At 45.2% G+C, this 71516-nt stretch overlaps 4 protein-coding genes across 6 annotated transcripts in view; all 4 read right to left on the bottom strand.

Moving 5' to 3' along the window:
- PSPN (persephin) overlaps positions 1–1774 on the bottom strand; it is a 2334-nt gene extending 560 nt beyond the window's left edge. The window contains exon 1 of the mRNA XM_044273757.1: positions 1660–1774. Coding sequence (XP_044129692.1) covers positions 1660–1774 — 115 coding nt within the window. The remainder of the gene's footprint in view (positions 1–1659) is intronic.
- An 11879-nt stretch (positions 1775–13653) lies between these two features.
- GTF2F1 (general transcription factor IIF subunit 1) lies at positions 13654–24995 on the bottom strand. Of its 3 annotated transcripts, none has more exons than XM_044273759.1 (14): positions 24906–24995; positions 24156–24192; positions 24016–24077; positions 20644–20716; positions 18820–19013; positions 18566–18736; positions 18183–18388; positions 17724–17865; positions 16634–16695; positions 16354–16464; positions 14823–14896; positions 14592–14733; positions 14387–14510; positions 13654–14062 (listed from the first exon to the last, which is right to left on the bottom strand). In XM_044273759.1, exons 2-14 carry the CDS (start codon positions 24165–24167, stop codon positions 13858–13860), a joined length of 1578 nt encoding a protein of 525 aa, XP_044129694.1. In that variant the 5' UTR covers positions 24168–24192; positions 24906–24995; the 3' UTR covers positions 13654–13857. The 3 variants fall into 3 exon arrangements, with proteins under 3 accessions (XP_044129694.1, XP_044129695.1, XP_044129696.1); XM_044273760.1 differs by having other exon boundaries at positions 24845–24915; XM_044273761.1 differs by lacking the exon at positions 24906–24995 and adding an exon at positions 24818–24856.
- A 9943-nt stretch (positions 24996–34938) lies between these two features.
- Positions 34939–38511, bottom strand: YJU2B (YJU2 splicing factor homolog B). The gene is made up of 9 exons (XM_044273763.1): positions 38404–38511; positions 37531–37584; positions 37357–37439; positions 36953–37008; positions 36746–36806; positions 36473–36615; positions 36196–36368; positions 35966–36104; positions 34939–35390 (listed from the first exon to the last, which is right to left on the bottom strand). Exons 1-9 carry the CDS (start codon positions 38404–38406, stop codon positions 35011–35013), a joined length of 1092 nt encoding a protein of 363 aa, XP_044129698.1. The 5' UTR covers positions 38407–38511; the 3' UTR covers positions 34939–35010.
- A 10807-nt stretch (positions 38512–49318) lies between these two features.
- Positions 49319–60397, bottom strand: LOC122922974 (surfeit locus protein 4-like). Its single transcript, XM_044273758.1, has 6 exons — positions 60240–60397; positions 52545–52731; positions 52390–52466; positions 51575–51618; positions 51108–51294; positions 49319–50008 (listed from the first exon to the last, which is right to left on the bottom strand). The coding sequence occupies exons 1-6, from the start codon at positions 60285–60287 to the stop codon at positions 49742–49744; spliced, it is 810 nt and encodes a 269-aa protein (XP_044129693.1). The 5' UTR covers positions 60288–60397; the 3' UTR covers positions 49319–49741.
- Positions 60398–71516: the final 11119 nt, after the last annotated feature.

The following is a 71516-nucleotide window of genomic DNA, read 5'->3' as shown; positions in this document are numbered from 1 at the left end:
TTCACCAGGTGGAAAAAATAAAAGGCTTCCTTTCAGACTCCATGGTTGTTTTTTACAGCAGCAGCTACCATCTGAAGTATTTGGCAAATCGAGGCAAGGGGTTGTGCACTATTTTCCACACCTTTCAGACTGGTGGGACCTGCATTGGTGGTCATACTTACCTGATCCCCGGCTCGTTCTGGCCCTGGCCTCCGAAGCTTGTCTTGAGGTCCCTCCATGTAAACCTCTGGTTTGATGCTTCTGCTGCGAATCACTGGCCGCTGCCCCCCTTATGTCGTGTCAAATGGTCACGTGACACAAGGGGAGCAGATCACCGCAGTGGCCAGTGATTGGTTGCAGCAACGTCAAACCAGAAGTTTACAGGGAGGGATCCATGAAAAAGCAGCAGAGTCGACAAGCGAATAAGTCGGGGATTGGGTAAGCATGATCACCAGTGCGAGTCCCACCAGATGTCTGGAAATTAGTGCACAACCCCTTTAAATATAGACAATACTAAACAGACGAAATGCCAACGGATGATAATGGTTGGGGTCTGTGAGCTGGGACCACAACCATTCCCTAAATGAAGGACATATACAGCTCCCATTCACAGAGGTTGCTGGTATTGGAAATCTACACCATGAACCTCGGTGAGCCCTGTTCACACTTTCTACACATCAGCGTCCATTAGTGAGGTGATGGGTAGAGGCTGTGAGGTAGTGTCACTGTGTGGTCTGTAGAATACATGGTGTAGCGAATACGTGTAATCAATCATATGTTCTCTACTGTAATACTGTGGTTGGGGGGATTGCTGGAACGTCTGCCCTGGATCATCAGGGGTGGAAGAGGTGATCTGTGCGCCTAAGTAGCATTTGCTCCTGTTCTGTCCTTTTCTTTTTATAATTAAAATTTTGTTTAGAAACTGGATAACCCCTTTAATTTTAGCTATGTGATTTCAGGTCAGTATTGTGCTATATTGTAGGTATAAGGGTGGAGATGGCATGTATAACAACACCTAATAGTGAACATAATCTAATCTAATAGATAACAAAATATATTATAAATGGGGATGAGCGAATCGACTTCGGATGTTTCATCCAAAGTCGATTCGCTCATCCCTAATTATAAATATAATCTGTTATTGGAGGTCACACTGTACGACAGAACATGATATAATATATAATGATATTTATGTAGCCGGAAAATATAATATAATATATACCAAAACATCAGAGAGTATAATGTAATATATACCAAAACATAGAATGACCTATAAAAGAATATAATGTATTACATCAGAGAGTATAATGTAATATATTACATATTATAATAGAATACAGTCTATAACACAATATGTATAAGATAGAAAATGAACGTGACATTAGAGCTCAACCACAGACTGTCTTTACCAAAATACAATTCAAAAAAAGTGGATGGGGTATAAAACCACACGGTTGTCAGCCAATAAAAGGATATCCTCTAGATAAAACTGCTATTGACCTGCAGTCTGTCCATGCCCGGGCAGTGCTTCTTGGCACAGTGATGCCTCAGTATTCCTTTTTTATGGTAATGTCACCCCTAGGTGGCACTGTGCCCCGAGTTTTTACCATTATATAAGGGATGACTTGGATTATATGGATAATACATTGTATGCAGTATGCTGTGGATGAATAAATGTACCTTGATGAGCTTGTCCTCCACTTTGTATCACCCCAGTAGAATCCAAAGCAGCAGGGGCCACAGATCCAAGGAGCCCAACCAGCAGGGTGACCCAGAGTGACTCCCTGCACCTCATCTTGTGTACTCAGACCAGCTCTGTAGGAGAAATGTCCAGTCCCCCAAAATTTATACCCATCGGCGGAGATGGCTTAACCTGTCATGTGCTGGACGTTTCCATATAAAGCGCATGGTGCTTACACGGGGGGGAGTGCTCGGAGAATCAAAGCAGGATTTCTTTGATTCCTCAACTCTGCGTCACCCACCCCAAAGAATGTGCTTTTTACAGTAGATCTGTATGTACATGAGGAGTGAATACACAAGTATTGTGTGTACTGTATGCGTATACATGTATTATATATAGGGAAGTATAGATAATTATCTATCGTCTATCTATCTCATATCTGTCTATCTATCTCATATCTATCTATTGTCTATCTCATATCTATCTATCTATCTATTGTCTATCTCATATCTATCTATCTATCTATCTATCTATTGTCTATCTCATATCTATCTATCTATCTCGTATCTATCTATCTATCTCATATCTATATATATATACCGTATATATATATATATATATAAAATCTATCTCATATCTATCTATATGTCATCTATCTCATATCTATCTTCTATCTCATATCTATATATATACCGTATATATATATATATATATATATATATAAAATCTATCTCATATCTATCTCCTATCTATCTATCTATCTTCTATCTCATATCTATCTTCTATCTCATATCTATCTATCTATCTATCTATCTATCTATCTATCTATCTCATATCTATCTATCTCCTATCTATCTCATATCTATCTATTGTCTATCTCATATCTATTATCTATCTCATATCTATCTATATGTCATCTATCTCATATCTATCTATCTATCTATCTTCTATCTCATATCTATATATATACCATATATATATATATATATATAAAATCTATCTCATATCTATCTCCTATCTATCTATCTTCTATCTCATATCTATCTATCTATCTCATATCTATCTATCTCCTATCTATCTCATATCTATCTATCATCTATCTTATGTATGTGGTTTGCTGTATTTTATTATCTCACCATTACATACAGATTGGATAAACATATTAAACTTTATGGCATTTCTCAGAGCAGCAAAGGGTTAAATATGTGAAAGTATGGGGGGGGGGGGGGGTTTCGGGATCGGAACTGAATTCCTGTGCTGATTACAGACAGATGAATACCTTTTACGTAGTAAAATATATAGGATTAGGTGTTCATGACAGTCACGAAATTATAGCACACCCCTCTCTCTACCCCCTCCATACGTCTGGTAAAAAGATCAGACAGAGTCTTCCTCCCCTACTTCACCTGTCACCATATATCTGAGAGAGGGGTTATCCTTGTACTCATGGACATCTTGTAGCTCCCATATCCACGGAAGGAGACGGCGCGCCAACGTCCTCCGCGGCGCAGTATGTGCCCCGATTCAGTATACAAAGCTTTCATCATCCATTCAAGACAATAGAAGGGTCAGTGATGTGTTCATGTGCCAAAAAGTAAGTGAACCCTTCAGAATCTGCGGTTCTGTTGCATATATTTAAGCTACTATGAGGTCAGGTCTTGTTGGTCATAAATGTAGAGAACACACCTGTCAAAATAACTATGTGAACCCTGCTTTACCCAGTGTATGGACTTTCCCGTTGACTTAAAAAAACTATTTTTCAATTTCCATTAGGGAGTTCAGGGTTAATAGAGGGGAGTCCTCTGTTTGGTACCCAAATTAATAAGCCAGAGGGGGAGATGAGTTGGAGGACTGAGACAGCCTATTAGTTTCAATAATAGCTGTGTAATACTTCATTTTCCCCTGTGGGGGTGCTGCAGGTAAATTGAACACGTTCTGTCTGGTACTCCCACCGATTGTATCTGATTGAAGTGGGTGATAAAAATCTGTCCTGGTCATGTGATGATCACACAGATAACTGAACTGTAGCTTAAAGGGGTTCTCTGAGAACCATTTAAAATGGCTGCCAGCAACCTGTTCTAGAATGTGAGCAGGACTGGTTTCCACCACTTGCAGAGCTGCCTCTAGGCATGAGGGGACAGGGCCTCACCAAATTTCTTGGTTATCTGCTTATTATTATTATTTTTTTATTTATTTTTTTACAAACTTTAATTTTTGTTATTTTGGGTTGACATTTTTGGGCCTTGAAACCAATTGCTGGTTTTCCATATTGTAACACGAGGGACCACTGTACTATATAGATGGTCAGAGCTCACCGCTTCCACGGGTACCAAGACATCAGTGGTGCATGCACATTTGGTATCTGCACTGCTAAGATGTCTCCAACAGATCATCTCTCCTTGTGCTGATACTTGGTGCCATTGTGCCAGCAGGAAATCAAGGGGTAGAAGGCAAGGGTATTGAGCTGCACGGCTGCCCCTAGGTGCTCCAAAAGGCTGATTTTAACATCATTTGATTAGTTGGAGTGTTGGAACCAGTCTGAGGAGAGACATCATTGCTGCCATTCCTCCTTAGGGCTTTGATGAGGAAGAGAGCTACCTGTAGTTCTCTCTGTCCTCCTATAAGTTTAGGGGTTTAAGGGTGATGGATGCTTGTCCTCCTCCGCCACTACTTCAGCCTCAGTGTCTGCGAGGAGACTGAGGGATCTCACTTCTGGGGGGAGAGGGATAGGTGGTCCCTACTCCTCATGTGAAGCCTAAGGGGGTTTGAATGGAAGTGTTCAGTGTCCCTGGCAACCTGTTGCTCCCTGAAATGGTGGTGTCATCTGCTGGACTCTGTTGACCACCAATGCATTCCAGCTAGGTTATGGATTGCATTCCTGTGAAAGGCACTTTGAATGCCCAGGAGAAGTTTTTGGCATCCAATCTCTGAGAGATCAGAGCAATACAGCTAGCCCTCTTTTACTTTGTCTCCCAGAGTCGGGTAAAGGCAGCCAAGATCAGGTCAAACCCTTCTCAAGGAAGTGGATACGATCTTGTCTTGGGCAATCTGCAGTCTACATTCGAGGGACTCTCAATTTTGTAGCAGATGAACTGAATAGGGGTCACTCAACTTCAAGAAAGTGGTCTCTGAATCTGGAGATCTTCGGTCAGATCACTCTGAGAGGAGGACTTCCAGAAATACATCTCATGGCTACAAAGTTCGGTGCCAAAGTGGAGAAGTTCTGCTCCCTGTATGGAGGGGACAGTCCCTCGGCATGGAGGTTCAGGCAGGCTTATGTATTCCGACAAGTTTCAGTGATACCTAGGGTATTGATGAAAATACGGCAAGTCCAGGCCACGGAAATTGCCATGATACCATTTTGACCAAAGGGGTCTTGGTTGCCAGCTATGCAGATGAGTCGAGGGCAATATTGGAGACTTCCCCCAGTTCAGAACCTGATATCTCAGGGTATGTAGGTCTACCCAGATCTGAAGAGATTTGACCTGCCCCTATTACAATTTAGAAAGCTGATTGATGCTGTCTTGAGGACTCTGTCTTAAACCAGAGCAGAATCAATTAAGACATGGATGCCCTCCAGCTATTGCAAAACTACAACTCCCAGTATGCCTGGACAGCCTACAGCTATTAGGGCATGTTGTAGTTGTAGTTTTAGGGCTGCAGGTTGAGCATCACTGAACTAAGAGGAGCTAGACCTTTATCTCATTACCCTGTAATTAAGAGGTTCCTCTAGGGACTGCCAGGTTGCTACCCATAGCCCTCAAACCTATTCCTCAGTGGTAGGCTTCAGCGAATCAAGCTTCAGATCATAGATCCGAAGTTAATTAGTTAAAAAACGTAATTGTTAATGCTGTTTACGTACAGCATTAAGATGTATGGGCTCCGTGTAGCCAACCTTCGTCTCGGCTGAAGTTGCGCAAGATTTCGGTGAATGGAGTACGGTATTCCTATCTGCGTATTTAAAAACCTTTTCAAAATAGGTATCCGAAGTAGGCTTTAGTACCAGCCAGTACCGGAGCCCACTTCGGATTCCTAATTTAAAATGTTTTGTAATACGCAAGAATACTGAAGTCTCGCGCAACTTCGGCCGAGACGACGTTTGGCTACACAGAGCCTATACATTTTAATGCTGTACAGAAACAGCATTACGAACAGAGTTTTTTAACTAATCGACTTTCGCTTCATTCGCTCAAGCCTACTCAGTGGGATTTATCTGCGGCCTTAAAGGTTTGTGTGATGCTCCACTTGAGCCCCTAGTGGAGTTTACCTCAAATTCCTGTTCTTATAGATCACCTTTTTGTTAGCCAGTACTTTGGCTAAAAGGATAGCAGAGCTGCAATCTCTTTCAGTCTCTGAAACCTATATTACAGGGGTACTTAACTGGTGGGCCGCGGTTGCCAGATGTCCGGACCCCTGCATGTCCCACTTTCAACTGTATCTGTGTCCTCAGGATGAAGATACAGTTGAATACAGTGGTGAAGCAAGGAGCCATCCGCTTCACCATTCCCCTGCTGAGTGTAGTTCAGTGCAAGCAGGTGCGATGTGGTGACGTCATCACACCTGTAGTACTGAGCCACAGATGTGCTCCGCTCTGTTCGCGAGGGGAACATGGGGTTGGTAAGTAGGGCACTTAGGCCTCTTGCACACAAACGTTTTTCTTTTTCCGTTTACATTCCGTTTTTTGTGTTCCGTATACGGAACCATTTATTTCAATGGATCCGCAAAAAAAAGGGAAGGTACTCCGTATGCCTTCCGTTTCCGTATTTCCGTTTTTCTGTTCCGTTCAAAGATAAAACATGTCCCATTAATGTCCGCTTAACGGACAAGGATAGTACTGTTCTATCAGGGGCCAGCTGTTCTGTAAAAAACTAAATGCACCTGGACGTCATCCGTATTTTTTGCAGATCCGTTTTTTGCGGACGGCAAAATACTGAAAAAGCCATACGGTCGCGTGCAATAGGCCTTAAGGGGATATAACTTTTTGAGGGGAGCCACCTAAGGGTCATAACTATGAGGGGGGGTGTGAATGTCTGTGGGGCCACCTAAGGAGGCATCACTGTGTGGGGGATCATCACTCTGGGGGCACTTGAGGGGGTAGCACTGTGTCACTTAATGGGGCATCATATTTTGTGGAGTTCTCTTAAGGGAGTATCATACTCTCGGTGGGGGGGCACTTAAAGGGAATCACTGTGTGGGGGCCATTTAAAGGGGGATCATACTGTGTGGAAGCCACTTAGGGGGACATTCAAGCAGACATACACTGTGGGGAGGGCACTTGGAGGATATCACTTTGTGTTGGAGGCACTTAAGGGGGGCCTCATTATGTGTGGGGGGCACTTAAGGGATAATCCTACTGTAAGGGGGCATCATACTGTGTGGGTAGTGACTAAGGAGGCATCACACTGTATCAGGGGCACTAAAAGAGCATCATACTGTGTGGGGACAATTTAGTAGACATCTTACTGTGGGGGGCACTATAACCTATAACTATAACCACTGTATGTTTGGTGGAAAAGGGATTAGGTGGGATTTGAAGTGTGGTTTATTTTAAAAATAATATATATAATATAAAAATAATTGCTGCAGCGCTATGCGCCACCTGCTCGGACCTTCACCCTACAGTTATGTGAACCTTTAGGCTGTATTCACACGTCCGCAATGTGTTTTGCGGATACACGGAGACACGGATCCGCAAAACACGGAAAGCGGCAATGTGCTTTCCGCATTTTGCGGACCGCACATTGCAGACATAATAGAATATGCCTGTTCTTGTCCGCAATTGCGGACAAGAATAGGACATGTTCTATTTTTTTGCGGAAACGGAAGCACGGATGCGGAAGTGCGGATCCGCAAATGTGGATGCGGACAGCACATTCCGTCCCCATAGAGAATGAATGGGTCCGCACCCTTTCCGCAAAATTGCGGAAAGGATGCGGACCCATTTTGCGGACGTGTGAATGGAGCCTTACAAAAATGACTTGGGTATCCCTGCTATATTACATTCTTGCCAGACAGGGTGGGGTAAAATTCCTTACAGGTTTTTTTTCTCTAAACTTAAGTTAATTCCTGTACTATGTCCAAACCCCTCGTATGACGAGGAAATTAAGCCATATTCCTTAGACATTGTTAGATGCATAAAATTCTTGTGGACTTGGAATCATGAAGGATGAGAATATTCTAATTCTGTTCTCAGGCAAAAAGGCTTCAAGGCCACAACCTGCCTTTCAGTAGGTGGATTAAGGGTACGTTCACATTAGCGTTTTTCTTTTCCGGCACTGAGTTCCGTCATAGGGGCTCAATACCGGAAAAGAACTGATCAGTTTTATCCCCATGCATTCTGAATGGAGAGCAATCCGTTCAGGATGCATCAGGATGTCTTCAGTTCAGTCACTGAACGGTATTTTGGACGGAGGAAATACCGCAGCATGATGCGGTATTATCTCCGTCCAAAATTCCGGATCAGCTGCCGGAATCGAAATTTATTAGTGCCGGATCCGGCATTAAAAATACTGCAAGGCCGGATCCGTCCTTCTGGTCTGCGCATGCGCAGACCTGTAAAAATTGAGACGAATCAGTTTTTGCAATGCATTTGTGAGACAGATCTGCATCCGGATCCGTTTGCATGCAGATTGCCGGTTCCGGCAGCGGAACTGCTTGCCGGATCACTCTGCCGCAAGTGTGAAAGTACCCTAAAGAAGCAATATTTGTTTACTTTTCATCCTAGGGGTTAGAGCCCAATCCACTAACCTCTAGAGCAAAGAGGAGTCTGATCCTGTTAGATCAAATTTGTAGTATAGTCTCATGGAGCTCACTCTTAACATTTTTTTAACCATTGTTTGTCTGTCCCGATTGGGGATACTTCTTGTTAATTCCCTATTATTGCGCTGCTGGTAGGACGTTAGGAAAACGTTCATTTCTAACATTAATCTGTTTTCCCTTAATCTCCCTCAGTTTGCTTAGGTCTTTGGGATTAACATGTTAGGGTATGGGCCCTTTGGGATTTTGTTGAGGGGGGGGGGGTTTATATTTTTAATTATCTTGATTCATAAAATATTCAATTTTATCAGTACACAGGGGCAGAAAGACCTAATTATTGTGCTGCTGTTAGGACTAAGGGAAAACAGATTAGCATTAGAACTCAACGCTTCCCCCTTGTCAACAACCACATGAGCAACATCACATTTACATAGTTACTTTGTTCTTTTTCATTCAGCATTTTTCGTCCACCCCACTTGGGGACAGTCAGGGAGGCCATATGTGTCTATCAGCTGTATCTTCATTCTTCTCCTCCTGCTTTTTAAAACTCAACATGGAGAAAATTAAATTCATCCTCTTCCCCCCCCCCAAGTGACTCAGCCCCCGTACCTGACCTATCCATTACAGTTAACAGCACCACACTTTCTCCAGTCTCGCAGGTCCGCTGCCTGGGGGTAATGTTTGATTCCGCCCTGTGCTTCAAGCCACACATCTAAACCCTTACCACCTCCGGCCACTTTCAACTCAAGAATAGCTTTTGTATTCACTCGTTTTACTCAACTAAAATGCTAGTTCATGCCCTTGTCATCTCCCACCTGGACTACTGCAACATCCTCCTGTGTGGCCTCCAATTCCACCACTCTCCTCCCCTCCAATCCATCCTCAACTGTGCTGCCCGGTTTCCCCTCTGCCAGTCCCTGACTCCCCATTGCCCACCAAATTCAGTTTAAAATACATATAAGGCCACCTGTCCTCTCCTTACATCTCTGACCTGCTTTCTCAATACATCCCCACACGTAATCTCAGTTCCTCACACAGTCGACTACAGGATTTCTCACGTGCCTCTCCCCTATTCTGGAACTCACTATCCCAGAACATCAGACTCTACCACAACATCTAAACCTTCAGGAGTAACCAGAAAACCCACCTCTTCAGGAAAGCCTACCACCTGCAAGGAGCATGCTGCCACCACACAGCCAGAGGAGCATCTTTTACCCTCACCTACTGGGTCCTTTCCCCTTCCCAGGAGATTGTAAGCTCTTGCGGGCCTGGTTTGTATTTTTTATGTATTTGTAACCCCCTCTTGATGTACAGCGCCATGGAATTAATGGTACATTCAGATTAATAATACTAAGCAACCCTCAAATGTGTTAATAGGGGGCTGAAAACGAGCCATTTTTGGAATCTTATGGGCCATCATATGGTGCCAGATGTAAGCTACCAAGGAGACTGCGACGTTTTAACATTTACTAACAACTTAAGTCTCTTGAGTAGTGTTGAGCGAACTTGTGTTTTAAGTTCGGCGTCTAAAGTTCGAGTTCAGGTTATCGAAGTATCCCGTTATGGATTCTAAACTCCGTTATGGTCCGTGGCAGCGGAATCCATAACGGGATACTTCGATAACCCGAACTTTAGATGCCGAACTTAAAACACAAGTTCGCTCAACACTACTCTTGAGGTCTAAAGAGTCACTTGCTGACTTTGTCTCACTGGGCTACCGTACAAATTTGCACTGATTTAGCCTTTATCGGTTCCTCTGCTTTGCATGGCTGTATGACACTGTATAGGAGTTAAGGCTGATGTATAGATGTTATAGGCAGGTGTATGTTTTATGATGTAGACCTTGCTGTGTCTGCACGTCAATCGGCATCCCCCTTGGGGTGACAACACTCCTTCTCTGGTCCATCACTATTTTTAGCAGCATCTGGAAAGCTAATGGAATATCCGTCTCTCCCAACGCATTCCAGTCTAACCAATGAAACCTGCCAGGCACTCTCGGCATGCAAGAGGAATTCCCGTAAATCAGGATGCAGCATCCGAAGCGTCTGTGTCTAAGCGGAAACACGGAGACTACAAAGAAAAGACACAAAGCTTTCCATCAAAGTGGTTAAGAAGCCAAACCTTCAGTCTCTACAACCACTTTTAAGATTTAAATTAAGAAGTCACCAATGATTTAAACTGAGCAAGGTATCTGGACATACATCTTAAATCATTGAATTCAGTTTTCAGTCCCATTACCACAGGTGTATAAAATTCAGCCCCTAACAATGCTGTCTACCGTTACCACAGGTGTATAAAATCCAGCCCTTAGCCATGCAGTCTACGTTACCACAAGTGTATAAAATCCAGCCCCTAACCATGCAGTCTACCATTACCACAGGTGTATAAAATCCAGCCCTTAGCCATGCAGTCTACCATTACCACAGGTGTATAAAATCCAGCCCCTAACCATGCAGTCTACCATTACCACAGGTGTATAAAATCCAGCCCTTAGCCATGCAGTCTACCATTACCACAGGTGTATAAAATCCAGCCCCTAACCATGCTGTCTACCATTACCACAGGTGTATAAAATCCAGCCCCTAACCATGTAGTTTCTTTACAGATATTTGTGAGAGAATGGCTCATCCTATAGAGCTCAGTGAACTCCAGCATGGTACTGTAATAGGACATCACCACTGCCACTAGTCAGTTCCTGCCATTTCTTCCTGCTAGATATTCCACCATCTTCTGAGAGTGGTATTATTGTAAAGCAGAAAGAATTGCAGCAATTCAGTCACAGTAGAAACCACGTAAAGTTATAGAGCGGGGTGACCGAGTGCTGAGGAGCATAGTACATAAAAGTCACCAACGCTCTGGTGACTCCATAACTGCAGAGTCCAGACCTCCTCTGCCATTAACATCAGCACAAAACCTGTGCTGTGCCGGGAGCTTCATGGCATGGGTTTCATGGCCAAGCTGCTGCATGCCAGCCTCACATCACCAAACACAATGCCAGTCTGTGTCGGTTTTGCGGCCCGCAAACAGCAGATCTACAAAATACAGATGTGATCCATTTGCTGTCCGCATTTTTTTTTTTGGGCTGACCCATTTGCTTCAGTGGGTCCGTGGTCTGCATTTTGTGGCCATATTCAATAGTTTTGCAGAATGGACATACGGATGCGGTAAGCGCATGGATGATCTGGGTGTTTTCCGTATGTCCGTTCTGCTAACAGATAGGCCAAAGTAAACCGGAAAAGCTGAGACAGAAATAGGAAGGGCTTGAAAATAATACAGTATCCGAGGTAAAGCAACCATTTTAATCACGTGGATCGGTTTCACAAGTAGGAAAATTCCAAGCTATCAGTTACCTAAGTAATTTAGGACCAATATGGTATTTTAAAGTGAAGTTCAAAAGGAAGTATATGATTTATAACTTTGTGCTGGACACCAGATACTGTGGAACTATAGGATTTTAGGAGGATGCTAACGCGCTTCATGTACAGGTCTCTTGTGGCCCATCTCAAGTTTGCCCAAGACCACTTGCATGCTTCATGAAAGATGTTCTGAGACAAAAGAGGTACTACCTCACCCCAACTGTGACTGGGTTGAGAATTTTCTACATTACACTGGAACTAAAAGCCATTTCAGAGTAAGAACAAAGCTACAGGTAAAGCTGGGCACAGTGTACCCAGGACCCCCAGTAAGAACACGGGCACAGAAATTAGCCTTTTAAGGGAAGCAATAACGGGTGGTGGTACTATGAGCAGAGAATGTTTAAAATATGGGAAGTTTTGGCAGGCGACTGGATTGGAGAAGTTTACTGTAGTCCAGGATTAAAAAAAAAAAAAGGCAAATATCATAGAAATGCCGCGATCTTGTAATTCCTGAAGAAGCAATAAATCTGCTTGTGGTGTAGAGAGGCAGACAAAGGAATTAAGAGCTCCTCGGAGCCAGAGATGCACCTGGGATACGGGGAGACAAATGAATGGAGGAACGGTCGGAATGAAGATCGACAATAGGAAAAAATGAAGAACCTGAACAACGGTCACAAAGGAATAGTAAACAGATATAGGGAGGAAACCACATCAAGAAGAAGAGGCGGCGGCGGGAACCCTGCTGCTAGGACAGTGAGGAGGCTAGCCTCTTCCACGTACACAGCACAGGAATATATAGAGGACAGAGGTCCCATAGCAAAGTAAAATGGGGCAAACCTCTCCCGTTCCTGTAATTCTGGAGCTAGAGTTGGAATCTGCGGTTGGAGGAAGGTGGGTTCAAGAATTGAAGCAGGTTTTATAGCAGTGACATGGCTGTCCAGTGTGGCAGATTTCAGTAAAACTTACTGAATGGTACTTTTTTTTGGCAATAGATAAGATTGTCGCAAGTAGGGCATTGGGATAGTGAAAAACTAGATAGAAAACGATCTAGTCAAGGTGGTACAAGATGGCATCCAATACAGTTGCATGGAAGTCTTCTCATAGAACTGATGGAGGTCTGAGGCTCTACTGTACCTCCATATGGATCCATGGCTTAGATCTCCCACTGAGGAATGATCTCCTTTGGATTTAGTAGGCTTATGTATTTTGCCATCAGATCTCTTCTTCCCTGGGCTTGAATATTGAAGGGTCAGTTCTGATTGGTTTTATATGTTGGAGTCCCATCAACCTGACCCAATTCTCATATGTGAAGGACCTTGTACATCCCTCTATCAGCTAAAAAAAGACAGTACTCAAAATGAGAGCCCTTCCCGAGTCTCCTGACCTCACAGCCAGGATCTTTGTATTTCTAAATCAGCGGCCGCTTTAATATTTGTGGACTGCAGAACCTCACTGCGGATTCTCCACCTGATAAAATCAGGAGATGGTGAATGATATGGTGTAAGCTCAATGCTGGTTGCTGTCATCACTCTGCCTAAATACACCCATTTGTATGGCATCACCCAGCACGTCTCAGACTATTCAGGTGCCACAATGACACCAAGCTGTGAGCACTGAAGAGGTAAGGAGGCTTTTCTTTATCTTAATCAGATCTTTTACGTAAGGAACCCCGTTTAAGAGGCTGAATCAGTGTATAGGACGTTTTGAGCCTCTGACAACAGATGGAATCCAGAGATAGAAGGAATTAGGCTATTGTTCAGATATGTGAAGTATTCAGATTGTGCAGCGGCCAGTTCCATCCGGGCACTGCCCACACTGAGCAGCTGTACAGAATGAAAAGGAGATGCTAGGGCTGTGGACCACGATGTAATCACACAGAAATTACCTAAAAAGATCTCATTTTAATACTCAAAGTAATAAAAAAACAATAACCACAAATACTTAATAATCCTTACTACAAATCAAAAAATGTCACACGTTCCTGTGTCACAGGATCTAAAGCCTCTCGCTTGTCCTTTGCCCTTCTGAGCTCACAGGTTGTGCGCCAGTCCTGTAGTATGTGCCACTGGTACAGCAGCCCCGGGGTCATTCCTTCAGGTAGAAGTGCATTTTGTCATGTATTGTCTTGCGGTCGGGGTTGAGTCTCTTCAGGATCTGGGCGAGCACATTCACCGTCTGCTCACTGCTCAGGCCGGTCTTCTTGGTTTGGAACTTTTTCAGTAAATCCTTTGTGGTCATGGGTTTCCGGGTCAGATATCTTCTAACTGCTTCTTCTGTCAACTGAATGTCCCTGTAAGAAGAAAAAGGATTATATATGTTTTCCTAAGCCCTCAAGACATCCAGACAGTGGTGCTCTAGTGTTTGGAAAAATCCATAAACTAGCAATTCACGTATTCCCATATGAAGATTTAATACACAGATGGCCAGACAGTCCCAGAGGGAAGTCATGAGCAGGGTACCCTCCTCTATGACGTCCATATGTCACAGTAAATTTGACCTCTTATATTCTGCCAGGCCTTTGATAGTTATACCAGTTTCCGGGACTGAAATAGCTGCAGAGCCATTCATATCTAGCTCCCTGGGTGAATGTGACCTGCACAGAAGGGCCACCTACCCACTGCTGGGCGTGGACTTTCCAGACTGGGGCTGTGGAGTCGATTTTCCTGATGTGCTCTGAGGTCCAGATTCCATCTTCAGACGCTTGGCGGCCGGAGTGTGATTGGCAGCACCACGTTTACCTGGGGGAGAACCAAGAACAATTTAGGTGACGGACACATGGACACAGGTGGTGAGGACTTGTAGACATTCTACCACCGCACCTTGCTCCAGTTTATTGGCTGCAGCCCTGAGGGTGTTAGACGTGTTCCCCGAGTCAGGAGAGGGGGTGCCAGGTCGGCTGTTGGCGCGGGAGCTGCTGTTGGAGCCTCCTTTTTTATCCTTCTTTGGAGGAGTCTTCTTCTTCTACAAATAGACAAGCACAGCTCGAGTCTCCATTACATCATCAGGAGATGAGCTTTGTTAAGATGTTCGGCTGCTCACACTTCTATTACCTGCATGAAGAGAGCAGAGGAGGCCTCTCCATCTATTTCACTGTCCTCAGACGTGTCCGATTCATCACTGCTGTCTGCAAGGAGAAAGGAAACAGCAGTGGCCCTTCTAGTCAATCATATCCTCGATGTAGTGTACAAAGGAGGGGTTGTATGTAATAATCAGGGCTGTGGAGTCTGTAAGCCAAAGTTCTGACTCAGACTCCTTTATAAATAAGGAAGTAATATAATAATTAGTAATATATTTCTGCTAGTAAAATGGTGACATTGGCTCTCTCTCACCATTATGCAAGTAATCCGGAGATTTAGATGGAGCATAAACCATAGAGAACTAATTATCTATCACCACTAGAACCCCATGCTTATCACTGTTTATAGTACAAAGACAGGAGAGGTGAGAACGGATTATCTATCACCACTAGAAGACCCAGCTTATCACTGTTTATAGTATAAGGGACAGGGGAGAACATAGATATTTAGTTCTCATCTTTCCTATCAGCATAGAACACCCTGCTACTGTGTATAGCATAAGGACAGGAGAGAACACTGGAAAGGCGAGAACTGATTATCTATCACCACTAGAAGACCCAGCTTATCACTGTGTATAGTATAAGGACAGGAGAGGGGAGAACTGATTATCTATCACCACTAGAACACACTGCTTATTACTGTGTATAGTATAAGGACAGGACAGGAGAGTAACACAGGAGAGGCGAGAACTGATCACCACTAGAATACCCCGAGTATCACTGGTTTTGATAAATAAGGGCCTTAGATTTTTAACACACAAAATATATTTATGATTAACATTTCTAAATTTCTATAATCATTATTAATATGGTATCATTTATTTATTAACTGATCTTTTTAGGCTGGAGTTGGTACATTTCTAGAGTCAGACTCCACCTAAAACTAGCTTCAACTCAAGACTGCACAGCCCTGGTAATAAACTCCATTCGATCTGTCTCTCGACACTGCAAGGGCATACACAATAGATGTCCCTTAACTAACCCTTTAAGAACTGGCCTATTTTAGGCCTTAAAGCGGTTGTCGAAAGATTTAAACTTCCAGTGTCTGACCAGTAAGGAGCCATCTGCTGAGACCCCCACTGATCACAAGAACAGAGACGTCTCCCTCTTTAAAGCAAATGAATGGAGTGGTGGTGGTTGAACATGCCTGCTGCAACTCCATTCAGCTCTATGGGACTGCTGGGGATAGCTGAACATTTACATAGTATTTCAAAGCATTATTGGCCAACATGGTAATCTATTGTCACTGTGGGGAGCTGATGGGATGACAGGAGCCACAATTCTCTGTCAAACAACTTTGATTCCAGATTAAATAGTTGGCATCAAAGGTTTTCGCGATCCCGGCGGTTAGAGCAAGAACTCGGACATGTGTGGTGACAACATAGGCACAGCTCGTCTAATCACCATGATGTTCGTTTATGGCATGGTGCCTTAAGATAAACCATTTAATCCATGACTTACACAAGTCTGGGTGCGGGAGGGGGTTAATGACAAGTTGATCTCACCTCTTTTCTTCTTCTTCTCCTGGGGTGTAGGCGTTTTCTTCTCTTCCTCCTCCTCTTCCTCTACCTTCTCCTCTTCACTCTCCTCACTGCTCTCACTTCCTTCATCAATACCTACAAGATACCAGACACATCTTGAGAAGTTCTTCAAATTCTGTACAACATGGCTGAGGTCACATATGGTTCAGTCTCAGAATAGTCGTTAGGACTATGGGCAAAACAGGTGGGCACCAGAATTACTGCTTCGTAATCTCTAAAGCTTCATTTTTTTTTTTTTTTTTACCTTTTGGATGATTCTCTTCCTCCTTCACAGGTTTTGGTTTCCCAGGAAGTTCCTCATCAGAGCTACAAGGGCAGGACACATACAGATGAGTGCTCATATCACCATTGTGATTATTTACAATTGGTCACTAGGACCACAGATTGTCTCTAGGTTTACAGGTGTTACTTTATGCCTATATATAAAAGATAACTTATTTCTTTATCATTAAAATATCCCTACCTATGACTGACATGTGTCTGCAATTCCCGCTTGTTAGTGCCTTGTTTCTTTGCAATAGGGCTACCTATGGGGCTCATTTCTTTCTGCCTAACCGCCTGTTTTCCCGCGGTATCCGCCGTGCTGTTATGGGCTCACACTGTTTCTCGTGCGCTGCTCCTCAGAGTCTGCGAGTTCCTTCCTATCGCTCCCTAGTTCCTCATTTAGGCTGCATGTCTGTTGCTTATGCAATCACTCGCTGTTTAAAACACATGGAGCATTCACACTCTGCCCCCCGACATGTTTCGCCAAACACTTGGCGTCCTCAGGGGTTTTTGGGCAGTCTACTCGTGAAGGGGGCGGAACCAGGCTTGTAAAACCTCCCTACCAGCGACGTCACGGTATCGCTGGCTACTGTGTGTCTCTTTTGTTACTATGTTTACTTTTCGACCCATCAATGGTGACTTCTTTGGGTTGCTGCCTTTTAGTCACTCCCATGTACACTGTCGTCCAATCCATGCGCGCCTTTGCCTAGCGCATGCGTCGGGACTTATACTCCGTCCGGTGATGCGGCTTCCAGTGCGCATGTCAGAGGACTTATATGTATAATGCGGTCTTACTTTTCTACTACGCATGCGGACAGTATTGGATTCACAAGCGGTCGTCCTCGTCTGAAAATGCGCCCGCCCTTTCCCACTGCGCATGAGTCTGGACCCAAGATCCGTCAGACACTGCACCCTCCATTGCGCATGTCAAGGGACATATATATGATGCGAGCTCGCTTCTCCATTGCGCCTACATGCAGTATTGAATTCTGAGCGATCGCCCTCCTTTGAATTGCGCATATCACCATCCGCTCAGTTCTGCCAGTGTCTCCTGCACCTAGCTCCATTACCTGCTCCCATCAGACATGTAATCCACCTCCTGACCCTCAAAGTCTCCATCATCGCTGTCCTCTATGGCCTCATCGTCAGATCGAGACTTCTTACCCTTCTTGCGCTGAGCATTTTTCTTTGGAGCTTTTGGCTTACGCTCTCCTTAAACAGAAGCACAATTGGAATAAATGAATGAATGAAAGGGTCATTGCCCCAGTCTCATCTTATACCTTGGCTATGGCATCTGCATGTTGTGATTTGTGCTGTGATCCTGGGTGGCGATGAACTGTGGTACTCAGTGGCACCCAGTGTAACAGCTGCATTGCACATATGCTGGCACAACAGCCCACAGCGTTCCAGGTTTTCCCACCCATGGGTGCAGCATCACTGGCTTGCAGACTGTAGTACGTGATCTCATATGAATGGCTGTGACTCACTGCATTACCCTGGGACACTTTACCCCCCATCCCAGCTCTCACCATCTTCACCGCTCTCCTCGCTCTCACTGGAACTCAACTCCAGGTCGTCCTCGAGGTCATGAATCTTCAGGTCGTTTTTCTTCTTTTTCTTACTCTTGCCACCCTTGTCCTGCTTGCCGCCACCTTCCTCCTCGTCATCATCTACCCCTTGGTCCTTCAAACGACGTTGCTGCATGATGGTGAAGTGGTTAAGGATTTTGTTTCGTCTGCAGACAAAAATCAAAGGCGTCATAAGAGGAGCGGCCGATATTAGTCACACGGGGGGTATGTGACAAAGTAGTGAATGGGGGAGGCAAGGAGGTTTCTGCAATCCTCCTGCTAGAGATCAGAACACTGCGGGCATTCATCTAAAAGAAGCATCCTTCTCTATAGCGGGCACTCACCTCTCCCATTCTTGCTCAGCCTCCTCGGCGGTCAGGGTGCGGTGCTTGGCCACTGGTGTGAAGTTGTACCAGTTAGAGACTGGAAATGCTTCGAATGCTCCATCTGGACACTGGGTGAAGATGAAGTAAGAGGCGTTCTCCGTCACCCCACCTTTCTTCACGCCTTTAAACCTGTTACAGAAGAAGACGTCTATATATGTAGATATCTACTACGGCTCAAGCCTTCAGCCAATGCTTGTGTACACGGCACTCACTTGCGCCCAGCTTTGCCATTAACCCTGAGCATCCAGGGCTGGTCTTCAATCTTGAACTCTCTCAGAATAATACCGTACTTCCTGCGTCTAGCCTCGTCTCTCTGCTTGCGATTATATTCACTCCCAGCCCCAGAGTCCGGCATTTCCTCATCCTGAAACATCTTCTTGGCGCTCAGATCACGCTCCATGCGAGCCTGGCAGAAAAGCATGTTACAATCAGTGTTGGCTCTGCTGGGAGTAGAGCGGAGAAGCCCTGTAATAATTATTCCCATCCCAGGTCATGACACAGCCATATTGCGCACATCAGATGAGGTCTGCCGAACAGCTGTCTGAGAAATACCTGATAAATCACTGATCCTATAGGAAACGCACGTCCGCACACGCCACATCACATGCACGCCCCAACGCTGTCTGTATGACAGCTGCACGGGTCACCATTAGGGGTTATCACCGCCAGCCCTGCTCCCCCATTCAGTCTCATACCCTGTCGTGGGCTTTAAATCAATGGGTGCACCCACAATTACCATTTATACAGCCACTAGACCCAGAGGCTGTGTACTATGCATGGCATCCTGCTAAAACGGACTTTGGGAGAAGCATTATAAAGAAGGACGGCCTTATTAGCATCTCACAGTCCCCACTCATAACTGTGTGTCAGGATTGCTGGAAGCCAGCTCAACATGAATGGTGGCTGTGAGATGCTACTAGACTGGACTCTCTGGGCCAAACGTCTCCCAATGTCCATTTCAGTTGGATGCCTGACACAATATATAACCTCAAAGCTCTGGTTCTGTTTAATTTTGACCTAAGGGTTGTTACAGTCTCTTCTGTTTTAGACTCCTTGGAGTCTAAGGGGTTAATCAGCTGAGATTGGAGGCTTAAGGCTACTTTCACATCTGCGTTTTTGCTGGATCCGTCATGGATGGCTGGGTGAGACGTTAGAGGGGATGCTGCACTGCACTCCCAGGATCAGTGGGGTCAGACATCCTCAGATCATACCCTAGCAAGACAACATCATTTGGAAGCCCCCTTTAAGAATTATGAACAGGGTGAAGCACGAAACAGGGCATACACAGAAGAAGGGGGGGTCTTACAGGGTGGATATTGAGGGACAGTGTAATCATACAGGGAGGAGGATAGAAGAGTTCACATGAGCCATGAGGGGGGCAGACCAGGAGAATATTGGGGGCTGGAGCCCATACAAGGGGGTAAGGAGGACTATACGGAGGAGCTCTGCTATGGCGGATCATCATACAGGGATGTCGGGGCTGCGGAGTCTCACGGTGAGGACCTCAGTGACGGGCGCACACACTTCCCAATCCTGTTCTCCCCGGCTCACTGCTCCTTTTCCATTGTGGATCAGCAAAAATGCTTCCGTTAAAATAATACAACCGTCTGTATCCGTTACGAACGGGTCCGGCTGTATTACCTCTAAAATAGCCATGACTGATCCGTTAATAAAACCATCGTAAATCAATGGGTGCCGGATACGTTTTCTTGTGTGTCCGAGAAAACGGATCCGGAATGAAACACAACGCAAGTCAATGGTGCCGGTATGGGAATGCAAACAAATGGAATGCATTCTGGTGCATTCCGTTCTGTCCCCATTGACAATGAATGGGGACAAAACTGAAGCGTTTTCGTCTGGTATTGAGATCCTATGATTACCTCAATACTGGAAAGGTAAAGTGCAGATGTGAAACCACGTGTGGTGTACGTGACCCACCATCCTCACCCTCCTGTATGGCGATTCTGTAGGGATATATCATCTCTATAGCTGGGGAACAAACATACAGTGGAAATCTGCTTTACGCTCCTCATTACCTGGTTCCATGTAGAGAAGTCAACTTTATCCGCCGCATTGAAGGCCATAAGATTATATCTTTTACTGGGGTTCCTGCACCAGAAAAACAGAAACCTATGAAATTCATATGATGGGGCCCAGTGGCTGGAAACTGGAGGGGTGCATCACAGGGGACGTGTAGGTCTATCACCCAGAAGTGCTCCGAGGCCAAGGGTCATATTAGGGAGCTGGACGCTTTCTTAATATTGGACTCCATTTACAAATACATTTTGGAGACATCATTGGAATACGCCATCACTGCGGTGACCCTCACAGGGCAGGGAGGTTTCTGCTGCTCTCACTTTTAGGGTCCATTCACACATCCGTGTGTGTTTTGCAGATCCAGAAAACACGGACAGCGGCAATGTGCGTTCTGCATTTTGCGGACCGCACATTGCCGGCACTAAGAGAATATGCCCATTCCTGTCCGCTATTGCGGACAAGAATAGAACATGTTCTATTTTTTTCAGGATCTGAATTGCGGACCCGGAAGTGCGGGTCCGTAATTCCGATCGGGGCCGCACGTCCCTATAGAAATGTATGGGTCCGCAATTCCGTTCCGCAAAATGCGGAATGGAATTGCGGATGTGTGAATGGACCCTTAAAGGGAGTCTGTCACCTGTTTTTCACCAATATAAGGGCTCATGCACACAACAGTATTTTGCGTTCCATATACGGAACTATTCATTTCAATGGGTCCGCAAAAGATAAGGACAGCACTCTGTGTGCTGTCTGCATACGTTGCTCTGTTTCGTGACCCTGCAAAAATTATGAGACATGTCCTATGCTTGTCCGTTTTGCGGACAAGAATAGGCATCTCTATAATGGGCCTCCTGTTCCGTTCCGCAAATTGCGGAAGGCACACGGGCGGCATCCTTTTTTTGCAGGTCCGCAAAAAACGGCACGGCCATGTGCATGAGCCATAACTAAGAGCACTGCCCCACAGAAGACTGCAGACACATCCCAGACGTACCTGTGTGCACTATGTGTCTGGATTCCATGTCCAGGAAAGGCACTCTTATTCTGCTGGAAAACAGCTCCCAAGTGCCCGGCTCGGCTGCTGCAAGTGCCCAAAGCTAACCAGCCTGAAGAGGGGAGGGCTGCTTTAGCTGCTCATATCTTGGGATTGGTAGCCACTAGTAATGAACCTGACCTTGTTTGAAAGCTGGCATTACAACCTTTCAAATCATAGCATTATATCCACTATATCAGAAGATATAGCCGTTAGAAATCGAGTGTAGGAGTGAAAGCTAACGGCTATATCTTCTGATATAGTGGATATAATGCTATGATTTGAAAGGTTGTAATGCCAGCTTTCAAACAAGGTCAGGTTCATTACTAGTGGCTACCAATCCCAAGATATGAGCAGCTAAGGCTACTTTCACACTTGCGGCAGAGAGATCCGGCAAGCAGTTCCGTCGCCGGAACCGCCTGCCGGATCAGGCAAGATGTATGCTAACTGATGGCATTAGTAAGACTGATCAGGATCCTGATCAGTCTTAAAAATGCCTGATCAGTCGAAAAAATGCATTGAAATGCCGGATCCGTCTTTACGGCGTCATCTGGCAAAACGGATCCGGCATTTATTTTTTTCACCTTTTTTTCAGTCTGCGCATGCACAGAATGGAAGGACGAATGCCGGATCCGGCACTAATACATTCCTATGGGAAAAAATGCCGGATCTGGCATTCAGGCAAGTCTTACGTTTTTTTTCACCGGAGATAAAACCGTAGCATGCTGTGGTTTTCTCTTTTGCCTGATCAGTCAAAACAACTGAACTGAAGACATCCTGATGCAAACTGAACGGATTGCTCTCCATTCAGAATGCATGGGGATATGCCTGATCAGTTCTTTTCCTAGAGCCCCTAGGACGGAACTCAATGCCGGAAAAGAAAAACGCAAGTGTGAAAGTACCCTAAAGCAGCCCTCCCCTCTTCAGTCTGGTTTGCTTTGGGCACTTGGGAGCCGTTTTCCAGCAGACATGGAGTCCAGACACATAGTGCACACAGGTATGTCTGGGATGTGCAATCTTCTGTGGGACAGTGCTCTTAGTTATATTGGTGAAAAACAGGCGACAGACTCCCTTTAAGTCCTAACAGCTCCAGCGCAGCCGAGTCCCCGTATTCATGAGCTCTCCGCGCTCCTCGCCCACCTGCCTCTGATTGACAGCTTTTTTTTCCCCATATGAGTCAAAGAAAGTGACCCAGAATTTTGCTAAGGAGACCTATCACTAGTTAAAGGGGTTATTCAAAGTCTAAACCATTCTCCCAATGCCCGGGCCCCTCATATAGATTATACTTACCCAGCTCCCCGGCACCCGCATCGCTCCTGATCCCCGCACAGCTCCCTGGCGTCACCCACGATGCTAGAGAGGCTCGTGCCCGTCGCAGTCTGCTATTGGCTGCTCTCCTCCCCCACTGCTGGATGTTTTGATCCGCTTGACGGGGAGATGCAGCGGCGTCTGTGCAGGGATCAGGAGCAACGTGGGTGCCGGGCAGCAGGTAAGTACAATCTAAATGTTTTAGACTTTGGATAACCCCTTTAATGTTGCCCTTAGTTAGGACACTATAACACTGGCGACAGATTCCCTTTATGAAAGTACTGTGCCTCTTCAGGTCCTATAGGGTTGGCCCATTATAGCAGAATAGATCCACCGGGAGCCCAGGGGGCGCTAATAATTTCCTAGCACCGCTGTCGCAGGAATCACGGTCCGTGTGTCGGCCGCATCTTACCGGGCCGACCACAGCTTCCTGAACTGTCTGTCATAGTCTTCAGTACAAGAGATCCTGGATCCGACATGAACTGACTGCATCATAAAACATCATCATACAGTCAGATCCGGAAGTTGTGGTCGGCCAGGAGATCCAGCAAACACGAGGACTGCGTTTTCCCGGTAGATCACGGTTGTCGGCATGAGTCCTAAACCAGAAAATCTCTTTAAGGTCTAAAAAAAAGTCACTGAAAAAAATGCGTCTGGGCACTTATGCCAAGAAAAGTTCTGTACATCCACATTGACCAGACGCAGGCTAACGGCTTCCTACAGGCCTCTGTCTGGCCAGTGACCATCCTATACTGAGGGTCACTGCAAAAAAAAGGGCACTGGGACCCTATGGGTGGTATGTGGCACTGCATGGCATCCATCACAGGCCCCAGTCAGATGTATAGGCATGATGGCAGACTCAGACGCACTGTGCACATGGGAAGAATCACACTTGGCATCATATACAAAGACCTGGGCATTTATAAAACTGTATTTTCAATTAACTGCTGCTGCCACCTAGTGGAGAAGGTGAAGTACTGCTGAGGTTCTAGGGATGATTTGCTATGGGAACCTATAAATCTCTGCCACTCACCTGGGGACACGTACGACAAATTCAGTGGCAGACTGCCCGCCGATAGACTGACTGCTGCCTCCCTGTGACACAACACCAAGAAAAAGGTCAGCACACAGAAAATCACATCGCAGCAGCCAGAACGCTGAGCGCACACTTACCAGAGACGCCATGGCGGAAGGAGGGCGAGTCAGATACCTGAAAGACGGAGAGGAGCAGCGATCACATATGGAGGACTGAGCAGCTAATGTCTATGAGGGAGGAGGGGGTCAGCATGCCCAATCCTTAGATCCCAAGAGATAAGCGGCTGACAGAGAATCCAGCGCCTGCACATCTAGTGATGGTCCCAAGTAGAGTGACCACAACTCCCAGCATGCAAACTTGTTGGCTGTTCTTGGAACTCCCATTGAAATCAAAGGTACATGCTGGGAGTTGTAGTTTCCCAACCCCTGCACTAGGATAGGATTGGTGGGAATCCCATTAGTGGCCTCTGCCCAGGACCATCTGGCAGCCCCTTATCTCCGCTGATCATGATTGGGCTGCAGAGCTCACATCTTAACACCTTCAGCGCTGGTGGCCAGAGAAAGATGTGAGAGGGGACGTTGCATTGTCAGAATCAGTAGGGTCTCGGGGGTCAGACATCCTCTGATCATACCCTAGCAAGACATCACTTGGAAGCCCCCTTAAGAACTGGGTGAAGGAGGGGGGGGGGGGGGTCTTACAGGGTGGATACTGGGGGCAGCGGAATCATACAGGGAGGGGGCTGGGGGGCAGACCAGGAGAATACTGGGGGCTGGAGCTCTGCTATGGCGGCTCATCATACAGGGATGTCGGGGCTGCGGAGTCTCACGGGGTGGTCTGCAGAGCCTCAGTGACGGGGGCGCACACACTTCCCACTCCTGTTTTCTCACCAGCTCACAGCTACTCCTCGTCTTCCGGTCCAGAGCTAACTACTTCCAGGTTACGTCTGACGGAAAAAAAAAACCTGTTAGAACGGACGTGCCGCCGCCATCTTTGTTGCTGGTATATACGGCAGCGGGCGGACATGTTTGTTGTGGGCACGTTTCCAGCTCTCCACACTGTGCAGCTTGTCACACCAGTTATCCCCAGCTGATGGCGCCACAGCGTGGTCAGAACCCAGCCGTTATTTCCAATCCGAGGTTTTGATCATTGACTTTGGTTTTCCTGTTGACAGATCTGGCTAACTGAATGAAACCGGTGGTTCCATCAGGAGAGCCCCTTTAATAAAAACACAGCTCCCAGGCCTTATAATACAGGGGTCCTGATAGGGCAGATATGGGGAGGGGGTCCCATCAGAGGATACAGATGGGGCAATGCTTTAGTAAGAAATAAGTAACCGTTTTCAAGAAGGACACCTGAACCCCCCCTGCTCTGAAGATCCGACCGGCCATGTTCCTGGCAAGATCTTACAGGAGGCTAAAACATCCAAGCGGTGGTCACTACTTACCTATATGCATAAAAGCAACAGTTTAGGGCAACTCCTGGCCACAAGCTTGCTAATGGTTTCCAGTAACAACTTGTAGAACTATGAATACAGCTCTGGAGTAACATACAGACCGCAACTAGTAGATGATATCCATGTATGAACTGTAAAATGGTGGCATATGGCATGGGGTCCAACCAGTGCCAAGAATGAGGGGGTCCCCGCTATACCACTCCCTTCACTTCTATGGTGGTGGATGTAGACAGCGCTCCATCAGTTCTAAAGAAGGGAAAGGACCAACATGCGCACTACTGCTCCACTCAGAGAGGAGACTCAGGGGCCCCTCATTCTTGGAACCATAGAGGGCCCGACCATTGGATAATCTGTCCTGTGCATAGGTGATAAATAAATGGGATAACCTTTTCTACTCCGGAAAGTTTTTTTGTTTTTACGTTTTCATTTTGCGCTCCCTGCCTTCCCAGAGCCATAACTTTTTTATTTTTCTGTCTACATAGCCGTATGAGACCCTGTTTTTTTGTGGGACAAGTTGTACTTTCCAACGCCACCCAACAATATTGCATGTGATGTAGTGGGAAAAAAATTCCAAAAGGGATAATTGCACACAAAAAAAAAAAGCAATTCCGCCAGTTTAAATTTTTTATTTACGACGTTCGATAAAACTGACCAGTAAATTTCATTCTACAGGTCAGTACCAATCTGACGATACCTTATATGGTTTTTCTTGCGTTTTGACAGAGATAAAACAATAAAAAAGTTGGGGAAAAAATAATTTTATTTTTTCGTCGCCATATTTTGACCCCTATAACTTTTTTGTAATTGTGTACGGAGCTGTATTGGGGGGGGGGGGGGCGGTCATTTTTTGCGGGGCGATCTTAACTTTCCTGATCGTCCTACGGCAGCCCAGATTGGGATTAAGTTCTATCCCGACAACTTGGAAGAAGATATAGCAGCATAACAAGGTAATTGAATAATGAACACACTATACGTGCCCATATAAGCCCCTCCTTAGTACCAGACAAACAAGTGCAGAAGGTAACGGTATGATTTTCCACCTTATGAAAACTTCCAGTCTGAAGCACAGTCATTTTTTACATGGTTCAAGTCCAATATGTCGGAAATAATGAAGGACGTGGACCCCTCGACAAAGAGGCGTAAAACTTCAACACATGCTAGTTCGCTTCCTGCATCGAGTATTTCCCTTTCTGAATCTTCCTCTGACTTGGAGGATACTCAGGAATCTTATTTATTTCATAAGGAGAATAGGAGTAAGCTGATCAGGTCTGTTAAACATGTCATGGAATCAGATGGGTGCCTTATTCTGCACATCCCTAAGGAAGGGTTATATGACTTCCCTGTGTCAGCTGCTAAGGTGTTACCATCTCACCCGTCTTAATACGTGGCTAAAATCTGGTTGGGAAAAACCTGAAGGTCGGGTGGACCTGTGCGCCAGATTTAAAGCTGTATATAAGACAGATCCGGAAGCCGCTTCTTCTTGGCAGAATCCACCTAAGGTGGATCTTGCGGTAGCAAAAAAGTCAATTTTTCCCATCAGAAGAGTCGTCCCTGCTGAGTGATCCTATGGATAAAAGGCAGATACTCTGGCCAAGAAGTCTTATACGGCATCAGTGGCTATTTCTAAAATAGCCTTGGCATCCGTTCCAGTGGCCAGGTCTCGTAGAATCTGGTTAAGCCAGCTAACTCGGGACATTGAAGAAGGTGTCCCAAGAGAGGATCTTTTGAAAAAGGTTCCCATAATGAAGAATGCGGCTGAATACTTATGTGAGGCTCCTGTAGATACACTGAGGTTATCATCCAAAAATTTAGCAGTCACTAACTCAGTGCGCAGAGCTTTATGGATAAAGCAATGGAAAGGGGATGTGTCATCTAGAAACAACTTCTGCCCATTACCCTTTTCCCCAGAATCTTTGTTTGGACCAAAGCTGAAGGGAATATTGAAAGACCTGAGCGAGGAAAAGGGAGCCACCTTCCCAGGTACCAACAAAAAAAAGAGCCGCAAAGGTTCAGACGCAGCTTCAGAACATCCCAAAAGCCAATCGCTTTGGGAGATATGGCCAGAATACCGCATCCAAGTCCAAGGCGAAACCCGCTCCCAGAAAACAGGAGTTATGACCCAACCTTACCCCTTGTACAAGTTGGAGGAAGATTAGGAAGCTATTTGAAGATGTGGCAGGCCACCACAAAAGACAGATGGGTTCTGTCCATCATCAGAAACGGTTATTCCCTAGATTTCATAAAAACACCACCAGAAAGATTTTTGCTAAACAGCGATCAAGATCCACATATTCTTCCCCTAGTACAAGAATTTCTGGACAAAAGAGCCGTGGAGTGGATCCCAGAACATCAACAAGGTTCTGGATTATACTCAAGAATATTTTTGGTACCCAAACAGGTCACAGGTGGAAGTTGGTGATAGATCTGATGATCCTCATCGAGCACATTCAGAAGTTCCATTTCAAAATGGAAACTATCAGATCAGTCTTCCCTCTATTGAGTGAGGGAGATTTCATAGCTACCCTGGATCTAACCGACGCCTACCTACATGTGCCAACAGCCCTAAGTTACATGAAATTCCTCAGGTTTGCTATCAGGAAGGACGACTCTATATGGCACCTTCAGTTTTGCTGCCTACCCTTCGGGTTATGCTCAGCACCCCGAGTATTCACAAAGATAACAATCGTCCTGTCTGCAGCACTTCGCTTACAAGGAATTTCAATCGTGCCATATCTCGACGATTGGTGGCTCAGAGCACCATCACAAGAGGTGCTATTGCTCCATATCAACATGATAATTCAGCGGCTGCAGAAACACAGGTTTTTAATCAATTTCGAGAAGTCTCAACTTTGACCATCTCAGAAAATTCTCTTCTTGGGTTTTGTCATAAACTCAAAGGAAATGACAATATCTATATCAAAGGTCAGGGCTGACAAGATAAAGAAGAAAAAGGAGTATATTTATAGTATGGTGGCTCACTCCACATACAGGTGTGGAAATGGGTGCTACTAAGTCTAATATGACTCACCCAGTCATAGGTTAGATAATGTATAAGAATGTGTAGGAAGACTGAGCACTCACCAGCTGGACCAATTAGAGAACAAACGGATATATAGCAAAATATTTATTATTTATGTATAGCCCTATATCTAAAATGCAGCAGAATCAATAATAATATGGTATATAGAAAATTGATGTTCAAAAATAAATACACCTATAATAAAATGCAGTCATATATATATATATATAACTTAGACAATATTAAAAATATAATAGGCCTAAAAAAAAAAAAAAAAGGGAGCAATTATTCACAGTACATATACAGATGATTAGAATAAATATTTGGTAGACTGCTGATAAGTTCGGGGAGTACGCCAAATAAAGTGTCCAGATCGGAATATTGTAATGAATGTGCGATAAGTCACTGGTTAGTACAATAGATGCGCCAGATATGGTATCCAATAGTTGTCAATAGTCAAAAGCAAATTAGTATCCCTGTGTTAGTTCACTTCGTATAAAGTGCTTTGATTCAATGTGGCTAGGTGGACATATATTTAAATGGGTATAATACACCTGTTATACGCCGTCTAATGTGAGTATAACCGTGGCGTCCCACGAGGCTCACTGTATTAGATTCGGCGGTACCTGAGTCTGGTCGCTTGCTTGAGGTGGTTGGGATGAGCGTGTAGCTCTCGGCGTAAGGAGTCTTCTGGTGATATTCACCGATGCTGCAAGCCTGGACCTAGTTGATGAGTAACAAGGTGTTTCCTCCACACTAGCAAAGAGTTATACTTCCGGCAGAGTCAAAGTTCAATTATCGGGATATTGGGGTCTCGTAGTTTTTTCATCAGCTGATGTCCGAGGTATACAATAACCAGACGCGTTTCGGGGTCCTTTCCTGGCCCCTTCCTCAGTGGTGGTCTGTAGGAGGGTTTTGACCCTCTTTTTATACCCAACATCCCTTAAAGTGAGCTGGAGCAAAAACAAAATTGTGGATTTTGGATCTGATCGCATAGAAACTCTGACATGGAGCAGTCTAAATGGTTGTTATTTTTATAAGGAAAGGTATTTTCAGGTGTTGTGTTGAAAATCAGTTTTAGCGATCCTATTATCTGGCGTTTCTCAATTAAATCCCGTTTTCATTTTGCAGTGATTTCCATATAATTATAAGAAGCCGAAGAGTTCAGATTCAGCATTTAAGCCCAGGGGTATAATTGAATTAAAATTAAATATAAATCGATTTATATTTAATTTTAATTCAATTATACCCCTGGGCTTAAATGCTGAATCTGAACTCTTCGGCTTCTTATAAAGTACTCCTGTGGGGGTGGAGGCCCCCCTCCCGATGTGGCCCAGAGGTGGAATTAATACCCACTCTGGTCCATCTTGGGTGGGCGGCCCCCATCCGCATATTCTCCTCTCCAATGACCCTACAAACAAGTTAGAAACAATGAACAATAATTACAGTTTGAATACAGTTTTAACAGGTTCTGCATCATTTTAATCATATTGTTATATCTGAAATATTGCTACATCACATGTAACGCAGCAGCTTAAAATATAGAACCGATAAGAACTGCTATATCCTGTGCCTTTATATATGATAAACATTTGCAGCTTATAAAAGTAATGAATGTATATTTTTGAACATTTTATATTCAAGACTTTTACTTTTATATATATTTTCTTTTATTGCAAATTTTGTACTCTCTATTAATTTTTTATCCCCATATTGCATTGTATGATATAAAATTATTGAAAACCAGCATAACCTGCACCCACAAATACAGGGGACAATAAAACGCATATGCATTAAAGGAACTGCATCTGCGTTTTAAAAAACTGCATTGATAAATTATATGGAAATCACTGCAAAATGAAAACGGGATTTAATTGAGAAACGCCAGATAATAGGACCGCTAAAACCGATTTTTAGTACAATACTTGGAAATACCTTTCCTTATATAAAAATAACAACTATTTAGACTGTTCCATGCCAGAGTTTCCATACGATCAGATCCAAAATCCACTTTTTTGCTCTAGCTCACCTTAAGGGATGTTGGGTATAAAAAGAGGGTCAAAACCCTCTTACAGACCACCACTGAGGAAGGGGCCAGGAAAGGACCCCGAAACGCGTCTGGTTATTGTGGTATACCTCGGACATCAGCTGATGAAAAACCTACGAGACCCCAATATCCCGATAATTGAACTTTGACTCTGCCGGAAGTATAACTCTTTGCTAGTGTGGAGGAAACACCTTGTTACTCATCAACTAGGTCCAGGCTTGCAGCATCGGTGAATATCACCAGAAGACTCCTTACGCCGAGAGCTACACGCTCATCCCAACCACCTCAAGCAAGCGACCAGACTCAGGTACCGCCGAATCTAATACAGTGAGCCTCGTGGGACGCCACGGTTATACTCACATTAGACGGCGAATAACAGGTGTACTATATCCATTAAATAAAAATATATGTCCACCTAGCTACATTGATCAAAGTACTTCATACGAAGCGAACCGATCTCTCTAAACACAGGGAGACTAATCTGCTTTTGACTATTGATGACTATTGGATACCATATCTGGCGCATTTACTATACTGATCAGTATTTTATCGTATATTCATTGCAATATTTCGACTTGGACACTTTATTTGGCGTACTCCCCGAACTTATCAGCAGTCTACCAAATATTTATTCTAATCATCTGTATATGTACTGTGAATAATTGCTCCCTTTTTTTTTTTTTTTTAGGCCTATTATATTTTTAATATTGTCTAAGTTATATATATATATATATATATATGACTGCATTTTATTATAGGTGTATTTATTTTTGAACATCAATTTTCTATATACCATATTATTATTGATTCTGCTGCATTTTAGATATAGGGCTATACATAAATAATAAATATTTTGCTATATATCCGTTTGTTCTCTAATTGGTCCAGCTGGTGAGTGCTCAGTCTTCCTACACATTCTTATACAAGATAAAGAAGAAGGTTGTGCGGATGTGCCAGCAAAGAAGAATGTCTATACGGAAGGCCATGGGAATTCTAGGAAGTCTGACATCGACATTGGATGCAGTGCCATGGGCAAGGGCACATATAAGACCTCTACAATCACATATCCTCTCGGTATGGAAGAGATCAAGCCAGTCTTTAGACAAACCAACAGTGATTCCGGTAAAGGTATGTCAAGATCTCAGGTGGTGGATTTCTCCAGGAAGACTCTCGCAGAAGATCATCCTAACAACGGACACTTCAGCCTAAGGATGGGGAGCACACCTGAAACATCAGTGGGCTCAAGGGGTCTGGTCGGAGAAAGAAAAGCCTCTAACGTCAAATCAAAAGGAAATGAGAGCAGTCAGAATGGCGTTATTACACTTCCCCCCTTTCCTGAAGAACAAGGAAGTTCTGGTGAAATCAGACAATTCGTCCACCGTCTACTATTTAAACAAACAAGGGGGCACGAAGTCTCTATTGTTGATGAAGGTGTGCAAGGAGATTCTCAGATGGTCCGAAGCCAACATCAGAAGCCTGACAGCGGTTCACATAAAGGGGAAGAAAAATGTGACAGCAGATGTTCTGAGTCGTCAGAAAGTCCACCCAGGGGAATGGTCGCTGAAGGACAGTGTGTTCAAGGAGATCATCACCAGATTCGGCTGTCCACAAATAGATGTCTTTGCTACCAGGGACAATGCAAAGACAAGGATATTTTGCTCGCTAGTGAAGAATTATCAGCCATACTGTCTGAAAGACTTAACCATGGATTGGAGGGAGATGTTTGTATATGCATTCTCCCCTCCAGCAATAATACAGAGGACCTTGGACAAGATCAAGAGGGAACAGCCAAGAGCTATCCTGATACTTCCATTTTGGCCTCGCAGGCATGGTTCACCTTGGCGATGTCTCTATGCAGGAACAGATATTGGCATCTACCTCTAATGCCAGATCTTTTGTGCCAGAAGTAAGTTTATCGTCCAGACCTGCAATCTCACAGCATGGAAGATAGGTTAAGGAATGAGGGCATTCCAGAAAATGTCATTGCCACACTGTCCTCTGCAAGCAAGCCAGGAACTAAAAAAATCGTATGATCGAATTTAGAAGGTTTTCACTACATCTTATCCGGATGAAGAAATTACAATTGCTTTAATATTACAGTTCCTACAGAAAGGACTAAAACAAGCCACATTAAAAGTGCAGTTTGCCGCCATAAACCATCAGTTAGGGTCCATTCACACGTCCGTTGTTTGTTTCCTGATCTGTTCCGTTTTTTGCTGAACAGATCTGGTCCAGAAAAAAACGGAACAGATCAGGAAAGAAAAAACGGACGTGTGAATAGACCCTTAAATGGACAATTCTCTAATAATCCATTAATAAAGGGTGCTGGGAACATTGCCCCTAAGATTCACAAACCCTTACCATCTTGGTATTTGGTGACTGTGTTGAAACACCTAGCTATGAGTCCGTTTGAACCTATTGACTCCATTGATCTGAAATATCTCTTGTGGAAGACAGCTCAATAGCGTCAGCTAGAAGAGTCAGTGAGTTGCAGGCCCCATCATGCCGTGAACCATACATGAGAGATCTGGGGGATGGACACACACTAAGAACTTAACCAGGCTTTAGGCCTAAAGTCTCATCCACTCTAAACCTACAGCAAGAAATAATTCTTCCGTCTTTATCCTCTGCATAGAATGCGCTGGAGGCCTCAGCCCTAGATGTGAGAAGATCGGCGTTAGCTTATATAGCTAGGGCGGAAACATTCAGAAACAATGAACATCTTTTCATACAATTTGGAAAGAAGTCAAAAGGAAACAAGGCAGCTAAATCCACTATATCTAATTGGGTAAAAAACGCAATATTATTCTGTTATGACAAAGAATGACACTGTTATGACACTCTACAAGGTCCACGACAACATCATGGGCAGAGAGAGTACTGCTATGTACCGCTACAGGAGATTTGTAGAGCTGCAACTTGGGCTTCACCCACAATGTTTGTGAAGCACTACCGCCTGGACTCAGCCCTGGGGAAAAGAGTGCTAGAAAGTATACCCAGCAGGTGATACCCTCCCTATTCTTTATTTTTGCTACTCAGATCCCAATCTGTGCTGCCGTAGGACGATCAGGAAGTATTACATTTATCTTACCTGAAAATGTTGTTTCCTGGAGTCCGTAGGCAGCACAGGGATCCCACCCTAATACATTTAATTTACTTGATAATAACTTGTTTGTCTGTTACTAAGGAGGGGCTTATATGGGCACGTATAGTGTGTTTATTATTAACTTGCTATGCCGTTATATCTTCTGCCAAGTTGTCGGGATAGGACTTAATCCCAATCTGTGCTGCCTACGGACTCCAGGAAACAACATTTTCAGGTAAGAAAAATGTATGACTTTTCATTGATACCATTTTGGGGTGTGTATGACTTTGTGATAACGTTTTATTTTTATTTTGTAGAAAATGAAACGCCCAAAAACAGTGAATTGGCCATTTTTCCCGTATGGGGGAAGATATTTTTATACTATGGGCGTTTTCACACATGGCGACACCCATGATGTGTATTGTTTTAGTTCTTTTATTTTTATTTTGGGGAAAGGGGGTTGATTAGAATTTTTAAAAACTTTATTTTGTTTTACACTTTTTTTTTTTATAGTTCCCATAGGGAACTAGAACAAGCATTCATTAGATTGTTATTCTCATAGACCCCACTGCATTAGCATTGGAGTCTATAAGAAAATTGCTAGTTTCCTATGGACTCCATAGGAAATACTATGAAGCAGACTCCTGTCATTCACAAAGACAGGGTCTGCTGCACACACGCTCCGACTCCTTCGATCGCCGCACGGGGGAGCCGGAGCATCAGCGGAAGTGCATGCTTCCAGTGTTTTGCGCGCTCAGATGCCACGGGCAGGATTGACCACGGCATCTGATGGGTAAATGTCCGCAATCAGCATTACCGCCGGTTGCGGACATTAGCTGCAGGTGTCTGCTATAAGAAACAGCAGGCACCCCATGGCTATGGTGCCCACTCCGCTCAGGAGCAGGTACCATCTTTAAAGACTATCGTACGGCGCTGGTTGATAAGGGGTTAAAGGGGTTCTCCAGGCTTTTGATATTGATAACCTATCCTCAAGATAGGTCATCAATATCAGATCAGCACCCCCGCCGATCAGCTTTATGAAGGGAAGGCTCGTGCAGTGCACTACGCGCATCTTACCTTCATACAGCTGATCGTGGGGGTGCCGGACCCCCGCCACTCTGATATTAATGACCTGTCCTGAGGATAGGTTATCAATATCAAAAGCCCTTAGACCCCCTTTAAGGACACTACAGTTGACCGCATCCTAGTCAGAATGACTGGTAACAGAACAATAGACTACATTCACGAGCCAATCACAATGCAGTTCACATTCGAGGGGGTTTCCATAAGAAAATACTGAAAAAGAGTCCACTGGATTCCATAAAATAACATGATATTTACATACAGGCATATTATAACACACTATATACAGTACAGACATAACCCCGCTACACCTCCGCCTCAGAACTGGAGTCGGAGTAGTCAGCGACCAGGCCGGATGTAGATGTGGGGGGTCTGGGGGCGTCGTCCTCAGTACTACTGACAGTCTGTGTAACGCTGCCCCCTGGCTGCCGCTCTCCTCCACTGCTGTGCCCGCTTGCCTCTTCCGCTGTCTGTCTCCTGCTGTCTGACTGACTTCCATCTTTTGATGTCCGTCGCACTACCCCGAGAGCTACGGCGGACGCCCCTGGGCTCGCTGGAGGTTTGGGTTGGATCATTAACTTTTTCATTGCGTTCCCCGCTGTCTGGAGCTTCCTGTCACCCACGGGGAAGAACCACGAGCGGCCGCTGATCTCCGAGCGCTTCTTCTGCTGCTTCTGGTCGTACGCTGCAAGAGAAGAAAGGAGGACACAAGTGACAACCTGTGCTATGGGAAAGATGGGTGACAACCGCTATGACCCCATGTATAGCTCCCAGCTTTCTTAGACTCCTGAAGGGGCCCAAATGCCGAGCCATGGAGGAAGAGGTGAACGTGACAACTAGTAAAATTACCAGTAAGGTCTCTGGAAAAGTTGGGTGACAACCAGTGTAAGAGCTGTAATAGTGGCTCATAACCCAGTTTCCCCATACAAGATAGAACTGGGAATGTATAGAAGGGTTCTCCACCTGGGATGGGGCATAACACGGGGTGACTGCTGCTTTAACGTTCTCTTCCAGCGCATGTCTTGTCTGACAGTCTGGTTGCTATGGATACACTGCATAACAACCAAAGGCTTTACCAGGCACTGCGGCCCCTTCGTTCTGGCCAATAGAGGGCCGATGACATATTGGTTATAGCTGGAAGTTCTGCTCCATAAACGCTTAGCTCTGGAATACAGATGAGGACACAACCCTCTGCTCCGTCTGTCTGTCAGTTTCCTAGTGACCCTCCAAACCCACCCCCCTACATTAACCCCTGCTCACACTCCAGGCTGCGATACTTGAGGAGAGCCGCCAGCTTCTTATCCTCCTCAGCCTCCGGCAGAAGCTTCAGCTCCAGCGATGTCTTCTTCAGCAGAGCCTGATCGCGCTCCTCCTCTTCTAGGATCTGCTTCTTCTCCTCCTACAGTGAGGCCATGACAGCAGATGGCACCAGAATCACACACAGTAACCCGCTAGAGCCCTATCCACACACAGCCGCCTCCGTAGCTCACCCTAAACTTGCTGCGCAGGAGGCTGTTGATGGCGAAGTCGTCCCGCCACGCGCTCTGAGCCTCTTGCAGCTCGGACAGCGATGGCGCTGCCCTCTGGAGCTTTTCTTTATCCTTGACTCCATGCTCAAGACGAAACATAGAATCTGTCTCCAGCTTCTGCTTCTCTTCGTGTTCTGGGGATGGTAAGATGACAATGTGAATACACCCAACATCCGCCGGTGCCCCCCCCCCCCCCCCCCATTCATCACCTTGCAGAGGGTTGGGCGCGAACACTGACCTGTTGTAAGTATCTGCTCATTCTCCGCCATGTCCCAGCGTTCCTCCTTCCTCTGCGCACCGCTCACAATCACGTAGTCACATGACGCTGGGTCCGTCTGCATCTCAATGTAATTCACACACAAGTGGCACTTCATCCTGAACCTAAAGGCAGGCACTGATCATTATAACAAGCTCATTAATATTCATCGCCAGTTATTATCGAGTATCGCAATACTTTTTCACGGTATCAAAATCGAATCAAAATGTTGGTATGGTGACAACCCTACGTTACCTGTAGATGGGGGTTGTGTAATAAGTGCCGACCTTCGACTTCTCAGCGTTATAACGGACGCCTGAAACAGACAGGAACAGACGATGATCATCATAAGATGATGGCGGGGCCCCCAGCGATTAGATGTAATCTGTAGCGAGCAGTTAGCAGCGCTTCCATTGTTAGGCTGGAGGTGTCGCCCTACATACTCTACATACAGGACATTACCCATTCCTATGTGATTCTTGCAGCCGTCACACCAGATGTTATACGGCATCTCAAACCTGTGGAGAGAAGGTGGTGAGTACTAGGAGGATCTGCAGACATGACTCTGCTGACTCTACGCCGGCCAGTACAGACAAGCAGAATGAACACAGTAAGGACTACTCACCATAATAAGTGATGGCATACCGTGAGGAGGAACCCCAGCAGCTGCTCATACCCAGTCTCTGCATAGGACAGCTGCTCAGGCCAGCAGGAGCCGCTGCTGCCCCTTCCTTCTTGTGGTCCATGGCAACGACTGCAGATGGTCTCCTCCTAGCATTATGCCATCACTTACCACCGCTCACTCTCGTCTGCTCCCAGTCCAAGATTTGGGTATCCAAAGAACATGCCAGCCGATGGCTTCTTACCTGATGATGAGGATGCCCTGGGACAGCTTCCTGGCTCGCTCCCGCAGAGGGTGACTGTTCTTGTAGCGGTTGAGGGAGCCATGCTGCAGAGGAGAAGAATAACCAGTGTAAGTGGCACTGTCCGCCGCTCACCTCCGGAGGCGCTCACCAGTGATGTGTCGGTGCCGCACTCACCTTGGCCGGGTCGAAGTCTGGAGGGTAATACTTGTTAGTTCCTTTTCTCTCCCCCTAAAGAAAGACGAGAACATTCAAATGGGATAACACAACAAATAACCCTCCACCTGTCACTATCTCCTATGGAATCACTGTGCAGCAATCTGCACTGCCTCATGCCCTGGCCCTCTGTGCACTACAAGTCCCAGCAATCTGCCCTGCCCCATGCCCTGGCCCTCTGTGCACTACAAGTCCCAGCAATCTGTCTGGCCCCATGCCCTGGCCCTCTGTGCACTACAAGCCCCAGCAATCTGTCCTGCCCCATGCCCTGGCCCTCTGTGCACTACAAGCCCCAGCAATCTGTCCTGCCCCATGCCCTGGCCCTCTGTGCACTACAAGCCCCAGCATCTGCACAGTCCCATGCCCTGGCCCTCTGTGCACTACAAGCCCCACCATCTGCACTGCCCCATGCCCTGGCCCTCTGTGCACTACAAGCCCCACCATCTGCACTGCCCCATGCCCTGGCCCTCTGTGCACTACAAGTCCCAGCAATCTGTCCTGCCCCATGCTCTGACCCTCTGTGCACTACAAGTCCCAGTAATCCGCACTGCCCCATGCCCTGGCCCTCTGTGCACTACAAGTCCCAGTAATCCGCACTGCCCCATGCCCTGGCCCTCTGTGCACTACAAGTCCCAGTAATCCGCACTGGCCCTCTGTTCACTACTCGTTGACAACAGTGGGACTACAAACCTCAGGAATCCCACGTTCCTCTACTGTAGGACTACAACACCCAGTGAAACTACAAGTCCACCCAATCTATCGCAGCCCAGCGCATCATGCCTCACCGGATGGGACTAGTAGTTCCTCCACATCCTGGGTGACTGTCACACTCACCATCCTCACACAGCGTCAGCCCTGGACTCGTCTCTTCTGCGCTGTGAGCTCCTCTCTCTCCCCAGACTGTGTTATGGTTGTGATGTGACAAATACGCGACAGAGGAAAATCTCCCACAATCCTTGTCCTCATTTCTGAATTTAACATGCCAAATAATGGATCAATAGGCAGAGGTCTACGACAAAATGGCCGCCGTACTGTAAAGTAACGCTGAAGTTGGAGACACATAGGCACCACGTGGTACCGGAAGTTAGTTCCGGAATGGTCATCTGACCTAACGGCGGCTCTTCAGGGACAAAAGCGTTCAGCGCGTTCGATTTCATTTAGAATGAGTCCCTGACCTGTATCTTATTCATGATGAAGATCAGATGGGGTCGGAAAAGGACCAGTGTGCCTGCAGGAAGTGCAGTGTAACCCCTTACTGACCAGCCTGTTTGGTCAGTAATTGTTTTCATCACCTTCCAAGAACTATAACTTTTTTATTTTTTGCCGTCACAGCCAGATAACAGTTTGATTTTTGCAGCGCAAGTTGTAATTTTTGAATGCGCCATTTGGAGGTACACAGAACCTACTGATTAACTTTTCTTTGGGATGGGGAAAAAACCCCCAGCAATACTGATGAGTTTTTATGTTATACAGTTTGCGGCGTTAATTTTTCAGCATAAAGACACAAATCCGTACTCTCTGGGTCAGTATGATTACAGCGACTCCAAATACATATAGGTTTGTTATGTTTTACTACTTTTTTATTTTTCTTTCTATGGAGCTATGTGAGGGATCATTTTTTGCAGGATGGCTTGTAGTTTTCATCGGTATCAATTTTGGATAATAATACTTTTTAATCACTTTTTTTGTGGTGAACAAGCAAAAAGCAGCATATATTTTTTTTAATGACAGCATTCATGGTAAGGGATAAACTACATGATATTTGTATAGTGCAGGTCATTACGGACATGAACATACCAAATATGTGGAGGGGTTTTATTTTTGCAATTTTTTCCACTGAAGAGTTTTGTTTGTTTTTTAATGAGAAAAGGGTGTATTTTTTGTTTAAATTTGGAATTATTTTTTTAAACAAAACTTAATAAGAACAGAAAAAAAAACAGGAGGTCCTCAGCATCAGTTCTGCACATTCGACATCTGTTTGAGCCATTTGTTTCTGAGATCTGAAAAGTCCTGTGTGCAGTGTTTTTTTCCCCCGTCTAAAAAAATAAAAATAAACTGATCTCAGACAGAAATGGGTTAAAACGGATGCCGAATGTGTATAACTGATGCACAGGATGTTTTTTTTGTTTTTTTTTAACATGATCCTTTTTCTGTTCTTCTGATGGATCAGATTATTCTTGTCAAGGAAAAATACTTATCACTATCACTGAAAACAACTACCTAAAACGAAACTTTTATTAAAGATCATTAAAGAGGACCTTTCACTAGTTTACAAACTAAAAACAAACTATATCAGTGGGCAGAGCGGCGCCCTGGGGGTCCCAGGCTATGAGCTGTGCGCTATGATTGGCCAGCGCTGGAGCAAGGGACACGCATAATACAAAAACTCCGTCCAGTACAACAGAGGGAGCTGCAGACACCGGAGCCTATACCGGGCGAACGGAGCGGCGCCCAGACATACTAGTAAGTGGTCCCCCTGCACTTACTAGTATGTCTGGGCGCCGCTCTGCCCACTGATAGTTAGTTTTTAGTTTGTAAACTACAAACCGGATTCCCAAAAAGTTGGGACACTATACAAATCGTGAATAAAAACTGAATGCAATGATGTGGAGGTGCCAACTTCTAATATTTTATTCAGAATAGAACATAAATCACGGAACAAAAGTTTAAACTGAGAAAATGTACCATTTTAAGGGAAAAATATGTTGAATCAGAATTTCATGGTGTCAACAAATCCCCAAAAAGTTGGGACAAGGCCATTTTCACCACTGTGTGGCATCTCCCCTTCTTCTTACAACACTCAACAGACGTCTGGGGACCGAGGAGACCAGTTTCTCAAGTTTAGAAATAGGAATGCTCTCCCATTCTTGTCTAATACAGGCCTCTAACTGTTCAATCATCTTGGGCCTTCTTTGTTGCACCTTCCTCTTTATGATGCGCCAAATGTTCTCTATAGGTGAAAGATCTGGACTGCAGACTGGCCATTTCAGTACCCGGATCCTTCTCCTGCGCAGCCATGATGTTGCGATTGATGCAGAATGTGGTCTGGCATTATCTTGTTGAAAAATGCAGGGTCTTCCCTGAAAGAGATGACGTCTGGATGGGAGCAGATGTTGTTCTAGAACCTGAATATATTTTTCTGCATTGATGGTTCCTTTCCAGACATGCAAGCTGCCCATGCCACACGCACTCATGCAACCCCATACCATCAGAGATGCAGGCTCCTGAACTGAGCGTTAATAGCAACTTGGGTTGTCCTTGTCCTCTTTGGTCCGGATGACATGGCGTCCCAGATTTCCAAAAAGAACTTTGAATCGTGCCTCGTCTGACCACAGAACAGTCTTCCATTTTGCCACACTCCATTTTAAATGATCCCTGGCCCAGTGAAAACGCCTGAGCTTGTGGATCTTGCTTAGAAATGGCTTCTTCTTTGCACTGTAGAGTTTCAGCTGGCAACGGCGGATGGCACGGTGGATTGTGTTCACTGACAATGGTTTCTGGAAGTATTCCTGAGCCCATTCTGTGATTTCCTTTACAGTAGCATTCCTGTTTGTGGTGCAGTGTCGTTTAAGGGCCCGGAGATCACGGGCATCCAGTATGGTTTTACGGCCTTGACCCTTACGCACAGAGATTGTTCCAGATTCTCTGAATCTTCGGATGATGTTATGCACAGTTGATGATGATAGATGCAAAGTCTTTGCAATTTTTCGCTGGGTAACACCTTTCTGATATTGCTCCACTATCTTTCTGCGCAACATTGTGGGAATTGGTGATCCTCTCCCCATCTTGGCTTCTGAGAGACACTGCCACTCTGAGAAGCTCTTTTTATACCCAATCATGTTGCCAATTGACCTAATTAGTGTTAATTGGTCTTCCAGCTCTTCGTTATGCTCAAACTTACTTTTTCCAGCCTCTTATTGCTACTTGTCCCAATTTTTTGGGGATTTGTTGACACCGTGAAAATTTGAATCAACGTATTTTTCCTTTAAAATGATACATTTACTCGGATTAAACGTTTTGATCTGTCATCTACGTTCTATTACAAATAAAATATTGACATTTGCCATCTCCACATCATTGCATTCCGTTTTTATTCACAATTTGTTTAGTGTCCCAACTTTTTGGAATCCGGTTTGTAGTGAAAGGTCCTCTTTAAACACGGATCCCTTACAGGGGACCAATAAACACAGAATAGAGCTCTTCTGGACCAGGTAGACCGTAAATGCTAATGGATAGAGCGGTGGGGCAACACGTATGGTACCCAGTGTCTGTCCCTAGATATCCCTCAAATTATCCTCTGCCCAGAGATGCACCTGGATGGTAGGAGCACTCTGTCCACGTGCCTTGACTACCTGTCCTTATAGTGCCCTTGCTAAAGGTAAAATACCCTATACATAGTCTACCAAAGAAAATTAACCTGGGTCTCAGTATACACTAGGTATGTATTAGATAGATAATTATCGAGAGAAGTATCGATCAAAGCATGATGCGTCTCGGCCCGACACGTTTCCCCTTCTCATCCAGAAGGTTCGTCAGGGGACGCAAGTATCAAAAAAATCTATTGTCAAAACGTGTGTCACAAATGCAAAGACAGAGACCAAACAAAACAAAACTGGAGCACCCACAAGCCAGCACTGGTCTACGGGAGTGACCACAGAATTCGTGTAGCGACTATATTTAGATGGACTGTACTGAGTACCAGTGAAATACTCATCTGGTGATGAACCTCAGTTTCAACTCACAGACCGATGGTGCTCGGCTTGCGGTGCGCCAGGGGGCAGAAAAAGATGTGGCTCCAATTAGTCCATTCACCCAGACTTACTTTTAAACCCCAGAGGGGGGGCGCTCCTATGTTGTCATAAGCCAATCCTGAGCTAAAGATATCATCATGTGACCAGGCCAATGGGCGGGTTAGGTAATGTTTGGATTCGATTTTTATAAATCCTACAAACGTGGGTCACGGGCTACAAGGGGTCCCAGTGTGTAATAGGATAGTAGGGTGCTACCTGTATAATTATGAAAAAATCAAACAGACCATATAAATGGGGCACACGCCTGCCCGAGTTGTAGGGGGCGTGTCAAGATGGCCGTGCGTTTCACAGCAGGCCCGGAAGATATACATACATTTCATCATTATACCTAGGTACACTCCTACCCGAACTCATGGGGCATGTTGCAGTGGCCGTGTGTTCCAAGGAGATACAGCGCTGGCGTACGAGCGCTGCATCTCTATACCGAGGCGCACTACCAGCCGGAACTAAGGAGGGCGTGTCAAGATGGCCGTGCGCTCCACTGTACTGACGCGCACGCCCAGGACGCCGGTGGGTGGAGATATGCGTTCCATATACACAGCCCTGGGATGCACATGGAGGAAGTGACACGGAGTGCTTGCGTTCCTGAATATAAATGAACTGGGATTGTCCTTTACTTTTAAATTCCATCCAGAGACTCTAACTTTTCTTGATATCAGGGTTACTAAAGTCGGTGATAGACTTGTCACCACCACCTTCAGGAAGACCACGGCCACAAACAGTTTGTTGCACTGGGATAGCCATCACCCCACGAACTTCAAGAGAGGTATCCCTCGGGGTCAGTATCTCAGAATGAGGAGAAACTGCTCAGATCCAGAGAGTTTTCATAATGAATCTAGAAAATTACAAAACCGTTTTAGGAAGAGGGGTTATCCACAACACGTCTTGAGAGGGGCTTTTCAAAATGCTGCGATTTGTGAGCGTAACTACCTCCTGGTACCCAGGGAACTTAGAGACAAGGGTGGAGACATTGTCAGGATTGTATCCACCTTTGACGTGAGAAACAAGGAAATCAGGGAAATCATTGGCCAATTCTCCCGATGGACCCTGGAGTATCGGATGTACTCCCCCCCGCCCTAGTATTACCTACAGACGGGGTAGGTGTCTCCGTGACCGCCTGGTACATAGTCACTATACAAGACCGGCTCTGGGGGGCACGTGGTTGGATCGGAAACCATTAGGCACGTTCCGGTGTGGGTCTTGTATGGCATGCAGCTATTTGAAAAATACAAAAGTTAACATCTGCTCGGTCCCCAAGAGGAACTATGACATCAGAGATTTTATTAATTGTAGGAGCAAGAGGGTGGTATACCTCGCACAATGTACCTGCCCCAATGACTATGTGGGAAAAACCAATAGGGAATTCCGGAGACGCATTCTGGAACATATCAATGATATTAACAAGAAGAAAGACACCCCCATAGCAAACCACGTGTGGGAATTCCATAGTGGCCACCCCAAGTCCCTGAATTTCTCAGCCCTAGAAGTGGCAAGACCCTCTCCCAGAAAAGGTGACTGGGAAGAAAGAAACTGAATGGATCTATAGGTTCTGCTCCCAGTCTCCGGGAGGGCTGAATGAGAAATCAACATTTTCATGTTTCCTGTAATTCATTTAACGCTCTGGTCCATAGGCTAGTTCCCTTTATTCAGAATCTTCGTCCTCACTAAGTGATAGAAATAGATATCAACACATGAAGTGTCAATTTATTATTGGAAGGCAGGCTCTACATCTGAGTGCCGATTCTTTTATCATACATATCTTTTTCATGGTAAAGACAGTGTGGTGTCCATGTACACCCAGAGGAATATACCCCAATGTTGCCCCAGTCATTTTTAACCCCACAATCGCTTATGTTTGAGAGCGGAGATGTGGGCTACTGATTTGGCATCAAGAGGGTTAATATACGGTCCGGCCAAAGCCCCAGATCTGTATCTTGAGTGGGCAGGGCATAATGTGGTCCTCTCTATGATGGAACGCAAGCACTCCGTGTCACTTCCTCTATGTGCATCCCAGGGTGGTGTATATGGAACGCATATCTCCACCCACCGGCGTCCTGGGCGTGCGCGTCAGTACAATGGAGCGCACGGCCATCTTGACACGCCCTCCTTAGTTCCGGCTGGTATGCGCCTCGGTATAGAGATGCAGCGCTCGTACGCCAGCGCTGTATCTCCTTGGAACACACGGCCACTGCAACATGCCCCATGAGTTCGGGTAGGAGTGTACCTAGGTATAATGATGAAATGTATGTATATCTTCCGGGCCTGCTGTGAAACGCACGGCCATCTTGACACGCCCCCTACAACTCGGGCAGGCGTGCGCCCCATTTATATGGTCTGTTTGATTTTTTCATAATTATACAGGTAGCACCCTACTATCCTATTACACACTGGGACCCCTTGTAGCCCGTGACCCACGTTTGTAGGATTTATAAAAATCAAATCCAAACATTACCTAACCCGCCCATTGGCCTGGTCACATGATGATATCTTTAGCTCAGGATTGGCTTATGACAACATAGGAGCGCCCCCCTCTGGGGGTTTAAAACTAAGTCTGGGTGAATGGACTAATTGGAGCCACATCTTTTTCTGCCGAGCACCATCGGTCTGTGAGTTGAAACTGAGGTTCCTCACCAGATGAGTATTTCACTGGTACTCAGTACAGTCCATCTAAATATAGTCGCTACACGAATTCTGTGGTCACTCCCGTAGACCAGTGCTGGCTTGTGGGTGCTCCAGTTTTGTTTTGTTTGGTCTCTGTCTTTGCATTTGTGACACGTTTTGACAATAGATTTTTTTGATACTTGCGTCCCCTGACGAACCTTCTGGATGAGAAGGGGAAACGTGTCGGGCCGAGACGCATCATGCTTTGATCGGGACTGTATATCTATACTTCTCTCGATACTTATCTATCTAATACATACCTAGTGTATACCGAGACCCAGGTTAATTTTCTTTGGTAGACTATGTATAGGGTATTTTACCTTTAGCAAGGGCGTTATAAGGACAGGTAGTCAAGCACATGGACAGAGTGCTCCTACCATCCAGGTGCATCTCTGGGCAGAGGATAATTTGAGGGATATCTAGGGACAGACACTGGGTACCATACATGTTGCCCCACCGCTCTATCCATTAGCATTTACGGTCTACCTGGTCCAGAAGAGCTCTATTCTGTGTTTGTCCATGTGTTTATTGGTCCCCTGTAAGGGATCCATGTTTAATCTTCTGATGGATCAGAACAGAAAATGAAACTGTGATGTGTTTTTTTTTTTTTTTGCGTCCCGTATGTGGCTCCATTTACTTCAACGAGTCTGCATAAAAAATGGAATTTACTCTGTGTGCCTTCCATTTTCGTATGGCCGTTCCACAGAAGAATAGAACATGTCCTGTTATTGTCCGTTTTACAGACAAGTATAGGACGGTTTTATTAGGGGCCAGCTGTTCTTTTCCGCAAAATGCAGACTGCACGTGGCCAGTAATTGTGTTTTTTGCGGACCGAAAAACATGCAACGGTTGTTCGCATGAGCCCTGATGTTAGTGGTGGCAAACCTACAGCACGTGTGCAAGAGGGGGCACTCGGTTCTCTGTGCGTAGGGGTGCAGCGCTTTCATTGTGACACGCTCATTAGTACAGTCTTTGCCCCCCTCTTCTCACCTCATCCATTTTATTGCCCAGCAGACAGGACCTGGGCTCCATCTTGTCCTGTGCATGTGAGCAGTGAGTGTTCCCCGCAAATGGATGGGGTGAGTTTTATTATTAATACTGGGGGTCCCCAATGGAGCATAATTAATACTGGGGGCCTTATTAATACTGGAGGCCACTAATGGGACATTTTTAATTCTGGGGGACAATCATTTTTCGGGGTCCTCTGTAAAGCCCTGCCCCAACAGCTTAACTTGGCTGATATTTTTCTGTATTCAGGTTTAATCGTCGTGTTGGCACTCTGAGATAAATAAGTAGGTTTTGGGTTGCAGTTTGGGCGCTTAGTCTCTAAAAGGTTCGCCATCGCTGCTGATGCAGTTCGGGTCCATTCAAGTGAACAGTGCTTAGCCCCGCCCAGGCCAGCGATACTAGTCATGACATCACTGGGCCTGCGGGAACCGGCAAGAAGGCCACGGCGCTACTGCCAGCACCACTGCCTTCTCAAACAGCTAATCGGCGGGGGTCCCAGGTGTCGGACCCCCGCCGATCATATGCTGATGATCTATGCAGAGGATAGATCATCAGTTTGAAAGAACTGCATAACCCCTTTAACGTGATAGATCTCAGTACTGAGCACCACCTGGACTGGACTGTGTGCCAGAATCGTTTCTGGGTAATAGGATGTACAATTTCAAAATTTCACTTTTTTGGCAGATTTTCCATTTTAATATTTTTTTCCAGTTACTAAGTAAGGGTTAACAGCCAAGCAAAATTCAATATTTATGGCCCTGATTCTGTAGCTTACAGAAACACTACATATGTGGTCGTAAACTGCTGTACCGACACACAGCAGGGCGCAGAGGGAAAGGAATGCCCTACGGTTTTTGGAAGGCAGACACTAAAACATGATTGTTTATTTAGAATAGTTTTCATTTTTTTACGATGTTCATCTGAGGGGTTAGGTCATGTGATATTTTTAGAGCCGGTCGATACGGACGCGGCGATACCTAATGTATACTTTTTTTTAGCGCCTCCATATTCGGAGAGCCATAGTTTTTTCAGTTTTTGGGTGATTATCTTAGGTAGGGTCTCATTTTTTGCGGAATGAGATGACGGTTTGATTGGCACTATTCTGGGGTGCATATGAATTTTTGATCGCTTGCTATTACACTTTTTGTGATGCAAGGTGCCAAAAAATGGTTTATTTAGCAAAGTTTTTATTTTTTATGGTGTTCATCTGAGGGGTTAGGTAATGTGATATTTTTATAGAGCCGGTCGATACAGACGCGGCGATACCTAATATGTATACTTTTTTTTATTTATGTAAGTTTTACACAATAATTTTTTGGTTTTAAAAAAGCGGTTATGTTTTAGTGTCTATATTCTGAGCCATAGTTTTTTTTATTTTTTGGGCGGTTGTCTCAGGTAGGGGCTCATCTTTTGCAGGATGAGGTAACTGTTAGATTGGTACTATTTTGGTGGGCGTACGCTTTTTGATCGCTTGCTGTTGTATTTTTTACGGTGTTCATCTGAGGGCTTAGGTCATGTGATATGTTTATAGAGCCGGTTGATACGGACGCGGCGATACCTAATATGTCAACTTTTTTTTTTTTCTCCTATTTTTTACTACTGCTGGAGCTTCTCAAACAGCTGATCGGCAGGTGTCGGACCCCCGCCGATCAGATGCTGATGAACTGCAGAACCCCTTTAACGTGATAGATCTCAGTACTGAGCACCACCTGGACTGGACTGTGTGCCAGACTCGTTTCTGGGTAATAGGATGGACACCCCCATCTGATATTACAGGAAATGGTGTAATCAATCATTAGGGCCCATTCCCAAGTTCGCAAGTGTTTTGCGGACCGCACACGGCCGGTACTATAATAGAAATGCCTTTTCTTGTCCGTGGCTGCAGACAAGAATAGCACATGTTCTATTTATTTATTTTTTGCGGGCCCGCGGAACAGAAGTGTGTGCTGTGCGCATCTTTTGCGGCCCCATTGAAAATGAGGGGGTCCGCACCCATTATGCGGACATGTCAATGGACCCTTACACTGGGAATGGTGGTGGGCCTCCAATACAGGGAGACATGTTCTCAGAATTAGACGAAAGAGGAGCACCCCAAAAAAGACATTAAGGGGGTTGGTCAGGATTAGAAAAACATGGCCGCCTTCTTCCAAAAATGGTGCCCTACCTGTCCGCAGGTTGTGCGCAGTATTACAGCTCAGCCCCATATCAGACACTGCGCCTGTGGACACGGGAGGCGCAGATATTGGAAGAAAGTACCCATGTACGACCACTTTACAAGAGGATTAGTGGAATGACATGCTGCCTGTTTAAGGGTCCATTCACACGTCCGTATGAGTTTTGCGGATCCGCAAAACACGGACACCCGCAATGTGCGTTGCGCATTTTGCGGACCGCACATCGCCGGCACTCAAAGAAAATGCCTTTTCTTGTCTGCAATTGCGGACAAGAATAGGACATGTTCTATTTATTTGTGGAACGGAAATGCGGATCCGCGGATGCGGACAGCACATTCTGGCCCCATTGAAAATGAATGGGTCCGCACAATTGCGGAACGGATGCAGACCCATTTTGCCGACGCGTGAATGGACCCTTAATCCTACTGGTGCCCCGACCATAACAATTCTGTCCATTGCCACCTCTCCTGGCGTGTGTTTTAGTAACAACTTGCACTCCCCCAATTCCGGAGCATCCATTACTATGACGCCATCATGCGCCATTCCTCTATTATTCCAAATAAATTGCCAGCAGTCTACAGTAAAGGTACTGCTGGGTGTTACCCGTATCAGGTGTGTCTGACTGTCCAATCAGGGCATATCTTGTCAGACTGTGCAGGGACCCCCCCAACTAGTAACACTTGTCTGCACCTTAGCGGCTGACAGTGATCGTTCAGTCCCACACCGTACGAGGCCTGCGCCATGTATCGGCTGTATAGTTTATCTGCGCTGATTAGAGGCCATGTAAAAGGCGAGAGCTGCTGCCACATCTAGACATTTGTCGATTTTGAGTAACAAGGCGTTTCCTCTCCAATCACATCCAAAGTAAAGTTCAAAATTCTGCTGACTTCCCGTCACGGCAGCATGGCGAGACGTCAGAGGACGGGGTAAGGGATTTTTTGCAGTGCATTTCCCACACAACCACCATGTGGATAGCAGTGTCGGAAGACAAACTTGACTTCAGGGCAATCAGCAGAAGTTTGACTGCAGCTCCGGGTGTGACTGGAGTATAACCGACGCTGGAGCTTTACAGACAAGTCCACAGGAAGCTCAGTGTGATCTCTCTGAAAATAGTCATTTATTTAAAAAATGTTCATACAAATATTGTCAATGTGATAAAACCTTTCTATTGGCGTCGCTTCCAACAGTCGGACTCATTATTAGAGGAGCCGGGGCGGATGATGCCCGACAGGAACTCATGCAGGTAGTGCTCACTGGAGGAAGCATGGGGCGCCAGGCCTGTAGTAGGCAGCCTGCCATCTGTGCTGAGAGATATAGGAGGTGGAAGCAACCAGAGTATGGGCAAGGCTTGGTAATCTATGGGTTCAGCGCCCATCCCTGGCAGCCCCCTAGCCGCCATCTTATTCTGAAGAATTGCAATATATTCTAAGCTTCCTCACTGAATGGAACATCCTGCACCAAGCTCCCCCGCTAAATGGAGTATTCCAGTCAGATGGAGGTATAAATGGCGAGGGCCGGTCACCACTTCTTCTTGTGCTCGTCCATTGAGACTCCGCCGGGGCCCAGCGCCACCACCAGCAGCAGCCCTCCCACCACAGACAGGGTCTGGAAGAAGTCGTACTTCAGGAAGTCATGCATGGGGCGGTAGGAGGGTATCGTCCAGAAGGCGTTCTGAAGGACATTGATGATCATCAGCCACAGGACCAGAGTCAGAGCCGCCAGCTTAGTCTTAAAGCCGATGGCGACCAGGATTATGAGAGTCAGGCCGAAGATGTCCTGGAAGATCTGGGGAGGAGAACACAACAAAATTAGTGTATGGACCGTTGGGAAGAGGCCGCCATGACCAGGTGAGCAGGCCTGGGCATTCAATCCAGAAATCAATGCACGGCCATCAGGCTTCTATGCCAATTCTCTGATGTAGAAAAGGAACACATTTTGGCGCAAATCGTGGTTTGCACCAAATATTTGTGACTTTTTGCCCCTTTCCCAGGAGAGGGGGGGAAGGGCAGGACCTCTGCGGCCTGAAACTATTTAACAATACGTGTGGCACAAAACTGGCACACATTACACCAAAATCTACTCCAGCTCCATTCTGGGGCACCAATATACCACACACACACACACACACACACACACACACACACACCAGCACCCATCTCCTACCACCAACACACCACACACAGAGCCCATGCTTATCCAGCACCCATCTCCTACCACCAATACACCACACACACAGTGCCATCCCATATCAGCGCCCATCTCCTACCACCAATATACCACACACAGTGCCATCCCATATCAGCGCCCATCTCCTACCACCAACACACCACACACAGAGCCCATGCTTATCCAGCACCCATCTCCTACCACCAATACACCACACACACAGTGCCATCCCATATCAGTGCCCATCTCCTATCACCAACACACCACATATACAGTGCCCACACATATCCAGAGCCCATCTCCTACCACCAATACTCCACATATACAGTGCCCACCAATACATACTGTATCCATTGCCCCCTCATCCCACCAGTGCACTGTGTATCCAGCACCAACCTCCTATACTGTCCAATGCCAACACCATTTACGCCCAGCACTCTTCTTATCTATCACTGCACTGACTATCCAGGTCCCACAGCCACCCATCAATGCACACAGACTACACCATATCCTCCCATGAATGTACCATGCAGCAACAACCACCCCCACCCTCCAATGCCCTGCTCATCCAGCTCCATATATTGCCACTACTAGACTGTGCCCAGTGCATTAATCTGCCCTTACTGCTGTCAGATGCCCACAGACCTGATCTGTCACTATGCACAGGTGAAGCATCTACACCTCACAATCCCATGTGCCCTTTCTCGCCTGTACTCACTGTGAAGGCGCTGGCATTGAAGTGCAGTAGGGTCATAAACATGAGGATAAGCAGCAAGCGGCCTCCCAGCTGCATGTACTGACGTGGGGAAGTCTCCCCCACGGTAGGCACCCCAGCAAACATGGTTTTGCCTTCAGAGCGGAACTCAGCCAGGAGCAGCAGGAGACCCCCACCCAGCGCCATGTTCCTGGAGGGTAAATAAAGAGAGAACAGTAAGTGGATGGTATGACATGGTGGGGCACACGTTGGTGACATGAAGCCTCTCTCGTCCCCATGAGCTGGCACTTGAAATGTAGACACGGACAGGACTGTGATGCCCATCAGCAGAAGATATAAGGGAAGTCCACTGCAGTACCTACAACCACAAGGTGGCCCTCCTATGTTCAGTCCTGTGGGTGACAGCGGGTACATGGGGACAACCCTTTTAAATCTTTCACACAATGTGGGCGACACGTTGTCATACTGACCTCATGAGGAACTTCACATCCCAGAAGATATTGTACACAATGGTCTAAAAAGGAAGAAAAATCTGTTATCACACATGGTGACTCTGACCGGCCTGTGGCTACTCAGCAAGCTGCAATGTCCCGTGTGTTCTCGCACCTTTCTACTACCACGTTTCTCAGCTGTTTGTACCTCTGCCGTGGATCTGGACCAGACAAACTAGCGTTCACTGCCCACAACCATCAAGGCATCCATGAACCTGCCGCTGGTTCACCAGTTCTCCTCCTCTGGACCACTTTATCCTAGGAAACCCCCCTAAAGACCTACTGTTTGGAGATGCTCTGACCTAATCGTCCACCCGTAACAATCTGTCCCTCATCAGATCCTCCCCACAGGCTCCATTGCCACAAGACAATGTTATTCACTTCCTCGTGGCTTCTAGTGTCCTGGGTGATCCATGTATACAGGTCTCATTCTGGAGGACTCCGCAGGATCTGTCACTACCCTGTGGTGGACACCATCAGCTGCTATAGCCCCAGTGCTGAGGTGGTCCCATAGCTTACACTGCTGCGACTCCTCTCCACCACTAGGTGGCACTGTGGTCCTCCCCATAGACTGACTAGGTCTTAGCACAGGATTCTTCTGCTGCAGTGGGAGGACCCATCACGTCGTGAACAGTCGCTGGCACGCTGACCCACAAGATGCCCAGCGGCAATCATGCCAAATTAGCATGGGGTAATAGGAGCGTGATATGCCACAGAGGGGGGGGGGGGGGGGCGTTACCCTAGTATGGGTGCATCACAGAGAGAGGACATCAGTACAATAAGAATCCACTCACCTGCAGGAGGATGATGATGAAGAGGCCGAGGCAGGCATAAGGGACAAACTTCCGAGTCAGGACCAGGATGCAGCCAGCTAAACACAGACATACAGCATTATCATCACCCCAGAGGAGGGTGTGGGGGGGCGAGGGGCACAGCTAGGGGGTCTCACCCAGTTGTCCGAGCATGTTGATGAGAACAAAGACAGTGGCCAGGAACATCCCGCAGCCCCAGGACATGCTGATGTAATCCCGCTGCTCGTTCCACTGCAGCCACATCCGCAGGCCGTCCTCCAGGAAGGTGCTGATCAGACACAGATGAGCCAAGTGCGGTAGGTAGCGCTTCGTGACACGCAGGAACTGCAAGCAGAAGACGGGTAGAGTGTAAGCTCTGCAGCCCAGGAATCCTAATGAATTAGCTGTTCTACCCATTTACCATTAAAAGATTTTGAAACCTGAGAATCCCAATCACATCAAGCTGCAATACTCCCTACAGCCACAAGAGGGGAGCAGAGAGCTCAGGCTGAATCTGAAGGGGGCACAGCTATGAGCACACTATTATTCCCTGTGTCACCTGATTTAGGACTTTTTTTCCCATAGGGTGCCAGCTGGGGAGCCCATGTCCCCCCGATGCAATACTTTACCTCACAGACCTCCACTACATGGTATAAAGGACATCTCTCCTCGACAGACTCTCCCTTTTAAGTAACAGCAGAGCAAATATCAAGAGTTTATCGTAATCTTGTGTACATCCGAATGCCCTGATGCCAGGAGCAGTGCCAGCCGGGCATATCTGTATTTGCAGGTGGCTCTGCTACAACTTGGCAGTCATTATGCAAATATTTAGGGTTAAACATGAAAAAGGAGATGAAAGCCAAAAGTAATAAGAACTAATCGGCCTCCAAACCCGGAACCAGGGCTGCACGTACCAGAACGCAGCGTAGTAACAGCCTTGTACTGGTAACATTCAGATAAGGGGCTAATGAGGTGTATGTCCGAAAGCAAGAAACACAGGCAGTAACTGAGGATCAGTACAGGGCAATGTATGTACACCGACTCAACCAGCAGAATAGTGAGTGCAGCTCTGGAGTATGATACAGGATGTAACTCAGGATCAGTACAGGATAAGTAATGTAATGTACACAGTGACTGCACCAGCAGAATAGTGAGTGCAGCTCTGGAGTATAATACAGGATGTAACTCAGGATAAGTAATGTAATGTACACAGTGACTGCACCAGCAGAATAGCGAGTACAGCTCTGGAGTATAATACAGGATGTAACTCAGGATCAGTACAGGATAAGTAATGTAATGTACACAGTAACTCCACCAGCAGAATAGTGAGTGCAGCTCTGGAGTATGATACAGGATGTAACTCAGGATCAGTACAGGATAAGTAATGTATGTACACAGTGACTGCACCAGCAGAATAGTGAGTGCAGCTCTGGAGTATAATACAGGATGTAACTCAGGATCAGTACAGGATAAGTAATGTAATGTATGTACACAGTGACTGCACCAGCAGAATAGTGAGTGCAGCTCTGGAGTATAACACTGGATGTAACTCAGGATCCGTACAGGATAAGTAATGTAATGTACACAGTGACTGCACCAGCAGAATAGTGAGTGCAGCTCTGGAGTATAATACAGGATGTAACTCAGGATAAGTAATGTAATGTACACAGTGACTGCACCAGCAGAATAGCGAGTACAGCTCTGGAGTATAATACAGGATGTAACTCAGGATCAGTACAGGATAAGTAATGTATGTACACAGTGACTGCACCAGCAGAATAGTGAGTGCAGCTCTGGAGTATAATACAGGATGTAACTCAGGATAAGTACAGGATAAGTAATGTAATGTATGTACACAGTGACTGCACCAGCAGAATAGTGAGTGCAGCTCTGGAGTATAATACAGGATGTAACTCAGGATCAGTACAGGATAAGTAATGTATATACACAGTGACTGCACCAGCAGAATAGCGAGTACAGCTCTGGAGTATAATACAGGATCAGTACAGGATGAGTAATGTATGTACACAGTGACTCCACCAGCAGAATAGTGAGTGCAGCTCTGGAGTATAATACAGGGTGTAACTCAGGATAACCATACCAAACACTCAAGCATCATCCAGTTTTACTGTATGAATGCTTACTGGTGCGGACCCATCACTGCAGCAGTTTACTACAGTTGCAGGTACTTAGTGTAATTACATATCGCTGGTGTTTTTAGTGGCCGCTGCCTCCTGATAAGGGTGCATTCACATGACCGTATGTAGTTTGCGATCCTCCAAAAATTCGGATGACGTCCGTGTGACATCGATGTTGCCCATCCCTGTTCGCAAAACAGACAAGAATAGGACATGTCCTATCTTTTTTGCGGGACTACAGAACGGACATACGGAAGCGGACAGCACACGGGGCGCTGTCTGCATTTTTTGCTAACCCACCGAAATGAATGGGTCCGCATCCTATCTGCAAAAAAAATTAATGCAGTGGTGTGAATGCACCCTAAGGGCTCATGCACACAAATATATTTTGTTTCAGTGCAAGTTTTTTTTTTTGTGTGGATAGGACGTCATCCGTATTTTTTGCGGAAACCACAAAATACATATGGTCTTGTGCATGAGCCCAAAAGCTGTGTTTAGCCGAGGTCTCCTGCCCGTCCCGATATCTGGTATATTTGGCCATCATGTCTAGGGAGTACACTACTTCAAATTCATTGCCCGTATATATTATCGCCATGCTGGGAGTGGTATGACGCCTGGGATTCCTGGACTTCGGGGTGTATAATCCCGGGAGAACCCCACCTGTAGGCAGAATACCCGTCACAAGCAGCGGCGGACGAGGGGAGATGTGCTGCCGACATGAAAGATGCATCTGACATCTGAGCGCTCGTGTACAAGGGCCGAAATTGTAGTGGAGGGTTAATCACACGATCGGCTTCCTGGTCACCATCATCAGGGACCTGCCGCTTCTTCCTCGCAGCGAGGGGGCTGCCAATGATAATAATTACTGATCATCATTCTACTGGAAGTGACAATCAATGCACGTCATGGAGGACGGACGGCATATTCCAGGCCAAGTACCCCCAGAGCTGGCACCCCTAGAAGCAATTTTCTATGGAAAGATGACATCTGCTACCCCTGCAAAGGACATTCGTGGACCCTTCAGTTATTGCTTATATAGCTCTGTACAGAGACTGGCCCTCCCCCCAATGGGGCTTGCAATCCAATTACCCCGACTCAGGTGCACACACTGGCTAAGCTGCTGTCCGCAGAAATCCATGATCGCTTCTGGCAGCCCCTATGATGTTTCAGCTGATACCCCCTAGTGGCCGGAGGGTGAACTGAGCATCAATGTGACACCTCATGGTCAGCTCAAAGTCTGTTCTGCACAGGTGCAGGAGGCGCAAGGGTTTTCCCATCATTTACTGATCAGGTGGCCAAAAATAAGCACTTGGAAATGTTTGCCTTAGGCCTCATGCACACGACCGTTGAGTGCATCCGCGTCCGTTCCGTCATTTTTCACAGTTTTGCGGAGGTCCCATTCATTTTTATTGAGCTGTGAAAAAAAAAACTGATAGTCCTTAGTTTTTTCTCCGCGTCCGTGATTCCAGTCTGTCAAAAAAATGTAATCTGTCCCATTCTTGTCAGTGGAAAACGGAGGACGGACCCATTCAAGTCAATGGGTCCGTCAAAAAAAAAAAAAAAAAAACAGATGCACAACTAGTATGTCATCCGAGTCTGCGTCTGTTTTTTTTCTACAAGACCTTGGTGCAATAAAATTACACTTTTCATTAACCTTCCTTTTTTTCCCCCCGTCAGACAAAAAAAATAAAAAATGAAGACACGAGGAAACACAACTGAAGCAAAATCGGCCACTGACCACTGAAGCCAAATCACTGACAGTGAAAAAACACGTCGTGTGCATGAGGCCTTATTCACCCAAGGTGCCACAAGCGTTATGTCCTACTAGGGGTGGGCGATATAGACGATATGTAATATAAACTATATAAATTTGGCCAACGATAGAGATTTCGTTTATATTGCCATATCGCGGTAGAACATGGCATGCGCCGCTCTCGGCACGCACCATGTTCTCCTGAGCCGACACAGTGGAGAAGGAGGGAGTCCCTCCCCACTGTGTGCGGCTGCCGCTGACCACCAATGAGGAACAGACTAGGAGGAGGAGGGGAGGGACTGTGGCCACGGCGCCACCAATGAGGAACAGACTAGGAGGAGGAGGGGAGGGACTGTGGCCACGGCGCCACCAATGAGGAACAGACTAGGAGGAGGAGGGGAGGGACTGGCCACTGCGCCACCAATGAGAACAGACTAGGAGGAGGAGGGGAGGGACTGTGGCCACTGCACCACCAATGAGAACAGACTAGGAGGAGGAGGGGAGGGACTGTGGCCACTGCGCCACCAATGAGAACAGACTAGGAGGAGGAGGGGAGGGACTGTGGCCACTGCGCCACCAATGAGAACAGACTAGGAGGAGGAGGGGACTGTGGCCACTGCGCCACCAATGAGAACAGACTAGGAGGAAGAGAGAGGGACTGTGGCCACTGAGCCACCAATGAGAACAGACTAGGAGTAGAAGGGATGGACTGTGGCTACTGCGCCACCAATGAATATGGTTAATATGCCTGAATACAAAAGTAGCCTGCAGGTCCTGAGGGGTTAATTGCGGCAAATCACGGCGCTCAGTAATAGAGGCCAGGTATGGGATATGGTGGGCACATGCAGGCTATGTTTGTATTCAGGCATATTAACCATATTCATTGGTGGCGCAGTAGCCACAGTCCCTCCCTTCTACTCCCCCTCTTCTAAGTATTATATTAATTGCGGGACCCCCCCTCCACACAATTAAATCATTGGTGGCAGTGGCCCAAGGGTGGCAGCTTCTGATCGAAGCCCCAGCAGTGTAATCGCGGGGCTCCGATCGGTTACCATGGCAGCCAGGACACTACAGAAGCCCTGGCTGCCACGGTAACCTCCCTGCTGCTGTGTGCACTATGCACAGGACAGCAGAGACAGTGTAAAGTCCTATTTACCCTAATAGAGCTCTATCAGGGTGAATAGGACAAGGGTTCTAGCCCCTAAGGAGGCTAATAGTTATTAAATAAAAAGTAAAATATATAACGCAATATAGATTTTAGGCCATATCGCCCACCCCTATGTCCTACTGTAGATCCTGATTCTTCAATGTGGACAGTCGCTTATGTGACAAGGGGCCCGGAACAGTAAGTTAATCACAGGTAGTCCCTAGGACCTCCAGCGATCATCTGCCAGCGCTGCTCAATTCCTCTGCAGCGCCACCACAGGAGAACTGGAGCATTGCACAATTCTTATTAAGGCTCATTCACACAAACTTATTTTTTGTCGTTTTTTTTTTTTTTTTAGGCCTGTATGCAGAACAATGCATTTCAATGGGTCCAAAAACAGAAGGAAATTCCATGTGCATTCCGTATCCTATGTCCGTAAGTCCGTTCCGAGAAAAAATAAATAAATAAATAATGCGTTGTTACAATGGATCAGTCACCAGTTTTTTTTTTCTGTGTATTGCGGACCACAGTATACATACGGTCGTGTGCATGATCCCTTAAAGCAGGCATCCTCAAACTGCGGCCCTCCAGCTGTTGTAAAACTACAACTCCCACAATGCCCTGCTGTAGGCTTTTCAGGCATGCTGGGAGTTGTAGTTTTGCAACAGCTGGAGGGCCGCAGTTTGAGGATGCCTGCCTTAAAGTATTATATATGACAATTCATGCGATTCTCATCTTTTGTGTGGTGCCAAATAAATTAGACGTATAAGTATGTGTGCACCATACTGCTTTCATAATGAGACCAGACACACTAGGTGGTTTCATGAAAGCATCTTCTCATCCTCCTGAGCCATGGTAGAAGAGAGAGCTTTATTCACATTACATTGACTTAAATAGCAGACATGACATCACAGAAGGGGTGTTCCTTAATTAAGAAGAGACTATCGGCTCCTTAACCTGATAGGAGTGGTTTCAGCAACTTCAACTCAGTTTCATTGGCACATTCAAAAATGGCAACCTAACTCCCTCTCCCCCAACGACCTTAAGGCAGGGACGCTCAACCTGTGGCCCTCCAGCTGTTGTACAACTACAACTCCCACCATGCCCTGCTGTAGGCTGATAGCTGTAGGCTGTTCGGGCATGCTGGGAGTTGTAGTTGTGCAACAGCTGGAGGGCCACAGGTTGAGCATGCCTGCCTTAAAAAAAAAATGCACATGAGGCTCAGTCCTGCGCTCTTACAGCTCTCCTGCTCCCATGCAGGACCCTCCTCTATTACCGCAAAATTCCAGACAAGCCCTTTACCTAATTCATTAGAACGTGCGCCAGCCGCCTCGACCAGATCTAGATGGTGTGAAGGCTGCGGTGCCGCTCCTCCTCTCTGGAGTGACACTTCTGTGGGTTTCTTGGCAGGAAGGACCTGGATCGGCACATGGCGCCTCATGATCAATGGTAATCCTGGCAGTCGGACCCCCGCCAGTCAGATACTTACCCCCTACGCAGGAGCCATAACGTTTTATTTTTTCTGTTGACAAAGCCTCCTTAGATGCTGCAGTTTCTCCTGGAGTTAAAGGGGTCGCCTCACTTTCAGCAAATAGCATTTATCATGTAGAGAGAGGTAATACAAGGCACTTACTAATGTATTGTGATTTTCCATATTGTTTCCTTTGCTGGCTGGATTCATTTTTCCATCATATTATACACTGCTCGTTTCCATGGTTACGACCCACCTGTAATCCACCAGTGGTGGCCGTGCTTGCAAACTATAGGAAAAAGCACCAACCTATGTGCGCTCTCACGGTCCCGGCAGATGCTTCTTTCTGTAGCGTTTAAGCACGACCACCACCGATGGACTGCAGGGTGGTCGTAACCACGGAAACAAGCAGTGTATAATGTGATATAGCCAGAAAAGGAGGCAATATGGACAATCACAATACATTAGTTAGTGCCTCGTATTCATTTTCTCTACATGATAAATGTCGTTTGTTGAAGTGACACAACTGGAAGTGGCGGCTTTGTCAGAGTATTAGAATGGCCGGCGTGTAATACTACAGACACGCACAGCCGGAGAGTCCAGGGGAGAGGACAGCCGAGGCATGTAATAAGGGTTAGGCCTCTTGCACACAAACGTTGTTTTTTTCCATTCATTTCTTTCAATGGATCCGCAAAAAAATGGTACTCCATATGCCCTCCGTTTCCGTATTTCCGTTCAAAGATAGAACATGTCCTATTATGGTCCGCATAACGGACAAGGATAGGACTGTTCTACCAGGGGCCAGCTGTTCCGGAACGCACACAGACATCATCCGTATTTTTTGCGGATCGCAAAATATTGAAAAAGCCACCCGGTCGTGTGCAAGAGGCCTTAAAGGGGCTCTTCATTAAACAGCACATCTGTACAAGGCCAGGGACGTTATGTCTACCAGAGGAAGGCCATGAGAACACAAGCTTATGTGCAAACAGTGGCTAGTCGGTCTGATGTGGAACTACAAGTCCCATGGTGCCTGTCACTGGGGCCCAGGGGCTGCTGCAGGGCACTCTAGGACAATCACACTGCGCAGTAATGAGCCTCACTGGACAGCTGCAAGGTTGTGCTTTATAACTTATCTAATACATTACTTTCCACCCCCACGTACAACACATGGTTTCGGCCAAGCATCACCCACACCTAGCGGAACATACCAACAGCTGCTTCAGGTAGGAAAACAAGGACCGTACCATGTCACTGGAAAAGGAGTGTCCTGTGACCGCTGGATAATAATAATGTAGCATTAGCCTGCGGAGGGGAGAAGCGAGAAGCAGTGCGTCGGGTTGTTACCTTGTCAGCCAGCTCCTCAGCTGTCCCCATCACATCCGCGGGCGCCATCTCCTCCTCCTGTGCCGCCGGTCAGTGAGCCCGTCCGGTCTAGAGATCACGCTAGCTACTGGTTGTGGAGGGCGTGGTCACTCTGTCCCGCATCGTCTCTCAAAATCCGCTCCTATTGGTGGAAATCTGGAGATGTAGAGAATCACGTTTGTTTTTCCACCAATGGCAGCGTCCCAGCTCACTGCTTTATTGCATTGCGCAATATGAGTGGATATCGGGCAACGTCCATGTTAAGTAAGGGCGACGTGCCCTCACTGTCAACGTGGACACAGCGCCGAGAGTAGCGGAGTCCTGCGCTGATATGACGCAGAGGGCGGTTCTAATCTCAGTACGGCCATGGGACGCACAGTGTGTACATGTACAGCTCCCCCGTACGCTGCCTGCCTCTGATTCAGATACTAATGGCCTATCATAGTGGACAGACCGGGAAACAGCAGTACTGCCGTGTAGTGGCTGTGCCCGGTACTGCAGCTCAGCAGCCCTTCAGGTGAATGGGCAGATGGAGAGAAACTGGTTTAACCCATTCAGCCCCTGTGGTTTTTGTGTTTACGGTTTTTCCCCCCCCCTCCCTAACTTTTTTTTATTATTTTTCCATTCACATAGACGAATGAGGGCTTGATTTTTGCGGGACAAGTTGCACTTTCTAATTTCACCATTTAATATTGCATACGATATAGTGGGAAGCTGGAAAAAATCCAAATGGGGTGAAAAATGGAAAAAAAAAAAAACAATTCCGCGACAGTTTTATAGGTTTTGTTTTTACGGAATTCCCTATACAGTAAAACTGACTTGTGCCCTCCATTCTCTAGGTCAGTACGATTACGCCGATACCACGTAGGTGTCGTTTTTCTTGTGTTTTATACTTAAAAACAGATATAAAAACCTTTAAAAAAAATTTTTTTTTTCTTTTTGTCACCATATACTGACGCTTATAACATTTTTGTAGCTATGTGTGTGAGGGCTCATTTTTTGCGGGGCGATCTGTACTTATAACTGAGACCTTTTTGGGGGGTGTATGACTTTTTAATACATTTTTATTTAATTTTTGGTGGAAGGAGAAGCGACCAAAAAATGGCAAATTGTCCATTTTGACTTTTTCTCCATTTTCCGCATAGGATAAATATTTTTATATTATAATAGGGTGTTTTCCCACGATGCCCATGATGTGTATTTTTTTATTTTCATTTTGAATTTTTTATACCATTTATTTATTTATAACATTTATTTATTTTACACTTTTGCTTAGTTCCCACAGGGGGGGGGCCTACAAAAAAGTCGCCCGCCTCCAGCAATAGTATGACAAGATGGACGAGCAAGTGGACTGTTGTTTTGTTAATTATCCCCGTCCTGCAGTGTCCCCCAACCCCAGTCCTCAGGGCCCACCTCTTGGTCCTGATTTGAGAATATCCCACAGAATGACCACCTGTCCTGATGCGTGGACACTAATTATATCACCTGCTCAATACTAAGGAAATCCGGCAGGTGGGTCCCGAGGACCGGAGCTGAGGAACACTGCCATACTGCGTCTTTGGGCAGGTCGGGTTATGTTGGCTGATACGGCTTGTGATGTTCTCCTCGAGTTCCTCCAGGGGACGTGGATTGTTAGCGGACACTTTCTGGTTTACATTTCCCCACAGATAAAAATCTCATGTGGCCAAGTCTGGGGAACGTGGCGGCCATAACCCCTCATCCTCAGGTTGCTTCTCCGTAAACAGTTCATGAACCCGTCCCGTGAGGTAGTCAAATGGGGATTTTCATCTGACCAGTTCCTCATATTCTGGGAATTGATGTGACCTGATAAATGAAATCAAGCTTCGTCCTGTCATGACGAGTCCGAATGTCTGTCAGCAACCAAGTCCAGTCATTTAGGTGTTTAGCTTTGTACTTGACAACTAAGACAGGTTTACTGTTAGGCAGTTTGGTTTGGAGATGTTGGAGGCGACCGCCCTGTATAACAAGCGATGCATTACATTGGAGTCTATGGGAATTACACGTCATCCTCCTATGAAGCCCTGCCCCAGGCATAGTCTCTATAGGAACTAATGTCACACCGGAGGACAGGGGCTGCCGCACTCACACTCCACAATGAGCAGTATTATAGTAGTTATATTTAGGGCTGCAACGATTAATCAAAGTTATCGATAATATTCGATAACAGGATTTGTTATCAACGAATCCTGTTATCGAATAATTGGCCGATTCGTTGCTATGCGGGCGGAAGCGGGCGGTCAGGGTCCTTTACCAGCAGTAACTTTTACTTCAACTTTAAATCAGCGCATCTTTACTAACTTACAATGAGGCTCCGGTAACAGGCAGAGCAGCGGCGGCGTAACGTCACTTACTCACGTGACGCGCCTGCTCCGCCTGCTTCATTCATAAAGTGGGTGGAGCAGGCGCGTCACGTTGAGTGGGTGGCGTTACGCCGCCGCCGCTCTGCCTGTTACTGGAGCTTCATTGTATTTCTAAGGTAATAAATATCATAGCGCTGATTTAAAGCTCAAGTAAAAGTTACTGCCAGTTAAGGAATAGTCTGAATACTGATGTGGCCGGTGTATTGGGAGATCTGTGGATGGCACTGTTATGGGGATGGGGATCTGTGCACTGCTATGGGGAGGAGGATCTGTGGATGGTACTGCTATGGGGAGGGGGATCTGTGGATGGTACTGTTATGGGGAGGAGGATCTGTGGATGGCACTGTTATGGGGAGGAGGATCTGTGGATGGCACTGTTATGGGGAGGAGGATCTGTGGATGGCACTGTTATGGGGAGGAGGATCTGTGGATGGCACTGTTATGGGGAGGAGGATCTGTGAATGGCACTGCTATGGGGATGGGGATCTGTGGATGGCACTGTTATGGGGAGGAGGATCTGTGGATAGCACATATAGCATACAATGCTATATAGTGTCATCCACTGATCCCCCTCCCCATAACAGTACCACAGCCATCCACAGATTCCCCTCCCCATAACAGTGCCATCCACAGATCCCCTCCATAACAGTGCCATCCACAGATCCCCTCCATAACAGTGTGCCATCCACAGATCCCCTCCATAACAGTGTGCCATCCACAGATCCCCTCCATAACAGTGTGCCATCCACAGATCCCCCATAACAGTGTGCCATCCACAGATCCCCCCCATAACAGTGTGCCATCCACAGATCCCCCCCATAACTTGTCTTTTTTACATGAACAAAACTTAGTAAAGAAATACCACAAATAGGCCGCACCTCCAAAAATAAAACATGATTTATTGTAATATACTGATTAAAAACATTAATGCATGGAGCAAACCCCACTGATGGGTAAAATCATGTACAAAATGTCATCCAAAGTCACCATAGAAACAATCAATATATATACAATCATCAAAGAAGATAGCAAAAGAATGTCTACGATCTCCTGGATAATATACTTATCAGAGACACAGTGGGGGCACACGGGAGGTGTACCCCCATAGGCGAGGAAAGCAAAGAGCCCTCACGCGTATCGCTAGTACCTGGACTAGCTTCCTCAGAGGGCCATGTGAATCTGCATTAGTGTTTCAAGATTGTTATAGTCATCATAATTAATCAATGATTAAATAAAGCTGTGGTCAGACCAGTAAAATGATGAAGGGAGGAGGAACCAGGGGAGGGCGCATGTGGGCGTTACCTGAGTACTCCCCATGTGGGTGTTACCCGAGTACTCCCCATGTGGGCGTTACCCGAGTACTCCCCATGTGGGCGTTACCCGAGTACTCCCCATGTGGGCGTTACCCGAGTACTCCCCATGTGGGCGTTACCCGAGTACTCCCCATGTGGGCGTTACCCGAGTACTCCCCATGTGGGCGTTACCCGAGTACTCCCCATGTGGGCGTTACCCGAGTACTCCCCATGTGGGCGTTACCTGAGTACTCCCTGGTGCATGGTCCGAGCGCAAATCTGGGCGCCGGTGAAAACCGGCGTGTTGGATGAGCAAGTGCGCATGCGCAAGATGGCGCCCAAGCGGAAGTCGCCGCCGCGATGCGCTCCAAAGGGCGGAAACGCGTCACGGCCTCGACGTCACCCAAGGGCGCCAGACCGCGCAGATACATCCTCCAATGGATCGCCAAAACAAAAGCAGGTACTATTAGTTCCGGTGTATGAACAGGGCGCAGTGATACAAAGCACATATCAATAAAACTAAATTAGTGTCCAAACCTGATGTTTGAAGAATAACTCCATGACCGTGTGTCCATTATAGTGTTAGATAAACCAGATGCGCATATCATGAACCATGATGAGGCCTGGTCAGAAAATCTATCATACATATAGACGTGATAAGCCGTGCACGATCAAGGAAAATAACCAAAATGGCCATCAGCATTATATATAATGATAATAGAATCAAAACGCCCGTCCCCCTAACATGATTCACAAACGGAACAAGTTACAAATGATCACAGAAATAAAGAAATGAAACCTATCGTGAATTTCATTATAACCTATTGGCTTAGTTTATATTATTGTTACCTCACTGTACCCTGAGCAGATTACTCCTATATGTTTGTGCTCTAGATATTGAGCTTTCCTTATAAAGTAATAAATAAATAAATAAAGCTTTGTGGTTTTTATTATATGCTCAATGAAAAATACAAGTAATCAATCCAGACTCATATCCGCGCCCGTATCCTCTGTCTCAGAGCATTGGCGAGGGGATGAAGGACCATGCACCAGGGAGGAAGGGGCCAGAAAACAAGCGCAAAATAGGAAGAGGACAATTAGACACATGTATGGACATCATATGGATAGTCAACAAGTGATGCAAAAGGGAAAGAAATTTCATATACATATACTCCATCATAGTAATATATAAAAATATATAATTCCATAAAATACCAAAAAATATCCAGGTAGGGAGGGACGACCGTAAAGTTGTGTGTGCTCCAGTAACCAATGGGTATTAAAGTGCTAAGTGCCATACTATGTGCGTTTACATATAGACAACCAGTGAACAATAATACAAGGAGACAGGAGGCAGAAGCCCACAGCTCAATGAGTCCTGCATTCCTGCGTCATCGAGCCGTGAAACCTAGAAAGTGAAAGGCAAACAAAAATAGGAAGTACAAAATAATAAATTAATGATACATAGGCCTACTCCGACTGGAAAAGCCTATGTATAAAAACCAGTGAAGGTGAGTTCCTCATTTAAGCCCCATGGGGCTTGTGAACCAAGTTTAATATCCACCTCGATTCAGAGCGGAGCAGCCCCTAATGTTAGCCCGAATCGTGTCCAACCCCACAACCCGTAGGTCGTCATACCTACCTTCATGGCAGTCCAAAAAGTGGGTCTCCACCGATGTTAAAGGTTTTTCCCCTTTGCTTCTATCTGGTGCTGCCAACCGAATGTTGGCTGTGTGCCGTTGTGCTCTCTTCCTAAGCTCCTGCATGGTCTGGCCCACATATACCCTGTTACAGGACTATATTCCTGGAGTGGCTGGTTTTAAAGTTTTAAAGTCAGTATAAAACTGAGTCTGCTTATATAGCACCTACCAGTAGCCATTAGGCTCCAGGAGAAGTATATAGTGGGCTCAGCATGCATGTGGGTACTTGCATCCCTGGATCCGATGAAAGCTGTAATGGCATCGGACGGGGTTAAAAGCAGAGTGTGCTTGACGTGCATGCTGTACCTGCGCTCCCTGGACTTTGTGTGGCTGTCATGGCCCATAACAGGTAGGAACTAGTGTTAGGGACCACTCATAGAGGCGACCCTTAGACTTTTATCTTTGGGGTCATCTGAAGGCAATTGTCTATGCTGTGAAGATACGAGATGTGCAGCACCTGAAACTACAGATACTGGAAGCCTGTGCTAGCATGTCTCCTGCGGTGTTGCTATCAGTGTGTGAAGAGTGAGAGAAGAGGGTTGCATTGACAATCCAACACAATGGGCAGCACATTGAACACATTTTATAAGTGGTCAGAAACTTGTAAATAACTCATGAAAGAATAAAGTTACGTTAAAACCAAGCACACCATTGTTTTTCTTGTGAAATTCCCAATAAGTTTGATCTGTCACATGACCCTCTTCCTATTGAAAAAACAAAAGTTGGATTCAAAATGGCCGACTTTAAAATGGCCACCATGGTCACCACCCATCTTGAAAAGTTTCCCCCCTCACACATACTAATGTGCCACAAACAGGAAGTTAATATCACCAACCATTCCCATTTTATTAAGGTGTATCCATATAAATGGCCCACCCTGTAGTAGTTAAATTCTTGTACATAGGAGCAGTATTATAGTAGTTATATTCTTATACATAGGAGCAGTATTATAGTAGTTATATTTTTGTACATAGGAGCAGTATTATAGTAGTTATATTCTTGTACATAGGAGCAGTATTATAGTAGTTATATTCTTGTACATAGGAGGTAGTATTATAGTAGTTATATTCTTGTACATAGGAGCAGTATTATAGTAGTTATATTCTTGTACATGGGAGGCAGTATTATAGTAGTTATATTCTTGTACATAGGAGGCAGTATTATAGTAGTTATATTTTTGTACATAGGAGGCAGTATTATATTAGTTATATTCTTGTACATAGGGGCAGTATTATAGTAGTTATATTCCTGTACATAGGAGCAGTATTATAGTAGTTATATTCTTGTACATACAGTAGGAGGCAGTATTATAGTAGTTATATTCTTATACATAGGGGGCAGTATTATAGTAGTTATATTCTTGTACATAGGAGCAGTATTATAGTAGTTATATTCTTGTACATAGGAGCAGTATTATAGTAGTTATATTCTTATACATAGGAGCAGTATTATAGGAGTTATATTTTTGTACATAGGAGCAGTATTATAGTAGTTATATTCTTGTACATAGGAGCAGTATTATAGTAGTTATATTCTTGTACATAGGAGGTAGTATTATAGTAGTTATATTCTTGTACATAGGAGCAGTATTATAGTAGTTATATTCTTGTACATGGGAGGCAGTATTATAGTAGTTATATTCTTGTACATAGGAGCAGTATTATAGTAGTTATATTCTTGTACATGGAGGCAGTATTATAGTAGTTATTCTTGTACATAGGAGCAGTATTATAGTAGTTATATTTTTGTACATAGGAGGCAGTATTATATTAGTTATATTCTTGTACATAGGGGCAGTATTATAGTAGTTATATTCTTGTACATAGGAGGCAGTATTATAGTAGTTATATTCTTGTATATAGGGGCAGTATTATACTAGTTATATTCTTGTACATAGGAGCAGTATTATAGTAGTTATATTCTTGTACATAGGAGCAGTAATATAGTAGTTATATTCTTGTACATAGGAGCAGTATTATAGTAGTTATATTCTTGTACATAGGAGCAGTATTATAGTAGTTATATTCTTGTACATAGGAGCAGTATTATAGTAGTTATATTCTTGTACATAGGGGCAGTATTATAGTAGTTATATTATTGTACTTAGGAGCAGTATTATAGTAGTTATATTCTTGTACATAGGAGGCAGTATTATAGTAGTTATATTCTTGTACATAGGAGCAGTATTATAGTAGTTATATTCTTGTACATAGGAGGCAGTATTATAGTAGTTATATTCTTGTACATAGGAGCAGTATTATAGTAGTTATATTCTTGTACATAGGAGCAGTATTATAGTAGTTATATTCTTGTACATAGGAGCAGTATTATAGTAGTTATATTCTTGTACATAGGAGCAGTATTATAGTAGTTATATTCTTGTACATAGGAGCAGTATTATAGTAGTTATATTCTTGTACATAGGAGCAGTATTATAGTAGTTATATTCTTGTACATAGGAGGCAGTATTATAGTAGTTATATTCTTGTACATAGGGGCAGTATTATAGTAGTTATATTCTTGTACATAGGAGCAGTATTATAGTAGTTATATTCTTGTACATAGGAGCAGTATTATAGTAGTTATATTCTTGTACATAGGAGCAGTATTATAGTAGTTATATTCTTGTACATAGGAGCAGTATTATAGTAGTTATATTCTTGTACATAGGAGCAGTATTATAGTAGTTATATTCTTGTACATAGGAGGCAGTATTATAGTAGTTATATTCTTGTACATAGGAGGCAGTATTATAGTAGTTATATTCTTGTACATAGGAGCAGTATTATAGTAGTTATATTCTTGTACATAGGAGCAGTATTATAGTAGTTATATTCTTTGTACATAGGAGCAGTATTATAGTAGTTATATTCTTTGTACATAGGAGCAGTATTATAGCTAGTTATATTCTTGTACATAGAGGTTAGTAGTTATATTCTTGCACATAGGAGGTAGTATTATAGTAGTTATATTCTTGTACATAGGAGCAGTATTATAGTAGTTATATTCTTGTACATAGGGGCAGTATTATAGTAGTTATATTCTTGTACTTAGGGGCAGTATTATAGTAGTTATATTCTTGTACATAGGAGCAGTATTATAGTAGTTATATTCTTGTACATAGGAGCAGTATTATAGTAGTTATATTCTTGTACATAGGAGGCAGTATTATAGTAGTTATATTCTTGTACATAGGAGGCAGTATTATAGTAGTTATATTCTTGTACATAAGAGCAGTATTATAGTAGTTATATTCTTGTACATAAGAGCAGTATTATAGTAGTTATATTCTTGTACATAGGAGTAGTATTATAGTAATTATATTCTTGTACATAGGAGCAGTATTATAGTAGTTATATTCTTGTACATAGGAGCAGTATTATAGTAGTTATATTCTTGTACATAGGAGCAGTATTATAGTAGTTATATTCTTATACATAGGAGCAGTGTTATAGTAGTTATATTCTTGTACATAGGAGCAGTATTATAGTAGTTATATTCTTGTACATAGGAGCAGTATTATACTAGTTATATTCCTGTACATAGGAGCAGTATTATAGTAGTTATATTCTTGTACATAGGAGCAGTATTATAGTAGTTATATTCTTGTACATAGGAGCAGTATTATACTAGTTATATTCCTGTACATAGGAGCAGTATTATAGTAGTTATATTCTTATACATAGGAGCAGTGTTATAGTAGTTATATTCTTGTACACAGGAGCAGTATTATAGTAGTTATATTCTTGTACATAGGAGCAGTATTATACTAGTTATATTCCTGTACATAGGAGCAGTATTATAGTAGTTATATTCTTATACATAGGAGCAGTGTTATAGTAGTTATATTCTTGTACACAGGAGCAGTATTATAGTAGTTATATTCTTGTACACAGGAGCAGTATTATAGTAGTTATATTCTTGTACATAGGGGGCAGTATTATAGTAGTTATATTCTTGTACATAGGAGCAGTATTATAGTAGTTATATTCTTGTACATAGGAGCAGTATTATAGTAGTTATATTCTTGGTACATAGGAGCAGTATTATAGTAGTTATATTCTTGTACATAGGAGCAGTATTATAGTAGTTATATTCTTTTTCCAGAGAATGCCGCCTTGGATGCCATAGTCACAAATTGATTTGAGCATCTGAAGGGTTAAATGTCTGCGATCAGCGCGAGTGGGTGCCTTTTAAAACTCACATCTTCCGATGTGCATGTACAGTGGAAGTCATGAAGGGGTTAATCTCGTATAACCCTTTTAAAAAGAGATTTCTGTTTATCTGATGATTTACGTTTCAGCACTGCAGACGGGCGCCATCCTACTCCAGGAGCCAATTGGAGTCTCCCACAGCCCTTGATGAGTATGACGGCATTTACAGCCTGATCTCTACCATAGCCATGTCACTCACTGGTAGTGATGATCAGCGCTGAGTAATGTAATGAGAAGTCCAAGAGACAGCCATTTATCAAAGAGAAGTAACTGATAATGAAGACACGTGACCAGTAATGGAGAGAAATAAAATTAACTAGAGAAATGAATCAAAGAAGTGACTGAAGAGAGGACTGATAACGACGACTGAGAGACTGGCAAGCAAAGCATAGAAAAGTAATGAAAGTATAAAAGAGACAGTAATAAACACAGAAGAGAAAATAATGATGAGGAAAGAAGAGACAGTAATTAATGGGGTATTCCCATTGTCACCATCCTGTGACCGCCTGTGGTGCAAGCCCAAGCCCTGATTCGCACCAGCTGTCAGTGGAGGGATGGCCCTCGCAGTTGATGCATATGGGATTTTCAGACTGGTCTGAGTGGTTGGTACGATGCAGAAAAGGGGTGAAGGTCCCAGAGGTTGGACTGGCTCCTGTGCAGGATTTATGACATACCCCGGGCTTAATGATGGCAATACCCCTTAATGATGTAGAACGGACAGGCTGTGGTGAAGTGTTAACCGGTATAAACAGCGCCTCTCTGGTCTGTGGCGGGGTCTGGTATTGAACATGATTGTGTTGCACATTTCATGTAGAAGAGTGGCGCTGGTTTTGAAACACAGTAGACCCAGTTTCTAGAGGAGGGACATCAAGTAGTGAAGGAACGAAGAGACACCCATTACTGAAGTGTGGAAGAGACGGTAATGACAGTCTGTAATAATATGTGACCCCTGGCCTTACAGAGGAGGGACCACAGGTAATGATGGAAATAAGAGACAGCTAGTCATGAAGTGTCCGTGAGATAGCTAGTAATAAAGTGGGGGAAAAGACAAATAAAGGGTCACGTTCATCAGTCACATGGCCAAGTGAATGAGACCGAGCTGCAGTACCAAGCACAGCCACTATACAATGGATGGCGCTGTGCTTGGTGAGCTGCGAGGAGGCAGTGGCACTCACTGGAACTCCAGTTGGGTGCCATGGCTTCCTCAAACAGCTGATCGGCAGGGGTGTCGGGAGACGGACCCCCCCCCCCCCCCCCCCCCACCAATCTCATACTGATGACCTATCCTGAGGATAGGCCATCAATATGTAAATCTTGGAGAACCCCTTTAAAGACAGTCAGTAATGCAGTGATGAGTCAGTTATAAAATAAGTGATGAGACAATGATGAACTGAAGAAGAGTCATAAAATGAAGAGAATGTAAAGAATTGAAGAAAAGACAGCCAGTAATGAAGAAGAGACAGTAACAAATTGAAAAACAGACAGCTGATAATGAAGAAGAGACAGTAGCATATTGAAAAAGAGTCATAAAATAAAGAGACAGTAATGAATTAAATAATAGACGGCCAATATTGAAGGCAGCTAATGAAGAAGAAACAGTAATGAATTGTGGAAAATTTTGGTAATAAAATGAAGTGACAGTAATAACATGAAGAGACAGTACTGAAATGAA

The sequence above is a fragment of the Bufo gargarizans genome, unplaced genomic scaffold (genome assembly GCF_014858855.1).
Source record: "Bufo gargarizans isolate SCDJY-AF-19 unplaced genomic scaffold, ASM1485885v1 original_scaffold_1098_pilon, whole genome shotgun sequence".
Lineage (NCBI taxonomy): Eukaryota > Metazoa > Chordata > Amphibia > Anura > Bufonidae > Bufo > Bufo gargarizans.
The sequence above is the reverse complement of the archived record's forward strand: the minus strand, read 5'-3'. Positions and strand labels throughout refer to the sequence as shown.

What these genes read in the sequence shown, in the direction of transcription:
- GTF2F1 (XM_044273759.1), bottom strand. An exon ending in TTTGTCGTACGTGTCCCCAG is followed by an intron (nt 20,717 to 24,015) that starts GTGAGTGGCAGA and finishes TTTCTGGTGCAG; the next exon opens with GAACCCCAGTAAAAGATATA. An exon ending in GCTGAGCAAGAATGGGAGAG is followed by an intron (nt 18,389 to 18,565) that starts GTGAGTGCCCGC and finishes TTTTGTCTGCAG; the next exon opens with ACGAAACAAAATCCTTAACC.
- YJU2B (XM_044273763.1), bottom strand. An exon ending in CAGACTTCGACCCGGCCAAG is followed by an intron (nt 37,440 to 37,530) that starts GTGAGTGCGGCA and finishes TCTCCTCTGCAG; the next exon opens with CATGGCTCCCTCAACCGCTA. An exon ending in TCCTGCGCAGCAAGTTTAGG is followed by an intron (nt 36,105 to 36,195) that starts GTGAGCTACGGA and finishes GCCTCACTGTAG; the next exon opens with GAGGAGAAGAAGCAGATCCT.
- LOC122922974 (XM_044273758.1), bottom strand. Translation starts at nt 60,287, where the DNA reads ATGGCGCCCGCGGATGTGATGGGGACAGCTGAGGAGCTGGCTGACAAG. An exon ending in GATGTGAAGTTCCTCATGAG is followed by an intron (nt 51,295 to 51,574) that starts GTCAGTATGACA and finishes TTTACCCTCCAG; the next exon opens with GAACATGGCGCTGGGTGGGG. An exon ending in TCAATGCCAGCGCCTTCACA is followed by an intron (nt 50,009 to 51,107) that starts GTGAGTACAGGC and finishes TCTCCTCCCCAG; the next exon opens with ATCTTCCAGGACATCTTCGG.